This window comes from Lemur catta, chromosome 3 (genome assembly GCF_020740605.2).
Source record: "Lemur catta isolate mLemCat1 chromosome 3, mLemCat1.pri, whole genome shotgun sequence".
NCBI classification, from domain to species: domain Eukaryota; kingdom Metazoa; phylum Chordata; class Mammalia; order Primates; family Lemuridae; genus Lemur; species Lemur catta.
In genome coordinates this window covers 92,098,134-92,160,799 of record NC_059130.1, presented here as the reverse complement: position 1 = coordinate 92,160,799, position 62,666 = coordinate 92,098,134, and the positions used below count along the sequence as shown (strand labels likewise).

Below are 62,666 nucleotides of genomic sequence, written 5' to 3'. Positions count from 1 at the left end.
ACTTGTCAAATTTTGGTGTAGTATCAAAGAATATTCATAGTTATCTATGAAGACTCTTAAAATACTCCTCCCTTTTCCAATTACATATCTGAGGCTGGATTTTCGTCATCTGCTTCACCTAGAACCACCTACTGCAACAGACTGAGAAAGCAGATATGAGAATTTAGCTGTCTTCTATTAAGCCACACATCAATTTGCAAGAAATCTGTAAAACAATGCCATTCTCTAAATTTCTTTTTGGAAATACAATTATTTTTCATAACGATATTTATGTTAACATGTTATGGTTTATTATTGCTATTTTAATGAATATTTAAAAATTTTTTCATTTTAATTTCTAATCTAGCAAATATTAATAGATATTAATAGATGACAAATAGATAAACAGAAGCTTTTTCAGTTTCTCAATAATTTTTAAGAGTGTAATGGGGCTTCATACCAAAAAGTTTGAAAACCACTGATCTAGTCCAACCCGGCTCTCTCGCTCTCGCATTTTATAGATGGGTAAACTAAGGCTGGGCCGGGAAAGAGCCCTTCACAGCTAGGTTTTGGCTCCTACATTCAGTATAGGCCTTTGTAACAGGTGTGTTTGGGATACCCCCTCTCTAGGGTATTCAATCTCTCTTCAGTGGATCCTCATCTGGATTTAAATGTCTATGAGCTTAAAAAAAATAAAAAAGAAAGAAAGGCTTTCTCTACACACATATCTCCCTCTACCTTACAGCTGCTACGTCCCTGTAAAAATCTTGAAAAAATTGTTTACACTCACATCTCTATTTTCTCATCTTTCATTCATTTAATAAATATTAGCTGAGAGCCAACTATGTACCACATATAGTTCTAGGTGCTAGTTCCTCAATGAATTAAAGAAAAACCTTGCTCTTTCAAATCTTAAATTCTAGTGAGGGGAGATATGTCCAAAAGAATTGTCCAGAACTTGTAAGTGGGCACAAGATTACTTACTGGGTGTTCTTTCATTGTAGTGTTGTGATACACCTTTGATTGACTTTTTGTTGAGTAGGCTATTTTACACCTTTGTAGGGATAGAGATTAACTGGTAAAAACTGTTGGCAATGCAAATAATTCTTGACTGAAAGCAATGCAGATGATTCCTATCCATAGTAATATAAACGAATTTTGTCCAGTAAAGACAGAATTGATTTCCATCTGATAGAAAAGATAATCCCAAACATTAGCTTATTATTTAGTACAATATTAATGTTTTTGCAATTATGAGCAAATTCATTTCAGCATTCCTTTGGCTGATTATCTAAATTTCTGAAACTTATATTATCACTTGAACAAGTCTTACCATCTTACTAGTTCCCTCATTATTTAGGATAATAATGGATGAGTAGTTTATGATGATGAATAAAATCTTTGGCGTATGTTCATTTTATATTTACATGAGAGTAATGTTTTTAACCTCTCCGAAATTATAATTTAGCAGACTGTGAAGTAATATATATCAGGTGGTAATGAATTATAAGAATAAAAGCAGGATAAGAAAAAAGCTATTGGTGGGGTGTAGTATATACTATTCTGGATAGGGCCAATCAGTCCTGTAATTCTATCTCTTACATAGAAGTGGAATCCCTCCTTTTCTCTCCATTCTCATTGCCATAACACCAATCTCTCATCTGATCTCCTTGCCTTACTCCTGCCTACTTAGATTATCGACTGTCAGACGATCGTTTTTAAAAAACACTTACCTGATCATGCCCTTCCTCTCCACTGGATCCCTAATGGTGGAGAGTCAAGTGTTTTGGGCCTAAAGCTTATACAATTTAGAAGGCTCTCTTTAAGAAAAGTAATAACAAAATTAGATACAAGGCCTTGAAAGGGGCCGTGCAAATGACAGGTCCTAAAACTTAAGCTTCATTATCTTCACTGCAAATCCACTTCTGCCTAAAAGTCTGGTCTCTTTTTCCTCTACCTCAGCATCTTCCTCTGTGCAATTTCTGCCTAGAAGGTCCTTTCCGTCCCTTTTTGCCTAGATAACTCTTTTAGTACTCAACCACTAGCTCATTTTTCTCTCTGATCCCCCAACTGGGTTAGGGGCCTCTTCAGAATACCTCTCACTTTTCCAAGCATTCCGGGCGCTAGGTTGCTCTTTCTCCAGCACCCTCAAGTGATCACGGGCCGGGGGAGGGGGTGGTGGTGGTATATGCCGGTGGGTGGAGCCCCGGGAGAGTGTCCGTTATAATTCACTCCCTTCCACCTGCTCTTGTCCTCCAGGGCGGCGCTCACCACCTCCCCGGAACCCGCGGGTCTCCCCCTGCGGTTCCGGTCGGAATTACCTAGCAGCGCACGCTGACATGGCCGCGCCGATACTAAGAGGCGTTCGGAAGCTGCTGAAGCATGTGGAATTCGCAACGGTCCCGCGGAGACATCGACATAAGAAGAAATGGGTAAGGTCCGACTCGGGGAGCAGAGGGAACAGTAACTGCAGTCTCTGGCCGCCGCCTCTCTGGAAACTTCTCCAACCCTTCTATTTTCCGCCCCCTTCGCTTACGTTCGCTACTCCCGCTCCTGTAGAACCCGTAAGCCTCTTTCCCACGCCACTCAGGGAGCGTCACTAGGCTCCTCCCTCTCGTGTCTGTTACGTCACCGCCTCTGCCCGCCCTTTTATTTTGTCACAAGTCTTCCACTTGTTACGTCTGTAGCTTCGTGACTCCGCCCCTCTAAGTTATGTCACACCTCAGGTCCTCGTCCTCATTCGTTTGGTTACGTCACCTCCTCTTGTTTCCCTGCTGAGCTTAGCTTGGGCCCCCACTACCCCTTCCACTTCCTTCCCTTTCCCCCTCCCTCCCTTTTCCCCCCAACCAATGACCTCTTCTCCTCCTTTCCTCATTGAACTTCCCTCACCCCTCGGAAAACATAGAGACCTTCCCTTCCCTCCTTCTCCAGCGCCCTGCAGGAAAGGATTCAGCCCCTTCCTCACCCTCCAGCTGCCTCTGGCGTCCAGAAAAGGTTACAGCGACCACCCTGCCCATACTGCAGACCTTTCCCCAAATGCAGGCAAAAGGTGCAACGACTCCTCTCACCCCCCGGACACTCCCCACTTCTCCAGGGATCCTTTCTCTTGCCTCACTGGTAGCCCTGGAATTTCTTCCATAACTGGCATGCCTCCCTGCCTACCCCAACCAATGCCCTCTCCGCCCCCACCCCCGCCATCTCCACCCCCCCCACCTCCCATACGCCCAGTGAGATGTTCTTTTGAACCCTCTTCTCCCCAACTCCCTGAAAGGGCCTACTGCCATGGGCCCAACCTCCCGGGTTCTGCCCCTCTGAGCCCTTATTTTGACCGGTCTAGCCGCCTGGGGTCACCACCTCTCCGTCAGCGGAGCCCTCATTGCAGCTGGATTAGTCCCCCAAGAATCCCGCGCCCCTGTCCTCGCGGCCCTTACGTTGACCAGCATACTTACATCTGTTACTGTAATGGATACCCTTCAGTTTTGGGAACCAGCCTGGTGACTTCCCCTACCCTCACTCATCAGCCCCCAGGAACCAGCCCGGTGACCTCCCCTCAGCTCACTCACGTACCCTTGGAAACTGGCCCCGTGGTTTTGCCTCCCCTCACTCAAAAGTCCCAGGGAACTTGCCCCATGATTTCGCCTCCTCCTACCCATAGGACCCTGGCAACTTGCCTCACAATGTCACCTCCTCTTGCTCACCAGCCAGTGGAAACTAGACCTATAGTCTCCCCAACCCTATCTCACAGAGTTGTGGAAACTGAGCTGATGATGTCACCTGTGATCTCTCACTGGTCCAAAGGGAGAAGTTATAATGACCCTCCTCTTTCCACAACATGTTCCCCACCTACTGACAGCCTTTACCATGGCTGTCTTAAGCCTGCAGACTCTGGTGAACCTAAACCACAGCTTGACCTGCCCCTTGAGAAAAGTTGTGGCCTCCCTTCGCAGGCAGGCATGTCTGGCTCTCCCAGCTTACCTCAGGAGAGCACTTATCATTACTCTCATCTTTCCTCAGATTCCTACATATCTGCCCCTGGAAGTCCTCACTGTGCCATCCGACTGCCCCCTGGGAGTACTGGTTCTCCTTGCTCACGCCATTCCCAGGCTTCTGAAAAGCCTTGCTTTGAGTCTCTTTTCTCCTGGGAGGCTGGTGGGAACTCTTATGTCCTCCTAACCCCAGGCACCACAATTTCTGGCCCCCACTGTCCCCAGGACTGTCCTTATTCTGCCCTCTCCTTCCCTTCACCCCTGGGCAACCAGTTTATATCTTTACTCCAGTCACCCCCAACCAGAAGCTACAATGAACCCCCTCTCCCCACTCCAGTTTCCCCTCAAGTGAAGTCCCCTAAATCTTCAGAGTTAAGAGAGTCATGTACTCTCCACAAGTGTCACTCCCTAGGCAATACTCCCCAGCACACCCCTCCTGGCCAGCCCAAGTGCCCTAAGGCCAGCACCTCTCCTCCACCTCCCTCTCGCCGCTCTGTCCTTTCTGGTCCTTCTTGTGTGGAGCCATCCATTATAATTCCTTCAAATTGCTGCCCCAAAGAATTTCCCCCAGGGCCTCCCTTACCCACTGTGGTCCCTAGAGCCCTCAAAACCATTCTCCCTACTTGCCTTCCTCTCCGCCTTCCTTGTGATCCTGTCTTTCCAAATAGTTATGCTCAGAGCAGCCCCCGTGGGCCCCTCATAAGATCCCCCTGCAATACCCATGTATATTCTGTGGTTCCCTCCACCCCCCATCACTGCCCAGTCTCTGATTCCCTCAATCACTCCACAGGCCCCACTCAGTGTCATAACCATCCCATAGTGCCCCCCTGTGGCACCTGTAGCACTCCCAGGGGCCCACCCCAATCTTACTGCCAGCCTGTGGTGCCTCCTTGTTCTACCCACATCTATTCTTTTATACCTTTGAGAACACCCTTTGACCCCCAAAATTTACCCATTGGCCCCCGAGCCCGCACTTGCCCTGACACTATCCCCTGTGGCTTCCATACCTACTCTGTGGTCTGTCCTGACTCTTGCAAAGAGCTCCCCCGGATTCCCTACAGCTGCCCTTTGCCTTCATGCAAGGATTCCACGTGTAGTCCTGATCCCAGCTGTAGTTTGACTATTATTCGTGAATGCCGGAGTAGTGACAGCCAGAGTAAGATTATCCATCGAAGCCAGAGTCCTCATCTGAACAGAAGTCAGAGCCAGAGCAGTAGTCTTCACCGACACACAAGTCAGGGCGAGATTTTCCAAATTGGCAGAAGTCGGAGCAAGAGCAAGAGTCCCCACCATGGCAAAAATCGCAAATGGAGCAAGAGTCCCCAAAATGGCAGAAGACAAAGCCAAAACAACAGTCCTCATCACGGCAGGAGCCAGAGTAAGAGTCCCCATCGTCACCACCATGACAGAAGTCATCAGAGCAAGAGTCCTCGCCATAAGAAGAAATGAGGGCCAGAGCAAAAGTTATGACCTGACCAAAAATTCAGGCCAGAGCAAAAGTCAAAGTAACAAGACTGTCAGCCCTAGCAAGCATCCCAGCTGCAGCAACCAGGACCAACTTGTGGATTCCTCATCTGAAGTCTTCATTTCCTTTTACTCTATCTACCCGTATGCCCTTCAAACCTAACTCATGTCCTTCTCTGCTACCCCCATAGCAGTCATCCTACAAGTCCCTGTTTTGGTTCATACCTCAAGATTGTGTGAGCTCTCCTTATCCCATCTTACTGGGGTCTGGGAACTCCCAAAACAACCCTCAGCCCTATGATTCTGAGCATTATGGTGCCAGTCACTCCCTTAGGTAAGTTACCCACATCTCTTCATCAAATGTGGAAGGTTGTTGTTATTATTTTTTAATCTACTGAGCTGCCTGTTGTACTCACATAAGCTAGTACACATGAAAGTCCTTTGCAAAATAGAAAGACTGTTTGGAGGAAAAAGATCTTTTGTTTTTAAGCTTGAAGCTTCCTCATGGGCTTCATAGTCTCTTCCAGCCTTCTGCAGGCTCTCCTCAAGAGTCTTCTGCTGCCGGACACAGTGGCACGCGCTTGTAGTCCCAGCTACTCAGGAGGCTTGAGGTGGAAGGATCGCTTGAGCCCAGGAGTTCTGGGCTGTAGTGTGCTATGCCGATTGGGTGTCTGCACTAAGTTTGGCATCAATATGGTGACCTCCTGGGAGCAGGGGACCACCAGGTTGCCCAAGGAGGGGCAAACCGGCCGAGCTCAGAAACAGAGCAGGTCAAAACTCCCGTGCTCATCAGTAGTGAGATCACACCTGTGAATAGCCACGGCACTCCAGCCTGGGCAACATAGCGAGACCCTGTTTCTTTAAAAAGAATAAGAGTCTTCTGAGCTCCCTTTCTCTTTAAGTTCCTCCTGCTCCAAGGTCCCCCTTCTTGATGATCTTCATATGGTATTGTGAGAGCTACAGCTTCCTTTCTTTCACAACTCTGAGATTGGAAGGCCACTCCCCACTATTTTTCTCTCCCAGAGTTCTTCTCTGGCAGGCAAGAGGCAGGATGCAAAAGCAGGAATGGGCATTAGCTGGATCCACGTTTGCCTCTGGGCTCCAAGGTAGGGTCAGGGAGTAGGGGATAGAGGCAAGACGGGAAAAACCAATAAGCTTGTCCTTTCTATTTTAGGCTGCCACAGAGCCCAAATTCCCTGCTGTTCGACTGGCTCTGCAGAATTTTGACATGACCTACAGTATGCAGTTTGGGGATCTTTGGCCATCAATCCGTGTTAGTCTTCTCTCAGAGCAGAAGTATGGTGCACTGGTCAATAACTTTGCTGCTTGTGATCATGTGAGTGCTAAGCTTAAGCAGCTGAATGCCAGGGACTTTGTGAATGAAGCCATCTCCCACTGGGAACTGGAGCCTGAGAGTGGCCAATCTGGAGCCCCATCCCCAGCCTCCTGGGCCTGCAGTCCGAACCTACGCTGCTTCACTTTTGCCAGAGGGGATGTCAGCCGCTTCCCTCCTGCCAGGTAGGATTGGGAGCCATGTCTGGGGCTATCCTTAGTGCTTGCTGGAAGTAGACATGAAGAGACCCAGCTTCTGCCCTCTGTAATAAGTATCATAATATTGCTAATATTTGTGGCATCCTTATAGGCTAGGCATTTTTCTAAGTGCTGTACATGTGTTATCTCCTTCTGTTAACGGCCCTGTGAGGTAGGTGATGTTATTCCTTCTCTTACATTTTGGGAAACTGAGGTGCAGAGATAGTAAGGTACTCACTTACTTTAGGTCCCTCAGATAGTAAGTGGTGCAGCTAGTATTTAGATCCAGATGGTCTGACCCCAGAACCTGCACTTTGAACTTGCTCTGCTCTACTGCCTCCTGTAGAAAACAGCCACCTCTTACATGAGCACTCGCTGTACTCTTTTGTGTTAAAATGTGTGTTATTCATAGCAGTTTTCTCATTTTGCCCTCACAGCCACCCATCAAAGTGAGAAGGAGCCAGGTGTGGTGGTGTGCGCCTATATTTGCAGCTACTCGGGAGGCTAAGGAGGGAAGATCGCTTAAGCCCAGGAGTTTGAGGTTGTAGTGAGCTACGATTACACCACTGTACTCCAGCCTCGGCAACAGAGTGAGACTCTTTTGGTTTTTTTTGTTTTTTTTTTTGAGACAGGGTCTTGCTCTGATGTGATCCTCCTGCCTCAGCCTTTCAAGTAGCTGGAAATACAGGCATGTGCCACCATGCCCGGCTAATTTTCCTATTTTTTATAGAGATGGGGTCTTGTTCTTGCTGGGGCTGGTCTCAAACTCCTGGCCGACAAATATTTATTGTCTACCAAATTCTAGACATTTAAGTACTTTGGTGCACAAGTCCTCATGGAGCTTCTTGTCTAGTGAGAAAACTATTAAAATATTATTTATAATTGTGATAAGTACTACAAAGGAAAAGTATAAGATGCTTAGGAGATTTAACCCAGCCTTTTCTGGGGAAGTGATATTTAAGCTAAGACCTGAAAACTGAGTAGGAATTAAAGCTGGTGGCATGGGGGTGGGGATCAGGGTGAGAGGCTAAATATGAGGCTTCAGAAGCAGGTAGGAGACATATTACGAAGGTCTTACAGGTCCTGTGGAATTTTGGACATTTTCCTCTTAGAGGAAGAGGAAGCCATGAAAGGTTTTAGGCTAGGGAATGACATGACCAGATTTGAATTTTAAAAATATGACTCTGGGCTGGGCGCTCACGCCTGTAATCCTAGCACTCTGGGAGGCCAAGGCAGGTGGATCACTCAAGGTCAGGAGTTTGAGACCAGCCTGAGCAAGAGTGAGACCCCGTCTCTACTAAAGATGGAAAGAAATTATCTGGCCAACTAAAAATATATAGAAAAAATTAGCCAGGCATGGTGGCGCATGCCTGTAGTCCCAGCTACTCGGGAGGCTGAGACAGAAGAATTGCTTAAGCCCAGGAGTTTGAGGTTCCTGTGAGCTAGGCTGACGCCATGGCACTCACTCTAGCCCGGGCAACAGAGCGAGACTCTGTCTCAAAAAAAAAAAAAAAAATGACTCTGGCTACTGTGTGGAAAACAGATTAGAGAAGGTCAAGGCTAGAAATGGGTTTGTAAGGTAGGAAGCTTTTGCAGTAGTCCTAGCTACTGTCTTGAGAGAAGGCTGTATGCTTACGAGGAATGAGAGATGAGGCTGTAAAAGCATGTGTGGGTCCATATGTGAGAACCTTAAATGCCAGGAACTTGCAAGTTGGGGTGAGGGGATTTTTCTGGTGGCACAGGATTGCTTGCAGGTGGCTGGGATTGCCAGGGCTGGTTGGCTTTGGGTCATGTCCCCTTTAGTATATATTGCTATGAATTGCCAAGATCTGTTGCAGAGAACTGCTGAAAAGAGTTTCTGAGCAGGTGAAAGGCAGTAATGCATAGTGATTGTAAGCATGGACTTTGGAGTCAGGCAAACCCAGATTTTGCTCCTGCCCTTACCACTTATTAGACATGTGGCATTGGATAACTGAGCCTTCGGGTCCTTATCTGGAAAATAATCTGGAAAATAATAATAGTAATAGCTAACTCTGTAGCTCATTATGTGCAAATTACTGTTTTAAGCAGTTGACTTATGTTAATTCCTTCAGTCCTCACAGTAACTCTTATCTGGTAAGTACTCTTATTGCAGATGAAGAAACTGAGGCATGGAGAAGTTGAGTAATTTGCTGAAAGTCACACAACTAAAGATCAGTTGTGCTAGGTGAGATCTAAGTAGTCTGGCTCTGGAATTTGGGTTCACCTGCCTCATAGAGTTATAGTGAGGATGAAATGAAATTATGCACATTAAACACCTAGCAATACAGCACTCGTCAATAGTACTTGTCTGTATTGATGGTATTCTCATCAAAGTTATGCTCAGGAAGATCATTTTAGTCACTGTGTAGGGGGATGATAGATTGGGCCAGGTTGGAGACCAATTCAGCGGCATTGGTTATAGGCAGAACCATGAAGTGAGAACCCATGTGGTCTCCTAAGTTGATTGAAGTACTTGGCAGCTACTCTGGGGACTTCTCCTCAGGGAGGACACTCTGAGAGTAATGAGGGAAGCAGCCACAGCACAGATTTCTGGAGGTTTTTTTTGTCCTTCCACCAAAACCCCTATATGTTTGGGTTTTTTGCCGCCTTATTCTGATGGGCTCCCTATGAAATTAAGGGGATCTCAACCTCTCAGGAGTTTAAGGATGTGTTCAGGGAGTACAAGCAGCCCCTGAAATTGTCTGCAAAATTGCATATGCTTTTTCAGAAAGAGGGACTATAGCTTTTAGCAGATTCTCAAAACTGTGAACCAAAAAAAGGTTAAAGAGTGATACATACAAAAGGAAGGAATTTGATGAGGATGAATTTTACGGGCCAGTGCTGGTGTGATAGCAGTTTGTGCCTTTCTCAGATTTCTCAGTCTTTTTGTCACTCTCCTTTGTGAGGCATGAGGCACATAGTTTCACACACAATCCAAGCATAGTTTGACTTTGAAAATATCCTATCACAGCCTGAGCATATTTGTGAATGGTGGAAGTGTTACAGTCTCAGGACTGGGGATTGTAGCTCTTGCACCTGTCCCTCAGTGGTGCTGTGTCTTATGTCTTGTCTCCCAGACCCTGCCTGTCAAAGTTTCTGTCTCCTTGAGTTTGTCCCAAAGCTTTCCACGCTGAACTGCATCTAAGGCAGGGGAATGGCTGCTCACTACCGATTGCCCTTATGACAGCTAGCTTGGGAGTAGAGAGTCCTCCTGTGACAGTCTGCTGTTGATCATCCCTCTCCCTGTGCCCATACTATTGCTGCTGCTCTATCTCTGATTTGTTCCGTCTAGCCCACCTAGCTTTCTAAAACTAGATCTGTCTGATCATGTTTTCCTTAAAAATTTTTGGTAACGGCTTTTAGGTTATAGTCTAACTCCTTAGCATAGGTTTTAAGACCTTTTATAATCTGGCATCAGTCTGCTTTCCAACCTCAATCTCATGCATCTTGTATTTCTACTCACACCCAGCTTGCTCACTGTTTCTGAAAGAAGCTAGGAGTTGCTATGCTTCTATGCCTTTGTTCGTTCTTTTTCTTCTCCTTGGAGTGCTCCTCTTACTTTATGACCTAATGAAGACCTTCTGTTCTTCATCAGGCCTAACTCAGGTAACTCTGACAAACACAATTGGGGGCACTTCTCTCTGAATCCTTGAAGCGCTTTGTATCTTAATATGTAACCCAATAAAACTGAGTTCCTCCTATGTGCCAGGTACTGTTTCAGGTGTCGGGGATATTATAATGAACAAAGGAGAAAAAAATCTCTAAATCCCTGCCCTCATGGAGCTAATATTATTATTATTGTTGTTATTATTTTTTGAGTCAGTCTCACTCCATCATCCAGGGTAGAGTGCAGTGGTGTCATCACAGCTCGCTACAGCCTCCAACTCCTGGGCTCAAGCAATCCTCCTGCCTTAGACTCCTGAGTAGCTGGGACTACAGGTGCATGCCACCATGCCCAGCTAATTTTTCTATTTTGGATAGAGATGAGGTCTTGTTCTTGCTCGGGCTGGTCTTGAACTGCTGATCTCAAGTGATCCTCCTGCCTCAGCCTCCCATAGTGCTAGGTTTACAGGCGTGAGCCACTGCGCCCAGCCTAGAGCTAATATTCTAACAGGGAGATAGAAAGGGAGAAAATACATAACACACACACATACACATACACACATCTATATGTTTAAAGTGAATAATAAGTGCTTTAAAGAAAAATAATGCAGGGTAGAGAGGTAGAAGGTGATGGGAATTGGGGGCTGTTATTTTAGATAGTCAGGCAATGCCAGTGCCTCTGATGAGGGAACTTTTGAGGAGAGACCTGGAAGAAGTGAGGAAGCAAATCAGGGATATTTAAGGGAAGAGTGTTGCAGGCAGAAGGCACAGCAACTGAAAAAGCCTGAGACAGGAGCATGCATGGCTTAATTAAGGAATAGCAAGGTGGCTAGCATGACTAGAGTGGAGTAAATTGATCTATGTTTTAAAAGGATCACTCTGGCTTCCATGTAGATGAACAAGTGAGTGTGGGTCTGAGAAATGAGTTTTTGCTGAATGGAGCTCAGTGGCCTCTGAGGGCATGGACTTGGTGGCCTTGACTCCCAATAGGTGCCCTAACCTGGAATTTGATAATAAGGTGATCTCTTCTCTTTCAGACTTGGCAGCCTGGGTGTCATGGACTACTACCTGATGGATGCTGCTTCCTTGCTGCCTGTCCTGGCCCTTGGCCTGCAGCCTGGGGACATTGTGCTTGACCTATGTGCGGCCCCTGGGGGAAAGACACTAGCACTGCTTCAGACTGGCTGTTGCCGTAAGTCGGGGTGCTGGTGTCTTGGGCAGAGAGGGCTCCTCATCTCACCTAGCCAAGGGCATACTGAATACGGTAGGCTGTCTGGTCCCTAGGTCAGAGGAGGAAATAATGCTTGCTTGCTAAGCTTGTGTATTTTTTCTGTTTGCAATTATTTCCTCCCTTTTTCTGTCAGCTTGTCAAAGAAGATTGCTGAGCAAGGTCTGTGAAGGCAGATTAAAGCAGGGCTCTGGCCAGGCACAGTGGCTCACATCTGTAATCCTAGCACTTTGGGAGGCTGAGGTGAGATGATTGCTTTAGCCCAGGAGTTTGAGATCAGCGTGGGTGACATAGTGAGATCCTGTCTCTACAAAAAATAAAAAAAGTAAGCAGGTGTAGTGGCACACACTTGTAGTCCTCTGCATCTGTTTACTTTGTCTCTAAGATTAAGCCCCATCTCTTTAGCCTGCCTGCTGAAATGATAAGCTCTGGCTGCAGCCACCATTTATATGCTTTATATGTTACTCTTCCCCAGGCTTTATGTACTTCAGCCACACTGTACTACTCTGTTGCCCAAATAAGCCTTTACTCCTGTTAAGTTTTCTGCTAGAATTCCCCTACCCCATGTTAGCTGGGCTGTCTAAAGCCTTTTGACTTTCAAGCATCAGCTCAAGTGTGCCACCTTCTGGAAGTCTTCCCTCATGACTTCTGGTAGCCGGTTCAGAAACAATACCTCTCTCCCCTGTGCTCCCACTCCGTGAGCAACTATTAGCACAATAGCCTTGCCTCAGAGTTTTACTGTATATGTATCTTCTCCCTCTTAAAGATTGTGAATTCCTTGGGGATAGGCCCAGGTCTTATTTATCTCAGTAGTGTAGCGTAGCCCGGGTCTTGTGCACTGTAAGTGTCACTTCAGCCATCCACTGGCCAACACCTTGCCTTAAAATAGATAGTATTTTTCCTTGAGACCCTGAGAAATATCCACAGAGGGCTGTGATTTCCACATCCACTTGGAGCTCAGCCCAGGATTCTCTTTCCATGTGCCTGAGCCTTTCTGTAGGCTCGGACCCTTCTTTTCCAGTTTTTAGCAGTTTGAGTTAGTCTCCAGCCTCATGGTAGGCCCATGGGTGATTCAGAGAGGTATCACATTTGGTCTTAGCCTTCTGGACGTCCAGAGGGAGCGGAGAAAAGATGGTGACATGGGCTTAATGAGTCCAATGCAAGAGAGCCCAGCCTGTGGACTGGGCTGTGCTGATCTGACTGAATGATGTAGGAATCCATCAGAAGGGAGATGAATAAGGGTAGGATTACTTGGAAGAAGAAGAACTTTGAACTAAGAGGAGAAAGAAGGGCAAAGGAGAAGTAATTGAGAGTTGCTCTTCTATAAAGTATGCTAAACTATCAGCACCTCACCTTCATCCCAGCTTCTCACCCAAATAGCTGACTCTTTGATCCCAGGAAGATAGGATCCCAGCATTTCAGTGCAAGAAGGGAACTGAGAGTTTACTTGGTCTAGCTCTCATATTTTATGGAGGAGGAAACTGAGCTCTAGAGAGATTAAATAACTTAAATCTTGCAAGACTTGGAGGTAAAGCCAGAACTGGAACCCATCTTTCCTTTTCTCAGTTTATATCCTCCTGCAAATTCCTCTAGAGTATTTTTTGTCCTCAAAATTTGTAGGTTCACAGTAGTAACCACACTCGTTAGATAAGATATATACTCTTCAGTTCTCCACAGTTCCGACCCTTCCCTGTTGCTCCTTGACTCTGAGGCCAGATATCAGCTGTGATTTATCATCAAGCTTGCATTAATATTTTCCTTTATAGTAGAGCTAAGAGCAAAGTGACATGTTTCTTGAACTCATGTCTATCAAAAAAGAGAACATTAAAAGGTAGATGGTAAATCAGAATTAGGTTTGGTTGCATACAATAGAAAACCTAACTAATTGCCTTAAAGAAGACACATTTATTTCTCTCTTATGTAAGAGAAGCTAGGATAGAGGCTGTACAAGGCTGGTATGAAAGCTCCATAATCATCAGGGACTTAGAGCTCCCTTTTCCTTTTTGCAACTTATTTTATTGCTAGTGTCATCCTCAGGATTGCCTCATGGTTCGATATGGCTGCTGGAACTCCAGCCATCATATTCAAATTCAAAGCAGGAGAAAAGGATTGGGCAAAAGAGGCTCATTTCGGCCGGGCGCGGTGGCTCACGCCTGTAATCCTAGCACTCTGGGAGGCTGAGGCGGGTGGATCGTTTGAGCTCAGGAGTTCGAGACCAGCCTGAGCAAGAGCAAGACCCTGTCTCTACTAAAAATAGAAAGAAATTATATGGACAACTAAAAATATATATAGAAAAAATTAGCCAGGCATGGTGGCGCATGCCTGTAGTCCCAGCTACTCAGGAGGCTGAGGCAGAAGGATTGCTTGAGCCCGGGAGTTTGAGGTTGCTGTGAGCTAGGCTGACACCATGGCACTCTAGCCTGGGCAACAGAGTGAGAGTCTGTCTCAAAAAAAGAAAAAAAAAAAAAAAAGAGGCTCATCTCATCTCCTAATTGTACAGCTTTTTTTTTTTTTTTAGGAGACAAGATCTTGCTCTGTTGCCCAGGCTGGAGTGGTCTGATCATAGCTCACTGCAACACAGCAACCTCAAACTCTTAGGCTCAAGTGATTCTCTTGCCTCAGCCTCCTGAGTAGCTGGGACTACAGGCATACACGGCCACGACCAGCTAATTTTTTTTAATTTTTTTTTTTATTTTTAGAGATGGGGGTCTCACTGTGTTTCCCAGGCTGGTTTTGAATTCCTGGACTCAAGCAATCCTCCTACCTTGGCCTCCCAAAGTGCTGGAATTACAGACATAAGCCACTGCGTCTGGCCTGTGTCAGCTTTTAAAAAGCATTTCCCCAGAATTCCCACGTGATCCTTCTGCCTATAACTATTTGACCAAAACTTAGTCATACAGTCGTACTTGTAAAAGAAAAGCTGGGAAAGGGACATTGCCCCCTTCCAAAAACTAGGGGTTCTATTACTAAGGAACAAGAGGAGAATAAATTTTGGGCCAGTAACCTCTAGTATGTACCAAAGATGAAGAGAGCCATATATTTTAAAAATAGTAGGACAGAGCATATTTCTTTAAAAATAAATATTCTTACCTGGTCTGCTTTATTTACTTAACCTTTCCAGATCATATAGTTGTTTGCCTTTGTAAGCATACTCCCGAGTGACTGATGTTGAGCCACGCATATAATAAACGTCCCTGTTGCTGGGGTCTGCATTAATTGGGATTGCCTGAGAATTGGTCTGACTCTTCCATCAGTGCTGTTGTAAGTGGGATGTTTCGTTGGGCCATGGCCTCTGAGGTGTCTTTATTTCCACAGGCAATCTTGCTGCCAATGATCTCTCCACTTCCCGAACAGGCAGACTACAGAAGGTCCTTCACAGCTATGTGCCTCAAGAGATTAGGGATGGGAATCAAGTTCGAGTCACTTCATGGGATGGCAGGAAGTGGGGAGAACTGGAGGGGGACACCTATGACCGGGTGAGTGATTCTTGACTTAGGACATCCATCCAGCTAAATGTGGCCTCCTCATCCTGGTCCCAGGCCCTGGAGGGGTAGGATCCGCCCCTGTGTTTGAGCATGCAAGGCTCTTTCTGGACCTGGTGAGCTCTCCTTGGGTGATTTGGCAAAAAAAAAAAAAAAAAAGCCACCTACAGAATTATCAATTCAGCTTAGATGACTGGTTTACTATATTCATTAAAGATAGTTGGCTGCAAAAAAAGAATTTGAACCTGAGTCGGGGAAAAATTTTATTAGGCTTTTTTATTTCTCAAGTCACTTGGTTGCTCAGAAAGCCTCAAGAAGGCAAATGTGAATAAGCTCATTTATTTATTTTTGAATATATGGTACCATATGCACATGGTACAAAATTCAGAAAGCACAAAAGGGCATCCAGTGAAAAGTGAGTTTCCCACTTACTTCTGTCCTATAGCTATCTACTTCCCCACCCTACTAATAACCCTTGTTTCTATTTTTTTCTGTATCTTTTAAAATATATTAATTTGCATATATAAGTATGTATTTTTTAAAAAAATAGGAACGGTAGTATATTATATTCAGTATTCTGAACTTTGTGGTTTTTTTGCATTTAATAATGTATCCTAGGTTTCAGTCCTTTTTAGTTTTATGTTTTTGAAGTATAATTGCTGGATAACAGTTTATATCCATTTAAGATTTTAATAAAGATTGCTAAATTGCTCTGTGGAGGTTAAACCAGTTTCACTCCTACTGGTAATAAATGAGTACCATTTTCTCACAGCCTGTCAACGTTGGTGCCATCAAACTTCATTTTTTTTCCCCAAAATGATAGTATCTAATTTACGTTCTCTTATTGTGAATAATGTTGAAAATCTTTTTGTGTTTTTAAATTATTTATTTTCTTTTATTTGGCATACTCAGAATATTTATTTAAAACATATACTTGTAAAAATATAAAGAATATATAGCTGTTGTTGTTGTCTCTGTGTTGTCATCTGACTTATCTAATCTGTCTAGTTCTCACCATTCTGCCTCAACCACTCTTAAGAAATTAAAAGATTTACAGATTTGGGCCTTAAAAAATTAGAAAAGAGTAAATAGAAATAAAATTAAAAAAAAGAAAAAGAAAAAAAAGAAATTAAAAGAAAGACCAAGGGTTATATAGACTCTTAGATGGGCTTGAGAGACTTGTTTCCTGTCTGTATAGGAATCCTCTATTCAGCTTTCTTGATGTTGGGGCAGCATAACAGAGTGAAGAGAACATGACCTCTAACCAGTTTCTTTTTTTTTTTTTCTTTGTTTTAGACACAGGGTCTCACTCTGTTGCCCAGGCTGGAGTGCAGTGGCATGATCATAGCTCACTGTAGCCTCCAACTCCTGGGCTCAAGCAGTTCTCCCACTCCAGTCTCCTGGGACTGTAGGCATGTTCCACCACGCCTATGATATTTTTTTTTTTTTTGTGAGACAGAGTCTCGCTCTGTTGCCCGGGCTAGAGTGCCGTGGTGTCGGCCTCGCTCACAGCAACCTCAAACTCCTGGGCTCAAGCAATCCTCCTGCCTCAGCCTCCCGAGTAGCTGGGACTACAGGCATGCGCCACCATGCCCGGCTAATTTTTCTATATATATTTTTAACTGTCCATATAATTTCTTTCTACTTTTAGTAGAGACGGGGTCTCACTCTTGCTCAGGCTGGTCTCGAACTCCTGAGCTCAAACGATCCGCCCGCCTCGGCCTCCCAGAGTGCTAGGATTATAGGCGTGAGCCACTGCGCCCGGCCTATATTTTTAAATTGTCTGTAGAGATGGGGTCTTGCTATGTATGGGCTGGTCTGGAATTCCTGGGCTCAAGCAATCCTTGTTCTTTGGCCTCCCAAAGTGCTGGGATTACAGGCATGGGCCACTATACCCAGCCCCTACCTAGTTTCTATATTATAGGGCTGCCCCTTATTGACCTTGGGCAGTCTTCTTGATGTTGCTGAACTTGAGTCTCTTCATTTTTGAAGTAGAGTAATTGTACCACAGAGGATTATTGTGAGGATTCAATGAGAGTATCCAGGGAAAGCACTTGGTACAATACCCGGTGGTGAAGATTAGGCAGGGAGTAGCCATCAATGATTCAGCCTATGCTTGCACACTTCATTGATGGGGGTTCACTGAGGTTCTGTTGCTGAACACCTCTGATGTTAGAAAGTTCTTCCTCTTATTGAATTAAAATGTGTAGATTGCATGGTATATGGGTGAGTGCAAGAATTCTGGAGTCAGACTGCTTGGATTGGAGTCCTGATAAGTCCACTTACCAGCCAGAAAAGTTTGGGTGAGTTACTTAACCTTTCAATTAAACTCAGCTTCTTCATCTGTAAAGTGAGGATAATACTAGTACTTATCCAGGCCGAGTGCAGTGGCTCACGCCTGTAATCCTAGCACTTTGGGAGGCCAAGGTTTGCTTGAGGCCAGGAGTTTAAGACCAGCCTGAGCAATATATTGAGACCCCCATCTCTACAAAAACATATAAAACTTATCCAGGCATGGTGGTGCATGCCTATATTCCCAGCTATTCGGGAGGCTGAGGCCGGAAGATCACTTGAGCCCAGAAGTTTGAGGTCGCAGTGGGCTATGATGATGCTACTGTACTCTAGCTCAGGTAATAGAGTGAGACTTTGCCTAAAAAAAAAAAAAATTAGTAGTACGTATCCCATAGGTGAAGATTAAATAAGAATGCTTTTAGCACAGTGACTGGACTATAGAAAGCATTCAATATCATCACAATACTTATTATTTCCATTCATGGATCCTAGCTCTTGCCTTTTGGAACAATATAGAATGAGTTACCTCCTGTTTCACTTGACAGTGCTTCAGATATTTGAAAACAGCTTTAATGTTTGAAGATGTCTCTGTTAATTCGTTTGTTGAAGAAATAGTTATGTACATTCTACTCTGGTAGGCAAGTGTTAAGCAAAGAAGAATGTTCTACACATTATTGGTAACTGCATCCTTCCTTCAGCTCCACTTGTCCAGGAACTGGAAAGGATAGGACCTCAGAGCTCTGCATATGCACGGAAGACACCAACCCTTTCCCCCAACTCACAGCTTGTTTTCTTTTTTTTTTTTTAAACCTTTTTTTTTTTTTTTCTGGAGACAGAGTCTTGCTCTGTTGCCCAGGCTAGAGTGCCATGGCATCAGCCTAGCTCACAGCAACCTCAAACTCCTGGGCTCAAGCAATCCTTCTGCCTCAGCCTCCCGAGTAGCTGGGACTACAGGCATGCACCACCATGCCTGGCTAATTTTTTCTATATATTTTTAGTTGTGCAGTTAATTTCTTTCTATTTTTAGTAGAGACGGGGTCTCTCTGTTGCTCAGGCTGGTCTCAAACTCCTGACCTCGAGAGATTTTCCTGCCTCAGCCTCCCAGAGTGCTAAGATTACAGGCATGAGCCACCATGCCTAGCCTTGTTTTCATTTTTTTGAGAGTTAAAGTTTATTTCAAATAATAAAGTGTTTCTTTAAACACATTATATCTTCCCACATAATAAAAGAAAGTGTGTATTTGTAGGACACATGCCCAGGGCTGAGATTCAGCTGGAGCACCATCCTGGCAGGACTGTTTATTTGTGACTGATATCCATGCTTATTGGGCAGGGCCAGTGCCTCATGTGGAGATCCCTGTGCCATATCTGATGTTGAATAATTTGACTACTCTCCCCAAATGTTTGCTTAATGCAACAATACAACTTCTTTTCCTTTCTGAATGAATGAGGTCAATATATTCCACAGTTGACACTACTGAATCAATATTTGGAGTATATTAGAATGAAGATATTCAGATATATTGCCATTAATTTATAGTCCTCTTGAAATCCCATAGCTCTGCTGTTTCCATGCACCAGCTCTCAGGAATCCCTAGGTACCTTACCGCCATTTTCCCAAGAGTTCCAGCCACCTCCTCAGGATACTGAAAGGAGTAGAGAAAGAATCTGTAGACATTTCCTCCATTTGGGGTTGTGGAAACTCCCACAGCTTTCTTTTTATACCTTTGCTCATCTTTTTAAACTTAATCTTGTTGAATCACTTCCTTTTAGGTGTGTCTCTTATATACTGCATAGACTTAGGTTTTGCTTTGTGAGCCAACCTGTCAATTTTATTCCTGTAATTACTGACTTAACAATGGATGCCACTGATTATTTTGGTCTCAACTCTTGTCAAATTATTTTACTGTGTTTATTTCATTTACCACGTTTCTTTTATTATGTGGTTTCTCTCCTTTGCTCTTTTGTTTTTCTTTTTTTTCATGACGGGGTCTTGCTTTGTTGCCCGAGCTGGGGTTCTTTGGCATGATCATAACTTACTGTAACCTTGAACTCCTGGACTCAAGTGATCCTCCCACCTCAGTCTCTTTAGTAGCTAGGAGCCAGGTGCCTCGCTAATTTTTTTTTCTTTTTCTGGCAGAGACAGCGTTTGGCTATGTTGCCCAGGCAACTCCTGTTCTTAAGTTATCCTCCTGCCTCAGCCTCCCAATGTGCTGAGATTACAAGCATTAGCCACCACACCTGGCCTGTTTTTCTTCTAATTTCTTTCTTTCTTTTTTTTTTGAGACAGAATTTTACTCTGTCCCTGGGCTAGAGTACAGTAGCATCATCATAGCTCACTGCAGCCTCAAACTCCTAGGCTCAAGTGATCCTCCTGCTTTCAGTCTCCAGAGTTGCTGGGACTACAGGCGCATGCCACCACACCTGGCTAATTTTTCTATTTTTTATAAGAGATGGGCTCTCGCTTTTGCTCAGGCTGGTCTCCAACTCCTGGCTTCAAGCAGTCCTCCTGCCTCACCCTTCCAAAGTGGTAGGATTACAGGTGTGAGCACCTGGCCTGTTTTTTTAAATTTCTCTTGTTATTTAGGAAGGTTTCTATTTTTTTTTTTTTTTTTTTTTGAGACAGAGTCTCACTCTGTTGCCAGGACTAGAGTGCCGTGGCATCAGCCTAGCTCACAGCAACCTCAAACTTCTGGGCTCGAACAATCCTCCTGCCTCAGTCTCCCAAGTAGCTGGGACTACAGGCATGTACCACCATGACTGGCTAATTTTTTCTATATATATATGTGTTTTTAGCTGTCCGTATAATTTCTTTTTTATTTTTAGTAGAGACAGGGTCTCGCTCTTGCTCAGGCTACGTTGGATAATTCCTATATCAAAACTGTTGTTCAAGTCAGTTACACATCAAACTCCTTGTTTTAATCTTTCCTCCCTGTTCTCTACTGCACCACCAGTTCTAGGGAAAAAAAACCTGTTTGGGGGGTTTAAGTCTTTTTTTTTTTTTTTTAATATGCTGCTTACCTCTGAAGAGAGGGGATTTAATTCTCCTGGTCACTGTTTCCGCTGATTGCTCAAGGAAGCTTTTTTCCTTATAAATTTTGTGGTTATTTTTGTTACTTGTCATAATTTTCTAATAACTTTTCTATTGGAGTATAACCCCAAAGTGATCAAATCATAAGTGTACTGCTTAAAGAATTATCTTATAGTCAAATACACTTGTCTTATTACTACCATTTCAAGAAATACAGCAATACCAGCATGCCCCTTTTTACCCTCCTAAGGGTACTTACTGCCTCACTTCTAAAACCGTGAATGTTTTGGATTTTAATTTTTTTTTCTTTTTAAAAAATTGTTTTTTCATATTTAACACTGAAATGTTTTAGATTTTATGTAAATGTAATCATATAGTTTGTACTCTTTTGTGTCTGACTTTTTTTCTCACTATTATGTTTGTGAAATTTATCCATGTTAAAACCATGGGTGTTTTGAACTTTATATTAACGTAATCATACAGTGTGTGCTCTTTTGTGTCTGACTTTTTCTTTCACCATTATGTTTGTAAGATTTATCCATGTTGTTGCCGGTAGCAGTGTTTGTTCATTGTTGTTGCTGTGTTGTATCCCATGGTATGCATATGAAATAATTTATTTGTTCATTCTACCCATGATAGACAATTGGGTTATTTCCATTTGGGGCTATTACAATACTGCTATAAACATTCTTGTAAGTGTTTTTTGTTTTTTTGGTGCACTTACATATACATTTCTGTTCAATTGCTGGGTTACAAAATATGTATATGTTCAGCTTTAGTCAGAATCAGTTTTCCAAGAGATTGAGTCAGTTTATATTCCAACTGGTATGTATGAAAATAGTAGTTGTTCCACAACCTCATCAATATATACTATTTTTCCCCAATTTAGCCATACTGATGGGTATATCATGGTATTACATTATGGTTTTAATGTTCATTTCACTGTTGGTTAATAAGTTTAGATGCCTTTTCATGTGTTTATTGACCATTCATTTTGTAGTGAGAATTCAAGTCTTTTGCCCATTTTTTGCTATTGGGTTGTCTGTTTTTTTCTTATTGGTATGTAAAAAGTTTTTTATGTATTCTGGAAATGAGTCCTTTATGAATGTATTTATTGCAAATACATATTGCAAGTATAAAACATAAGTTCTTAATTTTACTGTAGTCCAGTTTATCACTGGTTAGTGCTTTGGGGCTTGTTTGAGATACCTTTGTCTATCCTAAGGCAATGAAGATACTATTCTATGTTATCCTCTAGAAATATTTTTGTTTTACCTTTCCCATTTAGATCTTCAATCCATTTGAAATTGATTTTTATGTATAGTAAAAGAATTAAGGATACAAAAAATGATATCTAGTTGACCCTGTACCAGTTATTGAAGATTATTCATTTCCCATTGCTCTACAGTGTCACCTTTGTCATAAATCAAGTATCTATGTATGTTGGGTCTATTTCTGGACTCTGTTCTATTGGCCTATTTGTCTTTCTTTTCAAGAAACTATACTGTCTTTGTTGCTGTAGCCATGTAATAAAGCTTATTATCTGTTATAGTAAATCCTTCAACTTTGTTTTTCTTCAGATTTCACTTGGGGCCAGGCATGTTGGCTCACACCTATGATCTCAGCATTTTGGGCCGGGTGTGGTCGCTCATGCCTGTAATCCTAGCACTCTGGGAGGCCGAGGTGGGAGGATCACTTGAGCTCAGGAGTTTGACACCAGCCTCTGCAAGAGCGAGACCCTGTCTCTAATAAAAATAGAAAAATTAGCCGGGCATTGTGGCGTGTATCTGTAGTCCCAGCTACTCGGGAGGCTGAGGCAGAAGGATCGCTTGAGCCCAGGAGTTTGAGGTTGCTACGACGCCACAGCACTCTACCCAGGGCAACGGAATGGGACTCTGTCTCAAAAGAAAAAAAAAAAAAATGCAACCCCCCCCCCCCCCAAAATACTCTCAAGGAGACTTTTCTTGTTTTCCTTTTCTTGCCCAGAGTTAAAACCAGAACAGACACATTCTTTTGTGGGCTGGATTTTTTTTCCTAGTTTACTCTAATTGAGCGTGTAGCCCTTTCAGAATTTGGCTTTGCTATACATTTCCGTTCCAGTTATCCTCCACAAATGAGCCCAATGCCCTGTTTTCTGTTCTCCTAGGCTTTTGGTTACTAGGGATTGGTAAAAGATGGAAGCCGTTGGCTTCAGCTCCTGCATGCCTTCCTGGGTTTGTTTTTCAGTCTTGTCTTTGGCTTCTGAGGATTTCTCTAATTCTGCGTGAGCTCTACATTTAAAAGTATTTTTAAAATTATATCCAGCCTTTTTAGGTATTTTGTATTATAATGGCTTTCAGGATATGTAGTTGCTGGAGTTGCTGGAAACAGAAGGTATTAATTTCTTATATTTTGTGGTTTCTAGAACATCCCCGTGGCGCTTTTCTGGGGATTCCTATTTAGTTAATGTCCCTTTTTCCTGTGAATGCCAGCCCTATCACAGTTCTCGAGATATGACCTGACTAGAATACAGGGTGATTGTTATTTTTCTTACTCTGTATGCACTATGTCAATTCATGCAGCCTAGGAATACATCAGAATATTGACTATTGGGTCATTATTAATTTACTTGGAGTTTCTGCCTGACTAAACATTTATAGATCTTTTCCATAGATGATTTTACTTGTTTTAAATAATAAATATATGACTGTTTTTAAAATTTTTGCCTTTTTGCACTGAGTAGGTGCCTAGTAAATGAATGAATAACTTTACATTTCTCACTTTAAAACATTTCCATATTAGATCTGACATTATTTCAACTTAGAATAATTTTGAATCCTGATTCTGTTAGTATATTAGCTATACTCTGGGCATTGTATCATCTGTAAATTGGATGTTTTCATTCAAATACCTAAGGACAGAGCTCTGAAGCACTAAGACATCTTTCTAGGTTAATATTGATTATTTAATGATAGTTGTTTGTTGGTTTTAGTTTTTTGACCATCCATGAATATTCCTAAATGTACTATTTTGCCACTCATTGTTTCATAATTGTCTACCAGGTTAAAATGAGCAGCTTTGTCAGGTACTCTGAAATAGAGGGATGGGCAGGGGGAGTACTCCATAAACTTCTCAGGCCAAGGGCCTAAAACAGCTCTGGGCTAAGGAGGAGGAGCCTGTAAGGAGCTTTACTACTTTACCCTTTAACACTCTGGGCAGGTGCTGGTGGATGTGCCCTGTACCACAGACCGTCACTCCCTTCATGAGGAAGAGAACAACATCTTTCAGCGGTCGAGGAAGAAGGAGCGACAGATGTTGCCTCTGCTGCAAGTGCAGCTTCTTGCGTGAGTAATAGATTTATGAAAACTTAGGAATTTGTGCCAGAGTACCCTAGTCTTCTGGTCACCTGGGAAACTGGGGAACTGGAGGCTCTTGCCAAGACTGTCACCCATAGAGGGGTATTCTGGCTGGGGATCTGTCTGGAGGAAACAGAAATCATGAGATCGTCCCTGGAACATAAAGACCCTATCTGGTAGGACATACATACCAGGGTGGGTGGCACAGATTCACTCATGCTACTTTAGTAAGTAGCACATGTTTGAAAAATAGATACTGAGCCCAAGGCTCTGTAGGGTTGGCATGAGGACTCAATCCATAGCCAGCATAACAGTTTGGTCCATAACCAGAGTCAGAGCTCAGGGCATCATTTTAAGACTTCCTAGCGAAGAGCTCATGGAGTAAGGTTGAGTTGCTCTCTGTCTTGAGAACGACTTTTCAGACAGTGTTGTTGTGAAAGGGACTTCAGAGCCTATGTATCCTAGCCACCTGTCCTGTGGTAGACCTCCCCTGTCCATCTTTTCAGCTCCTTATGTTGCCCTTTCACTACTGGGAAGCTTACTACACACTGCTTCTGTCTCTTTCTGGTTTCAGGGCTGGACTCCTTGCCACCAAATCAGGAGGCCACGTTGTCTATTCCACCTGCTCACTCTCACAGTTACAGAACGAGTATGTGGTGCAAGGCACCATTGAGCTCCTGGCCAATCAATACAGCATCGAGGTTCAGGTGGAAGACCTGGCTCATTTCCGAAGGCTTTTCATGGACACATTCTGTTTCTTCCCATCCTGTCAGGTTGGGGAGCTGGTAATACCAAACCTCATGGCCAATTTTGGGCCTATGTACTTCTGCAAAATGCGTAGGCTGACATAGTGTCACCTTTTCCCTGAAGTAGGAAGACAAAGGATATATACCGTGTTGGAGGCCCTGGAAACTGGAACCAATGGCAGAGATGTACTCTGGAACCTGTCTCCATCCTGTTTGAGTTTTTCTACTGACAGTTTTCAGCAGTAGAAAGTAGGAGTTTTACTATCCTGCTGTCCAATTGTGGAGCATCAGCAGGTTTCTAGTTCACTGATTACCACCCCCTCTCCCACAATCTCCAAGCCTCTGCTAAAGTTTGCTGTCCCCTTAGGGGCTTAGAAGGAGGAGCCAGTGAATAGGCTCACACTTTAAGCTGTAAACTTGGGAAGAAGCATTTAGCCAATAAAATTGTTGAAGCTCCATAGATTTGGGGCTATAGTGGGGGGCTTCATGTCAGTCCAAATGCCATTAGTTCTATTTGTACCAGCTGGTTACAGTTGAAGTGAGCGTCACCTGATCAGTCTGGAGCAGCCAACAGGCCCAAACAAGCCTACCTAGTTTCTCCATATGGCCCATGATCTAATTTAAGGAACAAGTAACTAAAAATGTTAAGCCAATGCAAAATAATCTGCTTACTTACATTGAGAAAGCTCTCCTGAGCTGAATAATTCCAGTTATTCTTCCTGCTGTCAACAGCACTTCTGCTTAAATGTGGCTGGGGAAGCTGCATCTGCCACAGAGCTGTCATACTCTTTTGTGTGTTTCATCCTTTGTTCCTTCATCTAGCAAGTATTCCCTGAGCTCCTGTGTGACAAGGAGCTCTTGGAGATGTAGCAGTTGGGATTGTGGGAGATAATCAGGCTGCCTCATCCTTTGGAATGGCAACTCTACCCCTTTTGCTTTCTGAACACCTAGGAATCTCCTGATATTTTGTTTTGTTATATTCCAGATTTTTGTTCTTGTTTCTAGTCTGTGGCTGAGCTCTGTGCCTGTTCTTTGGCCTACCCCCAATCTCTCAGAACTCTTCTCTTGGCATCAAAGGGCTTCTCTGCACACAGTGTGTGTTCAGGGGCAGCATTGCATCACTTACTGACTGCATATTAATTATGTTGTTTTTGTAACTTTAGTCAAAAGAAGGTAACCTTTGGTGTCAGGGATATTAAAAATTGTTCATGGTCATTTGCAGAGATTTTTTTAATTAAAAAGAATTTTTTTCCTGAAAAACTGGTCCTTGTACAGAAAAGGGTGTGTAACTTTAGAATACCTGAAGGCTTCTTGGCTCTTCTCACTTTCCTTATTCCCTCTTTTCATCTTCCTGCCACTCCTTTTGTCCTTTGTGCCTTTCCTGCTGATCCTTATTTGGATATTAGAGGTGTTAGTTGAGAAGGACTTTAGCTGAGATTAAGCCTTCTCTTGGGATTTGCATGGTAATTGAGGGCCTTGGAATACCTTCCAGACTCAAAATCAAGTGAACTGAGGAAGATGGAGCTCCCAGGAGCTTGGCTGGTGCTCTCAGTAGGACCCTAACCAGCCTCCATGTGTGGCACATAGTCCCTGCATGCTGTTTACTCTGCACAGTAGTTAGTATTTGCTGAGGCAGAGAGGCCCCAGGTGCCTAGGTTTCTGCCCTTGTACTCCTGGATATCCAGCCTGGTGCTCATTGAATGCTAAGCAGCGGTAATTCAAGAGGAGAGGGCCTTCTGTCCCCAGAGTCATAGTCTAACTGGGGACAGACCGACCCAGGGAAGAAAAGCAGAGAACTATTTTGGAAAATAATTTATCTCCTGTAATTGAACATTCACCTATCCTATAACCCAGTTATTCCAGTACTGGGGATAAATCTTAGAGAAACTCATACATGTATACCAGGAGACACATTCAAGAATGTTCATAGCAGCCCTGTTCACAAAAGCAAAAGCCTAGAAACAACCCAAACGCCTATGAGCAAGAGAGTGGATAAACAAATTGGAATGTTCACACAATGGAATATTATATAATTGTCAGAACAAATGAACTATAATGATACCTAACAATATGGATAAATCTTAGCAATAAAATATTGAGTGAAAAAAGTTTAATTCCCAAAGTGTAGCATGATGTCCTTTTTAAAAGAAAGTTTTTCGTAAGTTATCATTTTTATATAATATAATTCATCAATTTTAAATGTACTGTTTAATGAATTTTGATAATTATAGATAATAGTATAGCCACCATCACCATCAAGATGTAGAAAATAATTCTATCTCCTGAAAAGTTTCCTTGTGCTCCTTTGCACTCAATCTCCTTCCCCCATTCCTGGTCCCAGATAACCACTGATCTACTTTCTGTCACTATAGTTTTGCCTATTTTAGAATTTCATATTGTGAAAGATAGAGTTGGTTTACAGCTGGATTACAAAAGCTCTGTCTTTATCTCTGAGGACACCTGGATGTCTGGTTTTCACTCTTGGTCAAGATAAGAGCATTGGGATTTATAATTGCTGTTTAAAGTCTGAAGCTCCTCTGGTTACCCCCAGGGTCACTCACTTTACTGAGGATTTGCAACTGGTCTACTAGTTGCAACTAGTATCTGGCTTGATTACATAGCCAGAGTAGTGTAAAAACCCTGCTGGGAACTTCTGATTTGAGCTCTTCCAAAGCCAGGATTCCTCACACAGATGATGGTGATTCAATCCAAAGACACCAGGCAGTGCAGTTCACGTATGAATAAGGACGGTGGGGAGCTTATACTTGGGATGTTTTTCAGATTCCTGTTATTTACATGCGCAGTCTTTCTTTTGCTGCCCTGTGTCCTTTGCCTTTAAATAAAAATCTTAGATGATTATGCTCTGTGAAGTCTGGTGAATCCTTTCAAATGTCTGATCTTGGGAAATTTTGCACATATAAATGGAATCATACAGTATGTAGTCTTGTGTTTGACTTCTTTCAATGGCTTCTCTCAATATTTTTGAGATTCATTTTGTTCGTTTTTATTGCTGAATTATATTCCATGGTAGATATACCATAATTTGTTTATCTACTCACCAGCTGATGGACATTTAAGTTGCTTCCAATTTTTGGCTATTATCAGTAATGCTGCTAACAACATTTGTGTACATGATTTTGTGTATTCATCTTTTCTTTTGAGTAAATACTTACGGGTGGTTGCTAGGTCTTATGGTAAATGTATGTTTAACTTTATAAGATACTCCCATATTGTCTTCCAAAGTGGCTTTACCATTTTGCATTCCCATCAGCAATGTATTTGAGGCTTCCAGTTGCTTCACATCCTTGCTAACACTTGGTATTGTCAATTTTAAAGTTTATTCTAGCAGGTATGTCTTAGTATTTCATTGTGGTTTTAATTTGCATTTCTTTGATGACTAGTGATACTACAGAGTCAAATACAACTAAGAATTTAAAAACATTTAGAAGATGGTGAAGGTTTCAGAGCTTTACAATGTCACTTGGGAAGAAATGTGAGATAAAATGAGAAAATGGAGAGAAAAAAACTCATGAAATAGTGAGCAAATTGTGGAAGTTGGAGAAGTAATTAAGCTTGGAGATGATATTTGGATCATATATGAACAGGTAGTGATTGCAGCCCTAGACTATGGTCGGGATGACTTGGCATTGTTTTGTCTTTAAGAGTTAAGAAGACAATTCTTTGGCAGTCACAGAGTCAAGCGATTAACGGGCATGGGATTTGAAGCCATGGAAAGATACGATGATGCTATACAGCTATATAATAGAATTTTACAAGAAAATCCAATGAACGCGAGTGCAAGAAAGCATAAGATTGCCATTCAAAAAGTCCAGGAGAAAAATATAGAGGCCATTCAGAAACTGAATGAGTATCTGGAACAATTTGTTGGAGACCAAGAAGCCTGGCATGAACTTGCAGAACTTTCTATCAATGAACATGACTGCAAAAACAGCCTTTTGTTTAGAGGAGCTTATGATGAGTACTCCCACAACCACTTATCCTGTCAACAGTATGCTGAAGTTAAATATACCCAAGGTGGACTTGAAAACCTTGAACTTCCAAGAAAGTATTTTGTACAAGCATTGAAACTGAACAACAGAAATATGAGAGCTTTGTTTGGGCTTTACATGTTGGCAAGTCATGTTGCTTCTAATCCAAAAGCAAGTGCAAACACGAAAAAGGACAACATGAGCTATGCTAGTTGGGCAGCTAGTGAAATAAACAGATCTTATCAGTTTGCAGGTCAAAGTAAGAAGGAAACCAAATACTCTCTTAAGGCAGTGGAAGACATGTTGGAAACATTGCAGATCACCTAGTCTTAAGGTTTCAAAAACTTTGATGTTAGATTTCACAACTGCACAATTGAACTTAATGGCCAGTGACTTATTTAATAAATGCCCAGTGCTATTTCTATACTGCAGTAATTTTCTGTTAAGATAGTTGTAAAGAATGTGTTTATATAAAGCTAAAAATGCCTTTTACTGCTAAGCAAAAAGAGGAAATCCATGGAAAAGAGATTTAAGACTTATTGATTATACATCAGTCTCTTCATATCACAAATACATGATAAAATATAATAACTGTAGAAATAACCTTGTTAAATAAACCATGATATATTAAACTTGCAAAAAAACATTTAAAAAGAACATATATGCAGTGAAACTATGTAAAAAGGAAAGGATGGTTATCACTATGGGATTCAGGACAATGGTTCCCACAGGTAGGGGGATTAGGGGCTGGAGGGAACTTAAAGCCAGATTATTGTTAAGGTTCTGGCTTCCTTTTTTTTTTTTTTTTTTTTGAGACAGAGTCTCGCTCTGTTGCCTGGGCTAGAGTGAGTGCCGTGGCGTCAGCCTAGCTCACAGCAACCTCAAACTCCTGGGCTTAAGCGATCCTACTGCCTCAGCCTCCCGAGTAGCTGGGACTACAGGCATGCGCCACCATGCCTGGCTAATTTTTTCTATATATATTTTTAGTTGTCCAGATAATTTCTTTCTATTTTTAGTAGAGACGGGGTCTCGCTCAGGTGGTCTTGAATTCCTGACCTCAAGCGATCCACCCGCCTCGGCCTCCCAGAATGCTAGGATTACAGGCGTGAGCCACCGCGCCCAGCCAAGGTTCTGGCTTTCATATTTGGTGCTTATGATGTATTAAAAGCACTTAAATTTAGAAAAAGCTATGGAGGGTAGAGAACCAAGCCCACAGAGTACCAAATATGGCTTGATATGGGCTGTGGGAGGGGTCATATCAAGAGATCTGGAAGTTTAGCAATGTTGCCTCGGTCTTGTTCATGAGTTCCTCTTTCCTTGTGACATACAACAGCTCATCTGTAGCAGAGGATCAGATGTTGGGGCAACCACGGGTCATGGGAGAGTGATAGCTTGGATCTGTGGTTTTCACCTCTTTGGGGTCACAAATCTGTTTGAGAGACTGATAAAAGCTTTGGCCCTCAGAAAAAAAAGACCACCACAGCATTTTACATATAATTTCTGGGGTTTGGGCTCTCCCTAAAGCCCATCTGAAAACCCTAAATTAAGAACCTTTGGATTAGAAGGTCTCAGGATTTGCGAACTTTTAGTGGAAGGCAAGGCAGACAAGCAGAGCCCTGTGGCCAACTCAGATCACCACTCTCTCCCCTGCAAATCTGTTCTTCCTATCTGCATTCCTCATCTCTAAACACAGTACCTGCCCCCATACGTCTGTGTCATGACACATTGTCTCCTCTGTCTAAATGCCCTCTTCCCTCTGCACTTTTTTGCTAGCCCAAATTTCCACCCCCTCTGAAAGCTTTCCCTAATCCCTCTAAAGCAGACTGGGTGGTTCCTCTTCTGTGCTCCCCGACCCTCTGTATATGCCATGAACATAGCACTTCCCATGGTTGCTTTTTCTCCTTTACCTCATCCCCAGACTAGGAATTATTCACAGCCGGAAGCTAGTATTTATTTTTGCATTCCTAACCCCCAGCCACCAACACACATGATACATATTTAGTGGTTAATACGTATTTGGATAACTCCTATGTGCTAGGCCTAATCCTAGATGTTAGAGATAGTGGTGAACAGAATAGACACAGTTCTTATTCTTATGGGTCATACAATCTAGTGGGCAAGATGGACAAATAATGACAAATTACAAGTATTTACAATTAATTACAAGTAAATTAGGAGTGAGCTGAGTACTGAGAGAAGTGTAGAGTGCATATACCTGAGGGACCTAACCTAGCCTGGAGAAAGATGTTCAAGCAGACCTGAAATTGAAGAGGAGTTAGTGAGGCAGAGGAGGGTGTTGAAAACTCTAGCAGAGGTTTCAGGTTGTGTCAATGTGAAGCTCCTAAGGCAGGAGAGAGTACATTCTGGGACCTGAAAGAGGTCCAGTACCATGCCACATAGAGAGAAGGGAATGGTTGTGAAATAAAAGGCTGGGGAAGCAGGCAGAAGCAACTACATAGGGCTTTGCAGGCCACTTGAAGGAATGGATATTATTCCAATGAACAAATGGAAGCCATTGCAGGAGTTTTAAGCCTGAAAATGATCTAATCAGATTTCACGGACCTCCCACTGGGCATATGATTATCAATGTCATTTACTGAATGAGGAAATTAAATAACTGACTCTACAGAAAATGCTCCTAAGGGTCAGTCCTATCCTTAAGCTTAGGCAGCCCTTATCTCTCTGAGTAAATGGAAACTGTTGAACTCCAAGCTGCTCAGATCATGTTTGGAGGCGACACTTTAGGAGCTACATTGGCAAAACCAGTTGTACCTTAAAGAGGGTGACCAGGATGAAGAGGAAGCTGCAAATCCCATTCTAGGGAGAAGAACTGGGGGACTTGGAACTATTGCACCAGGAGAAGGGCAGACTTAGAGAAGAGAAATATTGTCTCCAAATAGGCAGGGGGAGCAGATGTGTTTTGAGTTGGGGCCAGCAGAAGGAAGTTGTAGTGAGCCAGATTTCAGGTTAACATAAGAAACCTTTAAATCAGTGTTTTCTGAACTCTAGTTCACAACCACAATTCATTAGCTGTCATGAAATCAATTTTGTGGGTAGACAATAGGACTTTTCACAAATACCCAGTTCTCCTCCTCCTAGGCGCGTGGTAGGGTTGCCTTCCCCATTCTTTCTGCAGGTAGGCATGGCCATGTGACTTGCTTTAGCCAATGAAATGTGGAAGTGGTGTCTGTCATTTCTGACGAAAGCTTTGAAAGCCAATGCCAGATTTGCCATGTATCCCTGTCACAATGATCAAGGAAACATCTGTAGAGGTGAAGCCTACATCTGCATGAGTACCTAATGTGTTGAGCAGAGCCTCCTCTGGTTACTGCATTAGACAAGTGGCAAGTGTGAAAAATAACTGTTGTGTTAAGCCACTGAGAGTTTATGTTGTCTGTTACTGAAGTATAATATTAGTCTATCTTGACAGATACAGTAGTTCTAGACCAGCTGTTTATTTTTAATGAAAGAATAGAATAGAACAATTTTTTTTTGGATATGAACCCAAAAGCACAGGCAACAAAGGCAAAAATAGACAGGTGGGATTACTTAAAACTAAAAAGCTTCTGCACAGCCAGGGAAACAATCAACAGAATAAATAATCTACTCAATGGAAGAAAGTATTTGCAAACTGTCCATCTGATAAGAGGACATCCAAAATATATAAGGAACACAACTCAATAGTGAAAAAATAACATGATTAAAAAATGGGCAAATAACCTGAATAGACATTTCTCAAAAGAAGACATCCAAATAGCCAACGGGTATATGAACAAAATGCTCAAAACCACTAATCATCAGAGACATAACAAATTAAAATCACAATGAGATGTCACGTCATACCTGTTAGAATTATCAAAAAGACAAAAGATAAGTGTTGGAGAGGATGTGGAGAAAAGGGAATCCTGTTGATGGGAATGTAAATCAGTACAACCATTATGGAAAACAGTATGGAGATTCCTCAAAAAATTAAAAATAGAACTATCATATGATCCAACAATCCCACTTATGGGTATATATCCAAAGGAAATGAAATCAGTCTGTTGAAGAGATATCTACATTCCCATGCTTATATTATAGCATTATTCACAATAGTCAAGATATGAAATCAACCCAAGTGTCCATCAATAGAATAACAGATAAAGAAAATGTGATATATATATATACAGTGGAATACTACTCAGTCTTAAAAAAGAAGGAAATCCTATCATTTGTGACAACATGGATGAACCTGGAGGACATTATGCTAAGTGAAATAAGCCAGGCACAGACAGACAAATACTGCGTAGTCTTACTTATATGTGTCTTAGTAGTCTATTTTCTGTTGCTATAATGGAATACCTGAGACTGGGCTATTTATTTATATAGAAAAGAAATCTATTTCTTCTAGTTCTGGAGGCTGAGAAGTCCAAGATCAAGGGCCACATCTAGTGGGAATCTTGTTGTTGGTGGTGACTTTCTTTAGAGTCCTGAGATAGCACAGGACATTATGTGGTGAGGGGGCTAGAGCATAAGCCAAACTGGCTTTTATAACAGACCCACTCTTGTGATAACTAAACTGCTGTCATGATAACCCATTAATTAATCCATCAGAACTGCTGCCTAGGCTGAACCCAGCAAAGACCTCATGACCTAATCACCTCTTAAAGGCCCCACCTCTTAATACCGTTACATTGGGGATTAAGTTTTAACATGTGTTTCAGAGGAGATAAACATTCAAACCATAGCTTTCTGCCCCTGCCCCCCACAAACTCATGTCCTCTGTCTTCTAATAGCCCCAGAGTCTTTTTATTTTTTTATTATAGAGACGGGGATCTTACTATGTTGCCTAAGCTGCTCTTGAACTCCTGGCCTTAAGCAGACCTCCTCCCTTAGCCTACTAAAGTGCTGGGATTGCAGATACGAGCCACTGCACCTGGCCTAGCCTCAAAGTCTTAATTCATTCCAGCATCAACTCAAAAGTCCAAAATTCCTAGTCTAATCTGAATCAGATATGAGTGAGTCTCAAGGCAGGATTCACCTTGAGGCAAATTCCTTCCAGCTGTGATCCTATGATAACAAGTTTTCTTCTTCCAAAATACAATGGTAGGACAGACATATAACAGACATTCTGCTGGGAGGGTACAGTGGATCACACCTGTAATCCCAGCACCTTTGGCAGTCCAAGGCAGGAGGATGGCTTGAGCTCAGGTGTTCAAGACCAGCCTGGGCAACACAGTGTGATCCCCATCTCTAAAAAAATAAAAAAATAAAAATAAAAAAAATAGCCAGGTGTGGTGGTGCTTTGCATACCTGTAGTCTTAGCTACTTGGGAGGCTGAGGCAGGAGGATCATTTGAGACCAGGAGTTCAAGGTTGTGGTGAACTATGATCATATCATTGCACTACAGCCTCGGCAACAGAGTGAGAGTCCTGCAGCTCTCCCAGGCTGGAGTTGCACACTGGTGGCCCTACAGTTTCTGGTAGCTGCCCTGCTCCCATGGCTCCACTAGGCATTGCCCTGGTGGGAACTCTCTGTAGCAGCTCTGACCCCACACTTCTGCTCAGAGTTGCCCTAGTGGGGTTTCTTTGCAGTGGCCCCACCCCTGCAGCAGGTTTCTGCCTGGGCCCCCAGGCTGTCCCATACGTCCTTTGAAATCTAGGTGAAGGTTGATGTGGTCCCACATCTGCATTCTGCATGCCTGGAGAGTCAGCACCACATGGAAGCAGCCATAGCTTAAGGCTCATACCTTCTGGAACAACAGGTTGAGCTGCACCTGGGCCCACTTGAACCATAGCTGGGGCAGCTGAGAAGTGTTGTGCTGGAGTGCAGGGTGCAGAGACCCAAGGGGACCCTGGGCGGTAAGCCAATGGAGGGCACTGGGGCTGGGCTGGTCCTCCAAAACCATTCTGCCCTCCTAGGCCTCCGGGCCTGTGATGGGAGGGACAACCTCTAAGATCTCTGAAATGCCTTTGGAGTCTTTCTTCCATTCTCTTGAGAATCGCTTCTATCTGTAGTAATCTCTAGCAAACTGGTTTCCTCTCCCAAACATGCTTTTTCACTGTACGTGGACAGCCTGAGAGTTTTCCAGATCTTCTTTTTTGATTATAAACTCCATCTTTCAGTCATTTTTCCTCTCACCCAGCTTAATGTAAGCAGTTAAAAAGTAGCTATGTAGCGGGCTGAATGCTTTGCTGCTTAGATATTTCTCCTGCTAGATATTCTAATTCATTGTTCTTAAATTCTGCATTCCATAAAGCCCTCTTGGACATGGACATAATCCAGCCAAGTTCTTTGCCAGTTTATAACAAGGATGGCCTTTACTCCAGTTTCCAATACCTTGTTCTTCAGTTTCATCTGTGACCTCATCAGAATGGCCTTTAATGTTGTCCATATTTCTATCAGCATTCTGGTCATGACCACTTAAATAATGTCTAAGAAAGTCCTTCCTTCCTTCCTTCTTTCCTTCCTTCCTTCTTTCCTTCTTCCTTCCTCCTTCCTTCCTATTCTTTCCTTCTTTCTTTCAACAGGATCTCACTCTGTTGCCTAGGCTACAGTGCAGTGGCATCATCACTGCAACCAAAAATCCCGGGCTTAAACGATCCCCCTCTTCCTCAGCCTCCTCAGTAGCTGGGACTACAGGCGCATGCCACCACACCTGGATAATTTTTCTATTTTTTGTAGAGACAGGTCTTGCTGGTCTCGAACTGGCTGGCTTCAAGTGGTCCTTCTGTCTAAGCCTCCCAAAGTGCTAGGATTACCGGCATGAGCCACCATGTGCGGCTGTCTTCTTGTTTTCTGAGCCCTCACCAGGAGCACCCTTAATGCTCCATTCATGGCAATATGGGCTTTTTCTAGCCTGCTTCTTCAAATTCTTCCAGCCTGTGTCCATTATCTAGTACGAAAGCTGCTTCCACATTTTCAGGTGTTCATTATTAGCAGCAACTCCACTTCTCAGTACCAGTTTTCTGCCTTAGTCCATTTTCTGTTGCTATAACTGTGTTACCACCCAGCTGAGTTGTATTGCTTGCTGCTCAAAGGTAAATCAATACACTGAGACAGCAGGAATTGCAGCAGAGAAAGACTTTAATACGGCAGGGCACTGAGTGAGGAGATGGGAGAAATTTCTCACATCTGTCTCCCCAAGAATTTGGGGGCTAAGGTTTTTAAAGGTAGGTTGGTGGACAAAGGGATAGGGAATTGGGTCTGCCCATTGGCTGGGGATGTCCTCATAGGGTTGGGAAGCAGAAATTGTCTTCTTGAGCTGAGACAGGTCCTGTGTAGAGGGTCGCAGGACCTGTTGAGTCAGTTCCCACATATGGCCACTGGTCCGGTTGGCATCAGTTGGCCCCCTGAATGCAGTATGGAATATATGTCAAAGACCAGTCTGAGGCTTTATAATGGTGATGTTATTTATAGAAGCAATTGGGGAAGTCACAAATCTTATGCTATCAAGGATACATGACCCTTAAGCAGTAAGCAATTACAGGAAGGCAAGCTAGGGAACAATGGCTGGTTATTTTTTTAACTATGTTTATACATTTGTAGAGTTCAAGCCCCTATGATAAAGGGCAGTTTCAACTGAGTACCTGTGACTGGGTAATTTATAAAGAAAAGAAATTTCTTTCTTTCTTTTTTTTTTTTTAAGACAAGAGTCTCACTCTGTTGCCTGGGCTAGAGTGCCATGGCGTCAGCCTAGCTCACAGCAACCTCAAACTCCTGGGCTCAAGCAATCCTTCTGCCTCAGCCTCCACTACAGGCATGTGCCACCATGCCCGGCTAATTTTTTCTATATATATTTTTAGTTGTCCATATAATTTCTTTCTATTTTTAGTAGAGACGAGGTCTCGCTCTTGCTCAGGCTGGTCTCGAACTCCTGAGCTCAAACAATCCGCCCGTCTTGGCCTCCCAGAGTGCTAGGATTACAGGCATGAGCCACTGTGCCCGGCCAGAAATTTATTTCTTATAGTTATGGAGGCTGAGAAGTCCAAGGTTGAGGAGCCCCATCTGTTGAGGGCCTTCTTGTTGGTGGGGACCCTATGCAGAGTCCCAAGTCTGCACAGGACATCACATGGTGAGGGCTAGAGCACGAGCCAACCCGGCTTTTATAACAGACGCACACTCCTGATAACCAACCCATTCCTGTGACAACCCATTAGTCCATTAATCCATTCATAAGGACAGAGCCCTCATGACTCAATTACCTCTTTAAGGTCCCACTTCTTAATAAACTGAACACATTGGTCATTAAATTTCAACATGAGTTTTGGAGAGCACAAACATGTAAGCCACACCAATGTGGAATCTAAAAAAGTTGAACCCATAGAAGTAGAGAGTAGAATGGTGGTTACCAGAGCTGTAGGGTAGGGGGTTAGGGGCTAGGGGGACAGGAGACAAGGAGATGTTGGTCAAAGGGTACAAAATTTCAGTTAGAAGAAATAAATTCAAGAGATCTATTGCATAGCCTGGTGACTGTAGTTAATAAGAATGTATTGCATTATTGAAAATTGCTAAGACATATTTGAAGTATTCCTACCACACACAAAAAAATAAGTATACAAATAATACATGTTAATGTTAATTAGCTCAATTTAGCCATTCCACTATATATACATATTTTAAAACATATTGTAAAGGCTGGGTGCTGTGGCTCATGCCTGTAATACTAGCACTGTAGGAGGCCAAGGCAGGAAGATTGCTTGAGGTCAGGAGTTCGAGACCAGCCTGAGCCAGAGCGAGAACCCGTCTCTACTAAAAATAGAAAAAATTAGCTGGGTGTGGTGGTGTGCACCTATAGTCCCATCTCCTCAGGAGGCTGAGGCAGGAGGATCACTTGAGCCCGGGAGTTTGAGGTTGCTGTGAGCTAGGCTGACGCCACAGCACTCTAGCCCAGGTAACAGAGTGCGACTCCATTTCAAAAAAAAATATTGTATACAATAAATATATGCATATTTATGTCAGTTATAAAAAATTAAAAAAAATTGTTTTTAAAAATTTTTTGTAGTGGCTGGGCGAGGTGGCTCATGCCTGTAATCCTAGCACTCTGGGAGACCGAGGCGGGAGGATAGATTAAGCTCAGGAATTCAAGACCAGCCTGAGCAAGAGCAAGACCCCGTCTCTACCAAAAACAGAAAAATTAGCTGGGCGGGGTGGCACATGCCTGTAGTCCCAGCTACTTGGGAGGCTGAGGCAGGAGGATTGCTTGAGTCCAGGAGTTTGAGGTTGCTGTGAGCTAGGCTGATGCCACAGCACTGTAGCTCAGGTGACAGAGCAAGACTCTGTCTCTAAATAAATAAACAAAAAATAAAAATAGATAAAATAAATAAATTTTTTTTTGTAGAGGCAGGCTCTCACTATGTTGCCCAGGCTGGTCTCAAACTCCTGACCTCAAGCATTCTTCCCACCTCAGCCTTCCAAAGTGCTGGGATTACAGGTGTGAGCCACCAAGCCCAGACAAAAATAAATTTTTGCAAAGGAAAAAATAGGTTCTTTGAACAATCAACAAAAGTGATAAACACTTAACTAAACTGATCAAGAAAAGAGAGAACACAAATTAATGATATCACGGATAAAACAATGGTATTCACTACATGTCTAACCGATATTAAAAGAATAGTAAAAAAATATTATGAATAGGCCAGGCATGGTAGCTCACACCTGTAATCCTAGCACTTTGGGAGGCCAAGGTGGGAGGATCGCTTGAGGCCAGGAGTTTGGGACCAGCCTGAGCAAGAATGAGACCCCTTCTCTACACAAAATAGAAAAATTGGCCAGGCTTGATGGTATGCACCTGTAGTTCCGGCTACTCAGGAAGCTGAGGCAGGATGATCACTTGAGCCCAGGATTTTGAGGTTGCAATGAGCTTTGATGAGGCCACTGCACTCTAGCCTGGGTGACAGAGCAAGACCTTGTCTCAAAGGAAAAAAAAAAAAGAGATATTATGAATAATACTTTTCCCAGTGAATTTATAATTTAGATGAAATGGATGAATTACTTGAAACTTACTGACTCACGATATAAAAGAAAATTTAATAGCACCTCCTAATTGAGATAATAAGTTAGCCACCTTAAAAAATAGAATAGAAAATATATATGCATCACACATAGTAAAGATAAGTATTATTTTGTGAAACATTTGTTTCAGAGTGTGTGTGTATAAACCCACATTTATTACTAGCTCTTGATTTAAAATATATTTTTACTGTGAAACATGGTGAACAAAGTGTAAAAACCACCTCTTTAAACAATTAAAATGGTCCCACAATAGACAGCGCTACTTTGTGAGTGTGGTAGACAGACTGACATGGCTCCCAGAGATCACTGCCTCCTAGTATTCCTGCCCTTGTGTAATTCCCTCCCTTTGAGTGTGGGCTGGTGACTTGCTTCTACAAACAGAATACAGTACAGCAAAAATGATGGGATATCACTTCCATGATTAGGTTGCAGAAGACTGTGGCTTCCATCTTCCTGGTATTTTCTTTCTGACTCTTGGGTGCTTGCCCTAATGGAGAGGGCCGCCTACGCCTGAGCTGAGGGGAGCCTCCAGCTGGCATTGAGGAACTAGGCCCTCAATCCAAACACCTTCAAGGAACTGAATCCTGCCAGCAGCCATGTAAGCATGGAAGTAGATCTTTCCCCAGTCAAGCTTTGAGATGACGATAGCCTGGTTGTCATCTTGATTGGAGCCTTGCGAGAGATTCTAAAGCAGATGCCCAAATTCCCAATCCACAGAAACTATGAGATAATAAGCCTTACGTCTTGTTTTTTCTTTTCTTTCTTTTTTTTTTTTTTTGGAGATAGAGTCTTGCTCTGTTGTCCAGGCTAGAGTGCCCATGGCATCAGCCTATCTCATAGCAACCTCAAACTCCCAGGCTCAAGCGATCCTCCTGCCTCAGCCTCCCAAGTAGCTGGGACTACAGGTGTGTACCACCATGCCCAACTAATTTTTTCTATTTTTAGTAGAGATGGGGTCGTGCTCTTGCTCAGGCTGGTCTTGAACTCCTGAGCTAAAGCCATCCTCCCGCCCCGGCCTCCCAGAGTGCTAGGATTGTTTTAAGCTGCAAAGTTTTAGGGTAATTTGTTACAAACAATAGGTAACCAATATAGTGATGTATTACGCGCCGATATTTTCTAGTCATAGTCTCATAATATTTAACAATCTTGTGGTTTGGGCAGTAGTGACTCTACCCTTTGCCCAGGCATGGGCTCTCAATGGTCTGACCGTGACAAGGTAAACCTATCCCTCTTGCCATGGTAATTGATTCAGTGGACCAGAGTACAACTTAGGACTTCTGTTCAAGTGTCGTGGGAAGTAGTGCTTTCTTCCTGGCTGAGAGTGAGGAAGTACACATGAAGCAGGGCTGCCTGGCAGCCATCTTGGGACTACGAGAAAAACTGAGGGTGAAGCTGCCACACATGAAGGAAGACAAAAACAAGAGTATTGCAGAAAATCAGTGCCACTGCCCTAGTCAAACTCTGAAGCTCACCCTCATACCGGTTTTTTCCATGTTTTAGCCAATTAATTCTTTATTGTTTCAGCCATTTGGGTTTTTTTTTTTTATTTGCAACTGAAAACAACCTTGCTGATAGGGAAGTATAGATATGAGACCCAGAAGTCAATGTTCTTCAAAGTGTGGAGAATAGAATCACCTTGAGTGATTGTTAAAAATATTGATATCTTGGCCCCATATCTACCGACAGGGGCTTTCTTCAGAAATCTGCATTTTTAAAAGTCTCTTCAGATGATTTAAAAGTATATTAGAAATTGAGAGTAGTCCTCAGACAAGGATGTCACTGATAAGATTTGTGTGCTATTGGGAGACTGGACCAAATGACCTCTGAGATCTCTTTTGATGGTGACACAAGCCCAAAGTCATTGGCATCTCTCCCATTCGCTCTCTCCTCTTCACCAGCCCTCTCCTACCCACATTTCAGGGCCCAGTGGAAGCTTATCTCTGTTTGAAGCATTCCTAATCACCCTGCGCTCCGCGAGCTGCCCTGCCAGCAGCACTTACCCGTGGTACCACTCCTAATTTCTTCAAAGTGCCTGTGGCATGCAAGCAAGGGGTGCTGACGTTTGGGCTCAGATGGCTCTTTGGCATTCAGACCCACAGATAACCATCCTGTCTGAGCCCTAGGTAAGGCAGATGCCCTCACCAGTCACCCCAGAGCTGGCTGTGGCTGTGGAGGAGAGGAGGTGTCTGGTTTCAGAATCACATGACCTGACATCTATTTCCTGACCTGCTGCTTTTCAGCTGGACGCCACAGGGGCAAGTCACTTCCTTTTTCTGAGCCACAGTATTCTCGGGATTAAAGGGTAGAACATTCCTAAAAGTATAGTATAAACAACAGAACTCTGTAGGGAGATAAAGTATTAATAAAAATGGATGGTCAGTTAGGTGTTTCAATCTCTTAACCTTAGTTTTCTCATCTGTAAAATGGAAATAAACATAGTTCCTACCTCACAGGACTGATAGGGTGAAATGAGAAAATGTCTGACATGTTTAACACATAAAAGTGCTAAGTGCTGGCTGTTACCTCTGAGCCCACAGACAGGACACAGAGGAGGCATCGGTGGTTGCTGGCGCCTGGGCGAGGGTCTGAGCATGCGGGGGCTGCCTGAAGGAGAGGGGAGGGTAATAATCAGAGTAGACAACTGTGCAGTAGGCTTGGCTGTGGTCTTCTGTGGGATCCTGGGGACTTCATAAGACAGGCAGGAGGGACATAGGTTGCCTGTGGTGCTGAGGACGGCCCAGTGACCTTGGGGCCACCATCTCATTCTGAGTCTTAGGTGCCAGCTGTTGCTGAGAAGCCTGCCAGATGTCTGAAGCTACAGGTGATGGGCAGCGGGAAGGAGCCAGAGATGCACATTCTCAGGGCCTTGGAGCCACCTCTTTGGTCCGAGGATGGGACCTTCCTGCATCTGCCCTTCCTTTCCCTTCCTCTAGTTGAGGCTTCTCAGGTGAACCTCAGCTGACTTCAGTCAGTCCACAACCCCACAGGGCAGCGGTCCCCAACCTTTTTGGCACCAGGGACCGTTTTCATGGAAAACAACTTTTCCATGAACTGGGGAGCAGGGAGGTGGTTTTGGGATGATTCAGGCACATCACCTTTATTGTGCACTTTATTTTTATTATTATTACATTGTACTATATAATGAAATAATTATACAACTCACCACAGGTTGGGGAACCCTGCCACAGGGCATGTGGGTCTGAGTGCACCCAAATAGATGTGCCTGCAGTTTATCAGGACCCTTGGGGTTTTCTGCAATGACAAAGGCAGGGTAGTCTGAGGAGGCTCAGTTTGACCATGTCCATCCTCCTCCTTTAGAGGAAGAAGAAACTGTGCCTACTTTGGGGGACTCTGCTCCTGATCTGGTGGCTTGTGGGTTGCTGGCACTTAACACAGGGGAAGGGTTTTTGGAAAGTTACCAACTCTAAGGTTCAACGAGTGAGCACTGGTAGTTTATTCTTAGCTGTGTTAAGGAAGCAGCCACCAATTTAACACACTGGCCACTGGGATGTAAACAGAGGTATTATCGATACATTACAATACAATTGCATTGGTTCATACAATCCATTCAACAAACGTTCACTAAATGTGCACGGTGCTAGGAATGCGATGGTATAGGACAGAGTCCTTGCCCTAAGGAGAGGCCAGACAGTCATGTAAACAGAGGATTTCAACACTGTGTGATAAACTCTTGTGCTAGGGAAGCACAGGGAGCTTTGGGAGCATAGTGACCCTGACCCAGACTAGGGAATTCTGGGAAGTCCTCCCAGAGGAGAGGATACTTCAGCCGAGATAGGAAGGACAAGTTAACCAGATGCACGACAATGAAATAGCTGAAAGGCAAAAACCAAAACAAAACAACCACACTCTTTTGAACGCTATGGATCCAACTGTACATTTAAAGTTCTGTTCTACTTCCAGGTCTCAAAAGTTCTGTTTTAATTTGCAATTTCTATTTTAACTGCTGCTGACGGTTATCATTATAACTTCAGATAATCAATTTAAAATCTTTATTTCTTTGTCAGCTTTAGCCAGTGTCCAATGACTTCTATGAAAGATAAAAATTTCATGCACATATATCACCTTCTGCCTTTTCTCCTCCCTCCCCTTCCTAATGTTTTGTGAGTTATACTACTATTATTTTATTTTTCTAGAGAATGACCTGTAAAATGGAGATAGCAATAGCATTTACCTTGTGGGATTAAAAGTTTATATATGTGAAGCTTTTACAATAGTGCCTGGCATATATTATAAACTCCAAAAATAATACCTATTAAGACTTTCAGTAATGTTCTTTAATCTCTGTTTCTTGATATATCAACTTGAGATGGTGTCAACTCTCCTCTTCAAAAATTAGTGAACATATTCTCCCTTCTCCCTTCATACTTTCCACTTTTTACTTGTTTTATCCTTATTTTTACATTAATTTGTATGTATCCATATTTCTTCTGTGCTTGTTTATATATTGATTCTGAAAATTAAAAGCCAATAAACAGCCATCACAGTATGCAAATATTTATAATAGTTTATAATAAAAATATCTACAAGTAGCATTTATTGAGGATTTGCTATGTTCTAAGGGATTTACATAGATAAAATAATTTAATCACCCTAACAATCCTTTGAGGTAGATGCTGTTATGCTTATTTTTCAGGAGAAGAAAAAGACTGAATAATTAGTCCAAGTTTAGACAGCTTGTGAGTGGTGGCACCAGTAATACCAATACTGAGGAACCAAGTACCATGACTAGACCGGCAGAGTTGTAAATGTAATCCTATGTTCCCCAAAATTTGAAGTTCAAAGGAGAATTTTCCAAGTGTCAGGATATAAGGGGACTCTTTTTGATTTATTTTTCACTTTCTTTCCTTCTTCTGGATCATTCTCAGGTACTACTCTGTCTTGTATCCCAAATTGAGATATTTTTTTCATTTTGCTAGAGTACTTCCTCGAATAACTTTTCATATGAAGTGCATGGGTGGTGAACTTTTAAGTTCTTGTACATTTGGTGAAGTGTTTATTTGGCCCTAACACCTTTAGGTTCAAAATATTTTATTGAGAAATTTAAAGGACGATTTCATAATTTTTTAGAATTTAGTGTTTTGCTGATGAGAAGTCTAATATCAACCATATTTTCATTCCTTTGTGAGTGATCACTTTTACTTTTTGGAAGCTTTTAGGCTTTTCTCTTTAGCCTTGAAGTTCTAAAATTTCACCACGATGTAGTTGATGTGGATTTTTTTTTTCATCTGTCCTGCTGAACACTGAATGAATCCTTTAAAAAGTGGTAACTTCTTGGGCTGTGTGCAGTGGCTCACGCCTATAATCCTAGCACGTTGAGGGGCCAAGGCAGGAGGATTGCTTGAGGCCAGGAGTTAGAGATCAGCCTGGGCAACATAGCAAGACCTTGTCTTTACAAAAAATAGAAAAATTAGCCGGGCATGGTAGTATGCACCTGGAGTCCCAGCTACTTGGGAGGCTGAGGCAGGAGGATCACTTGAGCCCAGGAACTTGATGTTGTAGTGAGCTATGATGATGTCACTGCACTCTAGCCCGGGAAACAGAATGAGACCTTGTCTCAAAAAAAAAAAAATCTTTATTTTTCTCTGGGACAATGGTTCTGTTTGTGCAGCTTGGTTCTTACCTTTCATGTTATTGGTTTTCTTCAAGTGTCTGGTGATCTGTACATGTCTGTATTTATTAAATAAATATTTATTTATTTAAAGACAGGGTGTTGCTCTAATCTTGACCAGTCTCAGCTGCTTAATCACAAGCATCCTCATCATTTCATCCAATTGGTTGCAGTAGACATCCTCTGTCGTGGATTGACAAGGTTTCATGAGGCTGTACTGGCGAATACCAGCGCTGGACCACCAAACAGACACTATTAGCTTTTTTTGATGATTATTCAGTTTTGGACCGTGTTTCAGCACTTCATCTTTCTCCAACCATTGTGCCGAACGCTTGCTAGACCACATGTTGCAAAAAACAATGCTGCTCAAACTACAGAGGCTGGACTTGGAAACTCTCTGTCATCCACTGTATTCGCCAGACCTTGCACCAACTGACTACCACTTCTTCTAGGCTTCGGACCACTTCTTGCCAGGAAACATTCAATTCTCAACAAGCTGTGGAAAATGCCTTTTGAGATTTCATTGCTCCTCACTCTCCAGGCTTCTTTGCTGCTCGCATTAACAAGCTACTATTAAGATGGCAAAACTGTGTTGATACTTTAGGCACATACTTTGATTAATTGTACTGCTTCTTGTTTGAAATATAATAAATTATGCTTTTGATTTGAAATCAGATATTTCATATTTAATGACCTAATGCATACAATGGAACATAATAGAATACTACTCAGCAACAACATGAATGAATTTTAAAATAATCATGCTGAATGAAAGAAATCAGACCAAAAAAAGACTATATACTAAATGATTCCATTCGTATGACATTCTAGAAATTGCAAACCAATATATGGTGACAGCAGATCAGTGGTTGCCTGGGGAGGGGAACGATAAGAAAGGAATGTATTACACAGAGGTCGTGAGGAAAGTTTTGGGGAAGATGGATATTGTATACTTTAAATTTGTGCAGTTTATTGTGCACTAATTATATCTTAAGAAAACTGTAAAATACATTTATACAAAACAACAACACATTTTGCAAGAAAATACACAAACAAAAAGGCGTTAAACAAGTTATAAGAATTGCTTTGGTTGGAGAGAGAATAAGACTGAGGAGAAAAGATAAGAGAATAAGTAGATAAAATGAGAGAGGGGCTTGGATGGATCAATTATGATAATGTTCCATGAACCGAGGCATATGATGAACTCAACCCTCTGCATCTGAGAGAATGAATGAATGATGAATGAACAAACCATTGACCAGGCTGGGCATGGTGGCTCATGCCTGTAATCCTAGCACTCTGGGAGGCCAAGGCAGATGGATCGTTTGAGCTCAGGAGTTCGAGACCAGCCTGAGCAAGAGTGAGACGCTGTCTCTACTAAAAATAGAAAGAAATTATATGGACAACTAAAAATATACAGAAAAAATTAGCCAGGCATGGTGACACATGCCTGTAGTCCCAGCTACTCGGGAGGCTGAGGCAGGAGGATTGCTTGAGCCCAGGAGTTTGAGGTTGCTGTGAGCTAGGCTGACGCCACGGCCCCCCTAGCCTGGGTAACAGAGTGACACTGTGTCTCAAAAAAACAAAACAAAAAAACAAAACCAAAACAAACCATCAGCCAGTAAAGGATCGGCCAGAAAAGAACTTTTCTTTTGAGAATTGGAAGTAGAACAGAACTTTAAATGTACAGTTGGATCCATAATGTTCAAAGATTGTGGTTGTTTTGTTTTAGTTTTTGCCTTTCAGCTATTTCATTGTCGTGCATCTGGTTAACTTGTCCTTCCTATCTCAGCTGAAGTATCTTCTCCTCTGGGAGGACTTCCCAGAATTCCCTAGGTGTGTATTTCTTCCTGAGTTGGGGCGGAGGCTGCCTCCCAAGAGCCCTTTCCTCTGACCCAAAAGTCTGACTGGTCAGGAGACGGCATGTGACCAAGAAATGTGCATGAAGGCAGTGACTCCTACAATGTCACTGTCTCTTGTCTTTTTTCTCTTCATCTGTCCTAGGGGACCAGACTCACTCAGCTCCTCTCTGTTCTGCTCCTGTCAAGCCCTCATGCCCTCAGTGATTGCACTTCCCAGACTGGGGTACTTTATTTAGAGAGTATTTCTCCAGATTTGGACCCGGACTTGTTACTTTATTTATTGAAGGTGGCAGTGAGTGGCCCCAAAGTTGCAGTTCCAAGTTGTACTCTGTATAATCCCATGATGGTCCTAATGGTTCATTCCTGCTTGGACCCTCTCTAAGGCTCCCTTGAGGAACACACTGCTTCCTTCTGGTATCATGGACTGCTTCTCTTTTTCCTCCAGTTTGATATCATTTGCTTTCTATCTTCTAGGAATTAAAAATTTTCTATCTTCTGTTTTGTTTCTTTTTTTTTTTCGGTTTACCAATAACTCTTTCTCCAGTTTTCTTTTTCTTTGAATAAACTTTCTATCCCAATCTCTCTCTCTACCTCCCCTTTAAGGCCAGTAACTCTTAGATTTGCCCTTTTGAGGCTATTTTCTAGACCTTGTAGGCATGCTTCATTCTTTTTTCTTTTTTGGCTGTATTTTCAAATAGCCTATCTTCAAGCTCACTAATTCTTTCCTCTGCTTGGTCAATTCCTCTGTTGAGACACTCTGATGCAAGTCTCAGTTTGTCAATTGAATGCTTCAGCTCCAGAATTTCTGCTTGATTTTTTTTAATTATTTCAATCTCTTTGCTAAATTTCTCTGATAGGGTTCTGAATTCCTTCTCTGTATTGTGTTGAAGTTCATTGAGCTTCTTCAGGATAGCTATTTTGAATTCTTTGTCTGAAAGGTCACATATCTCCCTCACTCCAGGATTGGTCACTGGTACTTTATTTAGTTCTTTTGGTGTGGCCATGTCTTCCTGGATGTTCCTGATGCTTGCGGGTGTTTGTTGATGTCTGAGCATTGAAGAGTTAGGTATTTATTTTAATCTTCACAGTCTGGGCTTGCTTAAACCCATCCTTCTTGGGAAGGCTTTCCAGATATTCAAACGGAATTGAGTATTGTGATCTAAGTCTGGTCACTGCAGCTGTATCAGCACTGGAGGTGCCCCAAGCCCAGTAATTCTGTGACTCTTGCAGACTGCAGGTGGTACCGCCTTGGTGGAGTTGGGTAAGATACCAGAATTCCCTGGATTACCAGGCACAGACTGTCACTCTCTTCCTTGACTCTGCACTGGGCTGCTGTAGTTGGGGGAGGAGTGATGTGGGCATTCCCTTGTGGCCACCAGTGCCAGGTCACACCTGAAGCCAGCCCAATCTCACCGGAAGCCCTTGGTGATTGCTGCCTGGCTATCTCTCATGTTTGTCAAAGCCTAAGGGCTCTTTAGTCAGCAGGTGGTGAATTCTGCCAGGACTGGGTATTTCCCTTCAGGGCAGCATGTTTCCTTGTGGCCCAGGCTGGGTCCAGAAATGCCTTCTAGGAACTAAGGCCGGATTCAGGGGCTTCAAGAGTCTGCTTGGCACTTTATTTTACTGTGGCTGAGCTGGTAACCAAGTTGCAAAACAAAGTCCTCTGAATTCTTCTCTTTCCTTTCCCCAAGTGGAAGAAGCCTCTCCCTGAGAGGTGCTGCCTGTGGTTGGGGAGGGGTGACACAGGCACTGGCTTGGGCACAGCTGCTGGTGTCTCACTGGGTCATGTGCACCCCAAGTCTGCTGGCTCCAAGCCAGCTTAGCTGCAGGAATTGCCCAAGAACTGCAGCCCTTGTGGCCCATCTGCCTTATGAATTTAGTCCAGGCCCCAGGTGTTTTTTGTCTGTCAGTGTTGGGGCTAGCAGGAACTTGGGTTTCAGGGCAGAGGATTTCCTCTCTCAGGGCTGGTCTTAAGGCTCTGGCACAATTGTGCACTGTGCTGTGTTCCACTGTGACAGGGCGGCCCTGAGTTCCAATGCAAAGTCCCACAGTCACTTCACTCTCCCTTCTCTGGGCACATAGATTCTCTCTCCCCTCCGTGTGCTGGTGTGGCACTGCCAGGGAATGGGGACGGGTGGCGTAGGCAATGCAAGACTGTCTTTTCTGCCCTCTTCCTTGCCTCTTTCCCTGCTATAATGTTAAAACCAGGTGGTATGGTTGCTCCTTTGATTTTTGGTTCTTCTGAAGGTGCTTGCTTGCGTGTATAGTTGTTGAATTTGGTGTTCATGCGGGGTTGGGGGACAATCACTAGAGGTTTCTATTTGGCCATCTTGCTCCTTCCCCAAATCTGGAATCATCCTGTTTTTTTTTTAAATATGCTTTTTATCGTTGTTATTATTTTAATGGGGATAGCAAATGTATGTGCTTCATCTGTCATCTGGAACCTGAGACCTCTGAATTGGGTTTTGAAGCACTGAGCCAGCGACAGGCAATGGAGGGAACAGAAAACGCCACAGGTATCCCTTGATGTCACTTTTAGGAGGCCCTCAGCCGACAGCCAGCACCAGGACAGCACCCTCTTTACCACATACTGAGCTTGTAAGCCTAGACTTATGTCCCCCAACTCACAGAACCAGATGTGGGCTGTGTCTCTCTTAGGTGCTCCTGTTGCAAGGAAGTTGCAAGTCAGGGCAGAATCCAGACAGCCTGGAGGCCTGGTAGCTGAATATCCAAACTGTCAGTGGAATGACATCAGAGTCACCAAGGACAGCTCCCTTTCTGTTTTCCAAGGAACTCACCTGGGTAGAGCCAGGAATTGCACCAGTCCTAGCCCTAAAGAGCCAAGGACAAGAGGCCAAATGAAAGGAGGCAGGGGTACTTCCTCTGGGGTACTTTGAGTGTCCCGAGTTTTAGTGGCAGGTAGCCCTGCAACCTGTGGGGGATCCTGGAAAGGGAGAGAAGGACCAGAGTCCCCTGAGGGAATCCTGGGTGTAGAGATTTGTTAATATTTAGACACAAAGAAATTCAATGCATCTCTAGTCAATATTTTGAATGTCCCTTAAGGGATCCTGATTTGCTTCAGGAAAGCAGTCTTCATTTTGCAGAATGATTCCTCAGATGAGTTCTTTAAATGACACATATTTATGTTAGGACTTGATTTACACACAACCTACCAAGAATATGTTCTCTGTGATATATGAAATAAATGTGAAATAATGTCGCACCCATGTTCCTAAAGAAGGGAGGCGTGTGCTTTTTCTGCATGTCTGGTTTGCCACCCACAAGATGTTGTCTCCCACAGCATCCGGGATAGAAGAGCTTATGGCACACAAGCTGACTCAACACTCACACTGATGTCACCAGATCAAAGGAAAAATATGTAGCTCTCACGATCAAAATAAAAATGTTTCCCTAATAAAATTGCCATTGCTATGGCTCATTTTTAGTCACACGATTTAATGATACAGTCCTTGCTGTATGTCAGGCACTGTTCCAAGCACTTTACTAACATTTAATTCTCATGGCAATCAATGAGGTAGAACAATATCCCCATTTTACAGATGAGGAAACCAAGGTACAGAATGGTAAAGAAACTAACCCCACAGTTTGAAATATAGGATAGAGCAAGCATAGCATTTCACATATATCCAAAGAGGGCATAGGTTAAAACAGGTTGAGAAAAACAGATTTAAGGTGAAGTGTGGTTGGCTGATGACTTGGAACTTTTAACAGCAGTTCTAAAGTCTAGCTGTCTATGTCTATGTTACAGAGGCAGCAGGGATTTTGAGTCTTGAAGACCCAGGTCTGATTCACCTGGGTGGAGTTGGGCCCTCCACTGGCTACATAGCACTGAGCAAGTCACTGGTTGTCTGTGGGCCTCAGTTACTCATCTGGGGATGGGGAGGTAGATCAGTTAGCTATTGCTTTGTAATGAACCAATCCCCTAAATAGTGGTATAAACAACCATCTATTACTCTCTGACTCTATGGGTTGGCTTGTGGTTCTGCTGAGCTAAGCTCTCGCATGTATCTGCAGTCAGGTGGGTCTGCTTGTCTTGGCTTTCCCACCTGTGTAAGGGCCTGAGCGGGGCTGGGAGGGCAATGGGGCTGAGCGGGCTCTACTCCACATGGTTTCTAATCCTCTGGCAGGCTAGCTGGGGCCTGTTCTCACGGCAGTGACAGGGTTCCAAGACATAGAGACAAAACAGTTTCTTGAAGCCTAGGCTAAGAATTAGCACAACATTCCTTCCACTACTTTCCATTAGTTAAAGCAAGGCACCAGTATTTAAAGGGGTGGGGAAGTAGATTCCACCTCTTGGGGAGAGGAGATACAAAATGACTTTGCAAAGAGCACATGTACCAGGAGGGGTGGACTGTCAGGGTCATTTATCAATCTACCACAGGAGACAAACTCTTCCCAGACTCACAGGCGTGTGGGGGTAGTAGGGGAACTCAGACAACTGCACTCAAAGACTTGACTGCTTTTAAAAACTGGCAGCACCCCACAGATGGCAGTGCTTCTGAGTATGGTACCCTACCTCCCATGGAGGGCCGTGGGTTCCTGTCTTAGTCTGTGAGGCTAGGGCATTTATGAAGATCAGAAAGTTTATTTCTTACAGTGCAAGATCAAGGCTCTGGCAGATTTGGTGTCTGGAAAGGCTTGCTCTCTGCTTCATAGACGGTGCCTTGTTGCTGCATCCTCACGTGGTACAAGGGCAGAAGGGCAAAAGGTGCTGTGAACAGCTCCCTTGCAGCTCTTTCATAAAGCCAGTCCCATTCATGACAGCAGAGCTCTCATGAACTAATCACCTCCCCCAAAAGTTCCACCTTTCTAATACCATGATAAGAAGTTTGGAGGGACACATACGCTCAAACCAGAGCAGTTCCTAGAACAGGCCTGTGTCCTCCCCTTTAGTAGGCCCTGGGAAAGGCTCACAGAAGTGAAAGGAAACCAAGAAACAGAGCAGTTATTGCTTCCAGCCCCCGAACAAAGACAGACTACAAGTTCTCTGGAATCCGAGAAGCTCCCTTCCCTTCTGCAAGCTCTCCTCCCTCTCCGGGCAGCCCCACCTCCTCCTCAAGAGCTGGGAAGCTATTATCTGTCTTTCCATTCAACAGCTGAAGACACATAAGGATGATTCGCTCAAGGTCACCAGCTAACTGGGGAGAACCCCGAGCCTGGTCAGGGAATTTACCAGGCCTGCTTGACAGGCTTTAAGAGTAATTAACTGTCTCTTGCATGACTCACCTGAGTACAGGTGCGTGGTGTTGCCTTACCTCACTGATGCCTTTTATATAACACAGGTGGAACCCTGGAAACCCACCCCCACCAGATCTTCACATCCACCTGCTCTTCCATTCCACGACCTCAGCTTCTAGCTTGCCTCTCCCAACCCTCCTCCACACTGCCTTCCCAAAACACTGGTAGGATTGCATATATCTCTGCTTAAAATAAAGTGAGCTAACATTTACTGAGCTCTTACAGTGGGTGAGGAGCTGTTCCAAGCTCTTTCCTTGAATTAACTTGTTTAACGTTGACAACAATTCTGTGAGGTAGTCACTGGTGTTATCTCCATTTTACAGATAAGGAAACTGAGGCACAAGAAGTTAAGGTAGCGGACTCAAGGTTAGGATTTGAACTCAGGCAGTCTGGCTCCTGAGCCTGGGCTTCTCAGGCCAGAAAACCCTTCTCTGTAGGTCTCTATTTTTCTAATATGTAGTAACAACAACAACAACGACAATGTTTAAATTACATGGATTGCTTACTATATGTTAGGCCCTGTTGTGGCTATGTTACATGCATGAGCTCATTTGATTCTTAACCATAGTACTAGAGCATTAGGGGATACTATTATTATCTTTATTTTATACATAAGGAAACTGAGGCATAGAGTCCCACAACAAGGTTGGGTTGCTAGACAGTCTGGCTCCAGAGCCAAGCTCTAAACCACTGTGCCATTGTACTAAGGGCTGCTCTTCAGCCCATGGGTCTGGAATCCAAGGCTCTTTGGGTTCATGCAACATGATCTCTGCATATCCTCCAAAGCCTGTTGTTTATTTTGTGTCTTGGTCTACACACACCATATTCCTTCCCAATAAGACTGAAGCTCCACAGGGTATATATATATTTTATCCACTGCTAATAGTTGTAATTTTTTTTTTTTTTTTGAAACAAAGTCCCACTCTGTTGCCTGGGCTAGAGTGCAGTGGCATCATGGTAACTCACTGCAACCTCAGGACAGATTTTAAATCTAGTATTTGCCTCAATTTCCCAGATCACCAAGGGGACCATCACAGGGCTCATGTCTGTTGAACTGAAGCACAGGACTTCAGAAAGGTCTCCAGATCCTCTCTTACAGGAATGAAGTCGTCACCCACCAGGATGGGAACATTAGATTCCTTCCTGGACTTGCTGTCTTGGCCTCCAAACCCACGCTAAACCCTGGATGCTTTTTGTGAATTCAATCCTATTTAATATGCCCCCAGGGAGCTTTCTGCTTAGAGAAGGTGTCATTATAGCAAACACAAGTGAATGCTCTGTAAATGGAATCCCTAAAGTAGCAAATCTTTGGCCTACTCACAACAGATTATGAACTCACTGGTTAAGCCTCAGGAATGGCCAGTGTTTCCTTATGACTATAACATTATTTCCCCCTTGAGAGGGAGAGAGGGTCTGCAAGAATGCTTCTCATTTTACAAGAGGAAAAATTGAGTTACTCAAGGTCCGCCAGCAAGCGAAGGGTGAATTGAGGGCTAGAATCCCGTTCTTTTAATCAGGAGATGGGGTGAAGTGACCCCACAAAACCCACTTCAGATTGGGGTCTCCATCTTCTGTACCTGTCAGCTCCCCTCTTCTAGGGAAACAGGTCTAGGGATTTACAACTTGCGAAGGCCAATGAAGGCTTGGAGGCACAAGGCTTTGGGGCCCTCCTGAATGTACTCAAGAGCCTGACTCGAGGCCCTCAGGCCGGGATTCTTCCAATAACGCCCAAGGTAGGCCTTGCACTCGGTTCATAATTGTTTAGGGAGGGCCTACTATGTGCCAGGCCCCATTGTTAAAGACCTCACTGACTCCCTCTAACAATCCTGTACATAACATCCCCCTTTTACAGATAAAGGCCCAGATTCAGAGACGTAAAGACAGCCAGGAGCCACCCTCCCACCCAGTGTTTTCAGCCACAAAGCACTCTCCTGTCCCGCGCCCGCAGCGCCTCACTTCCAGGGGCCGTGAGGTGTACTGCTGGAGGGTTAGGACCACCTGAGCTTGAATCCCCACCCACTGAACACCTGTGACCCACAGAAGTTATTTACGCTTTTCCTTCATTACCTCATAAATAAAATGAGCTTAAAAATGCCTTTCTCATCGGGCTGTTGGGAGAACAGAGGAGAAAAAGCACACAAAGTTCTGTGAGAGAAGCCTAGACGGCGGTAGAGGGGGGTGTGTGCGTTTGTATGTGAGATTTATCTCCCCCATGAAGGGCGCCAGGTCCCCAGACTCTTCCTGGTTCTGCGTTCCTTCTGCTTCCTGAGTGTGAAATCCAGGATGGCCCAGGACCGGGACGGGGTGACCCTGGGGAGGCTAGTCTGCGGGAAGTGGCCGAGCCAAAGGACAAGTGATGGGCGGTTTGGGCCATGAAGGAGAGCCCAGGGCGGGAGACACGGAGTCCTGGAGTTAGGGAAAGAGGAGGGGACAGCGGGTGGGCGCCCCAGAGGAACTTCCTGTTTCTGTCACCCGGCTGGCGCCCCAGAAGTCCCGAGCTGGGGAGAGATGGGCGCCCTGAGGTGCACGACCCCGGATGCTGCTAAACAGTTTGCTGAGGTTAATAAGGTCCCTGACCCCAAGCTGTAGCTGCTCTCCGTCCTCTTGGCTGACCTGCTCCGCTAGCGGAAGGACGAGGGAGCAGTTCGTTCGGGCCGGGCCGTCGGGCTTGACTTTGCAGTGCGCCGCTGGCCTTGGGTTCGCTGCCCGGCAACCGCGCGCCACCCCCGCGGGCCTGGCTCCTTCCGCGCAGGCGAGCGCGTGATCCCGGGCCAATCCAGGCCGGGTTTTGCGGCGGAGCGGTCCGGCCGCGAGGGCTGATTCTCAATCAGTCGCTGTCGGCAGCAATTGGCGGCGGGAGATCATGGTGCTGGACGAACTGTGGGACACGCTGTCTGGAGCCTCCGGGGCTGCCCTGGCCTGCTGCTTCGTGGTGGCGGCCGTGGCCCTGCGCTGGTCCGGGCGCTGGAGCGCGCAGGGCGCGGCGGCCCGGACGCGGCAGAGGCAGCGAGCCGGCCTGGAGAGCATGAACGAGGCGGCGCGGCGCTTCAGGCTCCAGGTGACGGCCGGGGCGGGCCGGGCGGTGGGCACGCGTGGGCGGGCAGCGCAGGTGTGTTACTTTCCAGATCCTCTCCTCGCCTTAATGCCGTAATGCATGCTGCACCCTTTGTGAGTCAGGTGGGGCGGGGAGGAAGGGAAACGAAAGGTCGCGGAAGGCCATTGCTGCACTGGGTCAAAGAGGGGCTTTGCTCCGTGCTAAAGAACGCTGAAACGCTAGCGAGACAACCAATCGGGTGCTAGGGTTTAGGACTTGGAATCACGGAGTGATGGTTCAGGGAATCCAGAGAACTTCGGAGTTCAAGCTTCTTGATTTGTGCGTGAGGATCCTGAGGGAGCCAGAAAGGAGACTTGCCAAGTGCACAGGGAGTTATTGGCAAAGCCAGGCTAACGGGGAAGTCTCCCCACCTCCTGCGCCCAGGCTGTCGCTTGTAAGCCCAGGGGTGATCTGTCAACAGGCTTCGCTTCTCTCTCAGCTGCCCCTGGATTATCTCAGTGTGTGTGTTGGGGGGCGGGGGGAGTGCAGGGCCGGGCTGTGGTGGGGAGAGACAGCTTGTAGTTCCCGGCTTTCCTTCCTGGTGCAGGAAACCCTGGCCCCAGTTAGAAGCCCAAAAGCTGAACTCTGGGAGATGTTCTTACGTGCCTAGGAAGGGTAGACTTGCTGAGTGTTTGTGGGAGCTGACAGGTGGGAAGGCTTTGCAGGTGATGGGGGCAGCAGGATTCAGGAGGGCATGCCTAGGTGGGAAGCAGAGAGGAAGTCACAGCAAATTGCATTTAGCAGATGCTCAGCAAGTGATTTTTGAGTTGGGGCAAAACAAAAACCTAGATGCCCAGCAGGACTCCCCAGGCTTCCTCTTGTGGAGAGGAAGGAGCAGGGGAGAGATATTAGGAAGGAAGACTGGGCTTTGGATGCCATACCCAGGGTGTGGCCTTGAATGTGTTGAGATTTTTGGCTGGCTGTAATCGTATGAATTTACTCTGTGCCATCCCTGGGCCCAGGAAGTGTCCTATTTAATTATTTATTGAAATTAAAATATATCTGGTTCCAGCCTCCACTTATCAAGCTGGCTGAAAAGTCCACCATCAGTCAATTTTTAGAATTTCCTCCTCCCAGGTAGGGAGGGTGTTCAACGCAAACTGGCTGCCTCCCTGTGTGAGCACAGACTTCACTGCCTAGCCCCCTTCTCTGGCTGGGCTCTGCAGGTGCCCCTCTCAGGGGTCCTCGTATTTATCGCCAGCTCAGCCTGGATGCCCTTGGCTGCTCCTGAGGCCCCAAGTCCTTCTGTGCAGCCAGCTGAATTCTGCCAGCTCCCAGAGCTGTGTGGGGAGCAGGTGCAGACATCTTGCTGCCTGCAGAACTCCTCTCCCAGTCACAAAGAACCCACCTGGCTGGCAGGGGCGTGGGATGGTTGAAGGATCAGTCTGTCTTCCTGCACTTCAACTCCAAGCAACAGCATCTACATGGTTTCCTTCTGGAGTAACTGCCCTTCATTATTTTTAAGAACCAAATCTTCCAGGATAGAAGTTTTGGCTCTGAAGTACAAAAAGCTGTTTACACACCCTCCCTGGGGCAGAAAAGCCTGGCCTCCATCACCAAAACTTAGTCCTTTTAGGAGAAGCAGGAAATTACTTTTTGGGTTCCCAAAGACTGGAAGAGAGTGAGAGAACTATCTCTGGAGCCTCTGTGGTTTTGAGCAATTAGCAAAGGGCTGGGGTCTTGATGAAAATAGCTTTGTGGGCCTTGGGGGCAGGTAGGAGGTGGCAGTTTTAGCTGAACTCCGCCCAGCCTTGGGACCAGCTCCTCTCCCCACTCCCAACCCCTAAGCCACCCTTGTGCTTGGCCCCGGAGTCCCTGGATGGCGGGGAGGTGGGATCTGAGACAGGCTTAGCAGCCTTTCTTCCGGGGCTCTCTCAGCCCAGCCCTGAGTAGCCAAGGGTGCCTGAGGCGAGCAGGACCCCGAGGGCCCTGTGAGAATGCAGCAGTGTGTTGTAAAGCTCTGGTCTGAAAGATTCTGGACAATCCCAGTTGGGAGCCCAGATACCTAGGTGTGTTCCAAGGAGGACACAGGCTGGACAGGCAGGGACCTGAGCACCTTCTGAATCTTCGCAAACTAGTTTACTCTCTCTAGACTCTCCAGCAACTCTGGAGAAAGGTGTGTTTCTGGCAACTCTCTGTTGGCCATGTGAGGCTTACCTGTAATAACCCTTCGCCCATTCTTTCCCCACCCCAACCTCTGACTGGTTTCTAGACTGAGGAGAAGGGACCACCACTGATAGAATATTATGGCTGGGAGAGACACCACAGAACACCCACTCATGCCTCTGTGCCTTTGCACATGTTGTTTTACCCTGAATGGCTTTTTCCGCATCTCTGACAACCTGCTCATCACAGACCCACTGGTCTTACAAAATACCACTTCCTTCTTTCAACTTTCTGCTGGATCTGACCTGTAGTTCTGTCTCCTGGCCTTCTTCAAACCTACCTGGCACATTCTTTTAAAACAAAATGATTCAGTAGATGAATTGAAAGGGGAGCATAGTTATTGTGGTATGCATGATCAAATATCTGAAATAGAACTAAAGTGATAAAAACTGTGAAGGAAAGAAAAGAGGACAATCTAGGAGACCTGGAACTGGGACAGTAGGTGGTTCGGGAGACACGGAAACAGATGGAGGAGGGGCAATACTCAGGTGATGGGTGTAGTATCCCTCTCTTGAAAAATTAACATGTGGCCACATGGTTAGATATTATCTGTGTACTTCCCTGCATTCTCCAGACAATCGCAGTCTCCCTCACCTCCCCATATTGGCTTCCTGGAGGTACAGACGTACTTTGGTATCTTGTGAAAAGCGAAAATGTCTCAGCTGCTTGATACTAGTTGAAGTCTTAAAAATAGCTATTAACAGCCATGTCATCAACTGTCAACAGGGAAGAACACAGGAAAGAATTAAAATTTGTGCAGAGAATGGAGGGGAGCACGCTGATGGCTTTTAGCTGACAGGGATTTTAGTGCACAGGGATTTTGTGGGCACCTCATGGTGGGGTTGGAGGAGATGGTGCCCAGACTGTTGGTGGTAATTATCCAGCGTGGTGGGCTCTCTGCTGATTTTGACTTTCTTTTCCATACTGTAGGTATTTTTTTTTTTACAATGAACCCATATTTATATAATCAGAAAAAAACCCCAAATTTTTATTTTAATTGTGAGATGGGAAAGGCAAGATGCAGTACTGTGTGTATAATATGATTCCTTTGTGCAAAAAGAATATATGTAAATGGCTGTATACATTGTGGGTTTTTCATATAGTTTCTTTTCCTGCAAGAGTGCATCAGAAACCGCTAAACTCTGGTTTCCTTTTTAGAGGAGGGACTGTGCAGGAGGAACCAGGGGCGGAGGGCATGCTCGCTTTTCATTTTGCAAACCTTGAAAAAAATATGTCAACAGGGATTATCTGGTGTGTTTGGGGAGAAATCATGGGTCCATTTTTGTCTTCTTTGTAGCTCCCTATATTAAAAAAAAAATCCCAAGTGTTGTATCAGTTTAGCAAATTCAGAGAGGTGCTCCGAATATTGAGGGTCTCAGGTAGAGAGGCTGTGGGGTATGTGGACAGGTTGCTCTGCTCTGGGACTGTGGTGGGTGCGAGGGGGCAGTGGAGCCTTGGGAAGGGGTGCAGAAGGAGTCTGACCAGACTGTGGCCTGGAAGCACCTCCTGGCACATGCTCTGGAGCTTGTGCAGCGTGATAGGGATTTCAAGGGGAGAGGCAAGGCCACGCTGGACTTTGCACTGTCTGGCCCTATTGGGAAATGTGAGTTGGAGGGGCGGGCTTGGGCAGGGCAGCAGTTAGGTGGCCCCTGTGTGACCCAGGAGAAAAGGATGAGCCCCAATGAGGGCCTTGGTAGAGGGAATGGAGAGGTGACCATTTATTAATATTTTCCAGAGCTCCTTAGAGGGCTTGGTGACTAATTGGATGCATGTGGGAGGGAGAGGGAGGAGCTACAAGACATCTGTTTTCTTTCCTTAATGCCTGAATGTGGAACCCTCCCCTGAGTACAGCACACAGTACACAGAGCACTGTAGTGCTGTAGTTTACCTTTATGGTCCTGGGCGGGGCACTTCCTGTCTTTGAGCCTCAGTTTCTTTATCTGTGCAGTGAGAATGGTAGGATGGTAGGAGAATTTAATCAAAATGCGGAGCGGCATCAGCACGGTGCCTGGCACGCAGAAGGCAGCTGTTGCTAGGGGTTGTTGTAATGGTTTAATGGTCAGCCGGGGCATGGCCTCTGGATGGGCACTCCCCAGCAGGCTTCTGGAGGAGACATATCTGCACTCTCCAGGGATGGCAAGGGCCTGCCCAGCCCGGGCTGTTTCTGGTGTCAGAGCTGCGGGTGGGCATGTCTGCATGGATCAGCATCTGCTTGGGTATGCGTGGGGATGAGGGGCGTGGGCCAGACATGTCTGCTGCAGGCACTTGAGGCCTTCGGGGTTGGGGGGTGAGGGAGTGATCGGAGTATGTCTCCCACAGAACCCAGACCTGGACTCAGAGGCGCTGCTGGCCCTGTCCCTGCCTCAACTGGTGCAGAAGTTACACGGTGGGGAAGTGTCCCCTGAGGCTGCCCTCTTCACCTATGTGGGAAAGGTAAGGCCAGCACAGGCCAGCCAGGGATCCTCCCTGCTCCCTCCCTCCCCCCACCACCCCCTGCACAGGCAGTGGGAAAACTTGGCCTGGACTTTGTCCCACTGAGGGCCATGGGGAGGCCACAGTGCCAGGGGCTGCCAGGGAGGGAAGGAGCCAGAGCACTCTGTGTGTGTGTTTGTGTCACTGAGCACGTTGTCTTAGCTGGAAACTTGGAATTCAGCCCAGACTTCCCTCTCCCTCCTGCCTCTACTCCAGTGGTCACTGTGTGGTCTGTTCCCTTCTGATATGTCTCTCCTGTCCCTCCCCTTGTGTTATCCCCCTTTAGCCACCCTGGCCCTCCGCTGCCATCTCCCTCCATGCCCAAGCACCAGCTTCCTGGCCAGATGCTCTCTCGGGTCCCCAGCTCTTCAAGCCTTGCTCTTGTGCTCCTCCTCTGTCCCCAGCATCTCCTCTGGCCAAGGCCTCCTGGAGCTGGGGGCACCAGCAGCTCAGCTCTGCTCTGCACTGGCTTGAGTGGGGCTCCTTTGCCTGGAAGTCTCTTTCCCTCTTCTCTGCCCCTCTCGGTGCCACGGATTCCCCTGGCTGTGCCTTCAGGGCCCAGAGCAGGAGGCATCCCTGACCTCTTCCCCTCCCAGTCTGGGTTAGTGTTGCCTTTTTGGTGCTCACTGTGGCTGTCTAACAGTCTAACAGCAAGCACAGTTCTCATCGCCATATGGGGCCCACTTTCCCTTTCTCTTTTCCCATCTCTACTGTGAGCTCTTTTTAGACAGAGCTTGTCTTATCTGTCTCTGACCCTTAGTGCTGAACACGTTGTCTTCCACATAGTAAATGCTCAAGAGACGGAAGGAAGGGAGGGAGGACAAATTCTGCTTTATGAGTTGGCTCATATGATTTCTCGAAAAAGCATTTGATAGTGAGTGTGACCCCCAGGCAGGTGAAAGAGTCTGGGTGAGGGTTGCGTGACAACGTGTGAGGGACCGCAGCTGAGCGAGCGAGGCAGTGTTGCTTCTTCCCATGAAGTCCTCGAAAGGTCCTTGCTCTTCTTAGTCAATCACAGAGAACATTTTATTTACAGAGTGGCCTCCCTTCCTGCCTTGGGTAGCCTGGGGACAGATTTTGCATAAGCCTGAGTGTGGCAACATAACCTGCCTGGTTTTCCTTGGGTGTCTCACAGGTGTAGGAGTATTTGCTACTCATTCTAGCCTGGACTTCCCCTCTGTATCACCCAGTGGGGTGTGGTTTGAGTGCTCTGGGCAGATATCCACTATTATTGTGACACTCCTTTTAGTCAAGCTCCTGCCCCCTTTACCACAATCAGTCCATTGCTCTCTGTGACTTGACTGACAGATTCCAGCGTTTCCGGGCCAGGTGTGGGGCAGAGGAGGGAGTGCCAGGCTCTGGAAGGCCAGGATCTGGGTCTAGCCCTGCTCTGTGGCTGCTCCCAGTGTGACCTGAGACAGGTCTGTCCCTATCTAGTTCCTGTCTGCCTCAGTGGGCACAGGTGTGGCTTGGAGGAGGTGGGGGAGTGGTCAGTGGTCATCTTCCTCCTTGCTCGTCCCCTGCTGGGGGTCATCTGAAGCCAGTATCTTGGTCCCTTGAGTGCCCTGGTTTGCCCTGGCCCTAGAAGACCCTCTCTGTCTTGGGGTCGAAGGCTAGAAAGAGCCAGGCTGAGGCTGGGACCAGATGTCCCCATGAGGTGGGCACTGGGCCCTAGGTTGTCCTCTGGACCACATTGCCGGTTACTCTTTCCCTGGGTATACTTTAAAAGGCCAATTGTATACAATGTATATTTTTACCACAATTTTTTTTAAAGGCCAGCTTGACTCTACCTTGAATCTATTTTCCCCTCCCCCAGGCCTGGGAAGTGAACAAAGGGACCAACTGTGTGACCTCCTACCTGGCTGACTGTGAGACTTGGCTGTCCGAAGCCCCCAGGCAAGGCCTACTCTATGGGGTCCCTGTGAGCCTCAAGGAGTGCTTCACCTACAAGGTACGCCCTGCCTCAGTGTCAAGCCAGGTGTGTGTCCTGGGTCACTTTGGGCCCCCAGAGGAGGTATCAGGTCCAGAGGCCTTGAGAGGGGGATCCTGGGTGTGCCTTGCCTTGGCCTATTTGACAATGGCAGGAGTGGACCCTGGGCTGCCTGCCCTGATTCATCAGCCATGTCCTTCTTGGTGCTCATCCCTCCTTCCAGGGCCAGGACTCGACACTGGGCTTAACCCTGAACGAGGGGATGCCGTCGGAGTGCGACAGCGTGGTGGTGCGCGTGCTGAAGCTGCAGGGTGCCGTGCCTTTCGTGCACACCAACGTCCCCCAGTCCATGTTCAGGTTGGGTCTCAGGAGTGGGGAGTGGTGGTAGCACAGATGCCAGCATGACATGGCTGACCCGTCCCTGCTTCCTCCAGCTATGACTGCAGTAACCCCCTCTTCGGCCAGACCACAAACCCATGGAAATCCTCCAAGAGCCCAGGTGGCTCCTCAGGGGGCGAGGGGGCCCTCATTGGGTCTGGAGGCTCCCCCCTGGGCTTAGGCACTGACATCGGAGGCAGCATCCGCTTCCCCTCCTCCTTCTGTGGCATCTGTGGTCTCAAGCCCACATCAAACCGCCTCAGGTATGACGCATGGAGGGAGCTTCTGGGCCTCCTGCTGTGTGACCTTGGCCTAGCTTCCAGTCTCTCTGGGTTCCAGGCAGGGGTTTGCTCCCCAGGATTTTGCTGGGAGGGAGTGTTACAGCACTGCTGGCTGTGCGTGGTTCCTTGGTTTCCAAGGTGGGGAGAGTTCGGAGCTGCTGTGTGAGTGTGGGGATGGGCAGAGGGTGACCGTTTCCTGTTTCCAACATCTTGTGTTTCTTATCTAGCAAGAGTGGCCTGAAGGGCTGTGTCTATGGACAGACGGCAGGTGAGGTCTGTGGTCCCCTCAGTGCCCTGGAGGAGGGTGGGGTTGGTCTGGTTCACCTCTCCCCCTGCTTCTGTGGTGGGCAGTGTCCGGCCCCCAGGCCGCTCTGGGTCTGAGTTCCCACCTCCTCATCTTGCTCACGCCCTTCCCCTCCTGCCCCACAGTGCAGCTCTCCGTTGGCCCCATGGCCCGGGACGTGGAGAGCCTGGCCCTGTGCCTGCGAGCCCTGCTGTGTGAGGACATGTTCCGCTTGGACCCCACCGTGCCCCCGCTGCCCTTCAGGGAGGAGGTGAGCCGGGGTGGGGGTGGGCGTGGGGTGGACTCCTGCAAGGTGGGCAGGTCTGGAGGCCCTGTCTCCTGAAAACCTCCCACCCCGGCCTCGGAGGCCAAGGTCAGCCGCTACTCCACAGGCGGCCGCCAGATGGAGCCCTCGCCTGCATTTGGAAACCTCAGGCCTTCAAACCCGCCCCGCCTCTGCTGTGGGCCCTAGAAATGGGAGTCAGGAATCACTTCCCAGCGGGAGAACTGCTGTACCTCTGCTGTGCGTGGCCCTCCATAGATAGCACCCTTTCTTACAGAATTAATTCCCGTCTGTATCCGCAGCATCCAGAGGCTGAGTGAGCTGGGATGAGTGGGCAGTGTGGAGGGCTGG

General features: G+C 45.1%; 2 protein-coding genes and 1 pseudogene across 2 annotated transcripts in view; all 3 read left to right on the top strand.

Moving 5' to 3' along the window:
- The first annotated feature begins 2,229 nt into the window (after nucleotides 1–2,229).
- Nucleotides 2,230–27,553, top strand: NSUN4 (NOP2/Sun RNA methyltransferase 4). Its single transcript, XM_045545508.1, has 6 exons — nucleotides 2,230–2,411; nucleotides 6,604–6,947; nucleotides 11,621–11,775; nucleotides 15,127–15,287; nucleotides 23,814–23,938; nucleotides 24,525–27,553. Exons 1-6 carry the CDS (start codon nucleotides 2,319–2,321, stop codon nucleotides 24,799–24,801), a joined length of 1,155 nt encoding a protein of 384 aa, XP_045401464.1. The 5' UTR covers nucleotides 2,230–2,318; the 3' UTR covers nucleotides 24,802–27,553.
- A 592-nt stretch (nucleotides 27,554–28,145) lies between these two features.
- Nucleotides 28,146–29,083, top strand: LOC123634179 (annotated as a pseudogene).
- Nucleotides 29,084–54,187: 25,104 nt separating this feature from the next.
- The window catches only part of FAAH (fatty acid amide hydrolase), a 14,827-nt gene continuing 6,348 nt past the window's right edge, over nucleotides 54,188–62,666 (top strand). Inside the window, exons 1-7 of the mRNA XM_045545507.1 lie at nucleotides 54,188–54,486; nucleotides 59,008–59,121; nucleotides 60,977–61,111; nucleotides 61,314–61,447; nucleotides 61,525–61,731; nucleotides 61,977–62,017; nucleotides 62,179–62,303. Of these exons, the coding sequence (XP_045401463.1) occupies nucleotides 54,292–54,486; nucleotides 59,008–59,121; nucleotides 60,977–61,111; nucleotides 61,314–61,447; nucleotides 61,525–61,731; nucleotides 61,977–62,017; nucleotides 62,179–62,303 (951 nt within the window). The 5' untranslated portion in view covers nucleotides 54,188–54,291. The remainder of the gene's footprint in view (nucleotides 54,487–59,007; nucleotides 59,122–60,976; nucleotides 61,112–61,313; nucleotides 61,448–61,524; nucleotides 61,732–61,976; nucleotides 62,018–62,178; nucleotides 62,304–62,666) is intronic.

Bases quoted from the DNA above. Each gene is read 5' to 3' on its own strand.
- NSUN4 (XM_045545508.1), top strand. From the start codon at position 2,319: ATGGCCGCGCCGATACTAAGAGGCGTTCGGAAGCTGCTGAAGCATGTG. The intron at 2,412-6,603 runs GTAAGGTCCGAC...TTTCTATTTTAG, and splicing joins ATCGACATAAGAAGAAATGG to GCTGCCACAGAGCCCAAATT. The intron at 15,288-23,813 runs GTGAGTGATTCT...CACTCTGGGCAG, and splicing joins AGGGGGACACCTATGACCGG to GTGCTGGTGGATGTGCCCTG.